Here is a 72,089-nt window from a genome sequence, read left to right on the forward strand (position 1 = left end):
ATGTATTTTACATTCTAGTTTTTGGTCATCTGTAGAATTACTCAAGAATAAGTATGTTGGAAGAGGTCATCAAGAGGACATGACCTGTAGAATTACTCAAGAATAAGTATGTTGGAAGAGGTCATCAAGAGGGCGTGACCTGTAGAATTACTCAAGAGTAAGTATGTTGGAAGAGGTCATCAAGAGGACATGACCAACAGTTGACTCTCAAGCTGGACCTGAGCAACTGGGGGCTCCTCAATCCCTCTACAGTCTTTGGAAGGTACCTTCAGTCCACCATTTCCAAAGCTGGTGCCGTTTTCAAGGACAGAGCCTGAGATAGCAATGTGATGTTGAGACCATCTGATTGGTATGCATGACTGAACCCCATTAAGGGCACTATGTAAACTTTCAAGATTCTGGCAGGCAGGTATGGAGATCTACTGTCTTGCAGCTGTCCAAGAGAAGCCTGAAATGTAGGTTCCTTGTGGGGAATTACCTGGCAGTCCAGTGGTCAGGACTCTGTGCATTCACTGCTGAGGTCCCGAGTCCAATCCCTGGTTGGGAAACTGAGATCCCACAGGCCAAGTGGCACGACCAAATAAAAAAAAAATAGACTTACATGTGAAAGGCCAATTTTTTTTTTAATAAAAAGTAAGTTCTTGAGATTTCTCTGGTGGTCCAGTGGTTAGGGCTCCTCTTTCATGGCTGAGGACACAGGTTCAATCCCTAGTCAGGGAACTAAGATCCCATAAGCCACATCGTATGGCCAAAAGAAATAAATATTTTTAAAATGTAAGTTATTTGCTTATTAAAATTGACATCCACCAATCTGGAGTAGTCTGCCTCTTTCTTCCATCTTTCCTTGCCCTTCATGTACAGGATCCAGTTTGTGAACCAACGAAGTAATATGATAAAAGTAAAAACTTTTAAAATGTGTTCTCAAAACTAACTTCTTTAGTTCTAAAGATTTTTAGTAGCATGCCCAACAGGTTTTTGTTCCAATTCCTGAATTTAATTATTTTTTCTATTGTAGTACAGATGACGCCTCCCACTGTGATCCTTCAGAGACACCAAAGGGTTGACTGGGTGACACATTTTTGAAGGAGTAAGGACACTTGGTGGTACAGATTCTGGGAAGATGGTGGTAACAGTGGCTATATGGCTTTTTGATCTCTCTAAACACATAAAAACAGAGCAACAAGAGCAAAAGCAAAATGCATGTATAATATTTTCAATAAATGTAGGTTATAAGATACCTTCTCAGCCCCCCAAAATTCAAGCAGATGAGGACAAATCACTAAAAGTTGCATTACTTACATGTTATCAGTGTCTGTGCAAAAAGAAAAAGTATTGGCACAGCATTTTACTGACTTGATAATAAGAGACCACAAACTACCAACTCACTGGAAAGAGAAGCTGAAACTGCCAAGGTTTCTGCCCTTTTCAATACCAGTTAAGTGCAAGGAGCCCAGCTCAAGAGACACCAAAGGTGCTGGTAGCATCATAGCCCTTGTGAAGTCCCCAAACTGACATGTCAGGGCTCCCTTCTAGGACGGGAGTCCACAATATGAGAAACTGCTGGAGTTGGAATCATGATTCAGTAGGAAATGAGTAAGAAAATGAGAAGGTCTAAAACTGTACTGTATACACGTCCACACTTGTGGCTACTGAGTACTTGAAATGTGGTTAGTCAGAATTAAGATATGCTGCAGGTGTAAATTACAAACCAGAGTTTGACAACTTCATAGGAAAATGTTTTAAATATCTCATTAAATTATAATATTAAGTGAAGTAAGAAAAAGACAAATACCATATGGTATCACTTATATGTGGAACTTAAAATATGACACAAATGAATTTATTTATGAAACAGACCCACAGACATAGAAAACAAATTTATGGTTACCAAAGGGGAAAGGGGTTAGGGAAGGGATAAATTGGGAGTTTAGGATTAGTGGATACAAACTACTATGTATAAAACAGACAAGGCCCTACTGTATAGGACAGGAAACCATATTCAATATCTTAAACCATAATGGAAAAGAATGTGAAAAAGAATGTGTGTATATATATATACATATGTATGTGTATATATGTATGTGTGTGTATATATATATATATATATATATATATGCATGGCTGAATCACTGCTATACACCAGAAACACACCATTGTAGATCAACCATACTTCAATAAAAATATTTTTTCATCTAAAAAATAAATATTTCATAAATAATTTAATATTGATTACATGTTGAAATAATATTTTGGATAGATGAAATTAAATAAATTATTAATGTCATGTGTTTCTTTAGGCATTTTTTTAATGTGGCTACTAGAAAACGTTATTACACGTGTGGCTAGAATTATATTTCTACTGAACAGAACTACATGTTACTGAAGTTTGAGATGTCTTTTAGACATCCCAAGTAGAAAAGTCAATTAGGTAGTTGGATATATGTGACTCGAGTACAAGAGAATAGGGAGAGGCAGTTTCTTTTACTGGTTTGGTTTAAATTTTCTTTCACTCTGTTTTTTAAAATGTGGTCTCCTACCATGTTTCCACAACTTAACTTCTGGAAAAAAAAAAAAAAAACAGCTGAGTTGAGTTTCCTTACAGAACCAGCAATATGGCCAAGGTGGAAAATGCAAAACATAGACCATACCACCAGTTATTTCAAAGATGAGATATATGCCCTGTTCGTAGGATGGTATATGTCCATCCAATTCTCTCCAAATGTCTATACATGCACACACAAACATACTTACCTCACATGTCTGCTCACACTTAGAATAGTTTTTTATATGGGATTATCCATTAACACAATTTTCACTAAGTATATGACCACTTTTACATCAATCATTAACCTTGAACCTGGCCTAGAAAATTCCATGGATTGTATAGTCCATGGGGTCACAAAGAATCCTAAAGGACTGACCGACTTTCACTCGCCCAGACATTCCCCTCCCGTCTCCTCACAGACCTCAGGAACCCTTGTTCCCAACATATACATTTTTTTTCCTCCCCTGGAAACTGAGACCTTCCCGCTTGGGCTCCTGACTCCTGCTATTCTCCTTCCTGATCCTGCATCTTCCTTCCAGCACCTCCTACTCCCATCTGAGGAGGAAGTATTCCCCCTACATGCCCTGCCTCTTATTCAACCTGGATATCTCCATCACCCCTTTTCTCTAGCCACCCTGGGTTAAACCCTGCCCACTTTTCTTGTCCAAGCTGCAAAAAACCTATGCAAAGAGCATATATAACATGTAAATGCTATTTTCCTGGAAAGAACTCTATGTTAGACAGTGGAAATAAAAGATTGCTAGGATAGTATTTTATTCCCTCCCCCTTCCAATGAGTCAGCTAGTAAGTCAACAACTTTCTTAAATCCTCTAAATGAGACATAGGACTAACAGTGGTTTTTTGGACAAAAAAAAAGTCACATTTGTTAAATCAAACCAACCTTTATTCAAAAATTTCATTGCATAAAGCCAACTTGGAAAAGGGAAAGCTCAGCTTAGAGGCAAACACAGGCTTTTTGCAGGGATAAGCAGGGGCTGGAATTAAGTGCCAACAGCAGATAAACGCTAAGTAGTGCCATTACAGGAAGGAGAGGCATCAAAACTGCCTTTACAAACAAGAGCTTCAAAACTGCTCATGATGTTGGTTAATGGCTAGAACATTTGTAAACCTCACAGGTAATCGCGGAACAGGCAGCCCATTCAAGGCAGTGGGGTGGATGCTGATTCCTTCCACGGGCCTCATGAGGATGCTCATGAGAATCATAGCACAGGAGGTGGAGGAGAGGGAGGCGGGCTCCGTATTTCAGCAGGCTCTTCTGAAGGGAGAGGGCTCAGGGCTTCAAGCTCTGGCAGCAAGATACGCCTAACGCCAGAAGGGCTAGGAGTGGAGATGGAACCCAGACCACAAAACCTAGCAGAAGAGGGAGAGGATCTCCCGTCGCAAACATTAGTGGGGGAGGCGGGGCGGCTCTGGTCAGAAGACCCAGGGGAGTTAGACGAAGAGGAAGAGGAAAAATTCTCAAAATACTCCCTAGGGAAAGTAAAGAACCTACCAGGAGGTGAGGGTGAGGAGGCACGCATACGGACTGCATGCCAAACTCGCTGGGGAGTAAAGCTTGGGGCCTCGGATTCAAGAGAACTTGAGCTGCTCTGGCGGGAAAGCCTTCCTACAGAGGACTCAGGGGATGAAGGAGGACTCTCCCCATTAGGCCCAACCGGAGAGGAGCAGCTAGTAGGTGGTGATCTTCGCTGAGCGGCCCGGCCCCGGAAGGCAAAGCCTGGAGTAGGGCTGCTGCTTTGGAGGGAAGGGCCTAACCCCACTGCGCAGCTACTTGGGGCAGGGCCTGGCCCGTAGGCACGGCAACGCGAAGCACTGCGGCGGCGGCTGCCGCGAGCGCCGCCAGGCACGGAACCACCGGGGCGGCGACCAGCACGGCCAGGCCTGGAAGCAGAGCGGCCGCGAACATCAGGGCCAGGCGTGGAACCAAGGCGGCGGCGGCGACGAGCAGGGCCAGGCGTGGAAGCAGAGCGGCCACGATCATCAGGGCCAGGGGCGGAAGCAGAGCGGCCGCGATGATCAGGGCCAGGCGTGGAACCAAGGCGGCGGCGGCGGCGGCGAGCAGGGCCAGGCGTGGAAGCAGGGCGGCCGCGAAGATCCGGGCCAGGCGAGGAAGCAGGGCGGCCGCGACGAGCAGGGCCAAGCACGGAAGCAGAGCGGTCGCGAAGAGCAGGGCCAGGCACGGAAACAGGGAGGCCGCGATGATCAGGGCCAGGCGTAGAACCAAGGCGGCGGCGGCGACGAGCAGGGCCAGGCGTGGAAGCAGGGCGGTCGCGATGATCAGGGCCAGACGTAGAATCAAGGCGGCGGCGGCGGCGGCGACGAGCAGGGCCAGGCGTGGAAGCAGGGCGGTTGCGAAGATCCGGGCCAGGAGTGGAAGTAGGGCGGCCACGACGCGCCGGGCCAGGCGCGGAAGCAGGACCGCTGCGACGATTAGGGCCAGGCACCAAAGCAGAGCCCCTGCGAAGATCTCCGCCAGGCGCCAAAGCAGGGCAGCCGCGACGAGCAGGATCAGCCGCGGAAGCACGGCCGCCACGAGGATCAGGGCCAGGTGCCAAAGCAGGGCGGCGGCGACGACCAGGGCCAGGCGCAGAAACAGGGCCACCACGAGGATCAGGGCCAGGCGTGGAAGCAGGGCGGCGGCGACGAACAGGGCCAGGCGCGGAACCACCGCGGCGGCGACGAGCAGGGCCAGGCGAGGAAGCAGGGCCAGGCGCCAAAGCAGGGCGGCCGCGAGGAGCAGGGCCAGGCGCGGAACCACCGCGGCGTTGACGAGCAGGGCCAGGTGCGGAAGCAGGGCCAGGCGCCAAAGCAGGGCGGCCGCGAGGAGCAGGGCCAGGCGCGGAACCACCGTGGCGGCGACGAGCAGGGCCAGCCGCGGAAGCAGGGCCGCCACGAGGATCAGGGCCAGGCGCCAAAGCAGGCCTGCCACGACGAACAGGGCCAGCTGAGGAACCGCCGCGGCGATGAGGCGCAAGACGAGACGTGGAAGCACGGCCACTGCGACGATCAGGGCCATGCGCCAAAAGTGGCTGAACGGAATGATTAGGGCCAGGCGCGGAGGCAGGGCGACGGCGACGAGCAGGGCCAGGCACAGAAACAGGGCTGCCACGACCATCGGGGCCAGGCGCGGAAGCACTGCGGCGGCGGAAAGCAGGGCCTGCTTCGGGTATACCTCGGCGAGTTGGGCCTGGCTGGGGTGCACGACTTCCGCGTTGAGCAAGGCCTGGTGCTGATGCTTGACGCCCACGAGCAGGGCTCGGCCCGGGTAGACGGCTACTGCGACGAGGTGCGCCTGGCTCGGGAGCACAGCAGTAGAAGCGAGCAGGGCGCTTATCAGCTGCACCGGACCCGGAAGTGTGGCTACGGAGAGCAGGGCCTGGCCTGGCTGCGTGACTGCGGAGAACAGGACCTGATGGGGTGATGCTGCCCTGGAGCGCAGGGTTTTGCACGGCTGCACCGCTGCGGAGGTGAGGGCCAGGACCCACTGCTTTGGCCTGGCTTGGGAGGGCAGGAACCAGCAGCGACGCGTGGTTCCTCAGAGAAGCCGAGTTGCTGGGCTGAGACCTTGGAGAAGATGGCGGCGAAGACATGGACCTCGGGGGCTCAGCAGCCACTGGAAACAGACAGCATCGAGGAGGCTTCTGAGCCATGGCAGCCTCCTCGCGGCTGAGCCGCTTCCTCCCACAGCCCTTCCCTGGGCTAGCTATCTGGGTGGAATGCTGGTCAATGCCCCCCGCGGCTTGACCAATGGCAGCCCCACTGCGAGCAGGCTCCATCTGGATGCCTTGGCCCGCCCGGGGCACCATACAGCTCAGCTCCCCGTGGGGACTCTCACCACCCTGGAAGTCAGGGAACCCCCTCCCCTGAACCCCCTCCCCTGCACACCTTCCATGGAGGACTCCCCTGGCTCCTCCCCAGTGAACAAAATGGCGGTGGTAGCCACGTTGCAGAATGAGGAACCTGCTGTGCCACCACGCGGGGCGCCACCACCCACAGCGCCACCACCCACTAGAGAGGGGTTGGTCAAGACCGCTGGGACCAAGGCACCAGGACTGGTGTTCTCGGCCCCGTGGGCGTCACCAGGGGCAGAGGCGACCTCGTTCTTTGGCCCTGTGGGCATCTCACCCTGCTGTGGCTTCTGCTCCTTCTCCAAACACGACTGGGTGGCCATAACGCTAGGTTCTACCTCAGACGCGGAGAGCACGGCTGCAGACGCTACCTCTGTCGCTCCGAGTGCAAAGAGCTCCGAGTGCAAAGAGCTCCGAGTGCAAAGAGCGAGGAGGGTGGTCCGACCCCCTGGAGTCTTCACTTCTGATTGGTGGGCTAGATGTCATGTGACCTTCGTCTCCCTGGCAACAGGCAAATATGGCTCCACCTAGCGTGGAAGGGGAGGGTTTGTTCCACGCCTCTGGAGTCTGTTTTGCCCGGCCATGGGCCCCCCGCTGAGTTAATGCGGTGAATTCCCTATCCTAACCCCAGGAGTGCATTATGTGTTTTCAAAGAGGGGTTGAGGATGGGGAGGCTGTATATATAAACAATTCGAGTCACCCCCTCCCCCCAAATCAGCTTAGCTTGTAGCACTACTCTGGTGGCTCAATCCTTATCTAGGTGTCCCTCCTGGAATATGGTCAGGACACTGGTCAGTGACCCTGGAAAGGATGGTCCTGAAACTGCTCCGAGCATCTGGATGACCCATAAAAGGTCTGCTCAGAGAGCAGCCTGAAAGGGAGCAAACGGAACGGATGGGTCCTACATCGGGGTCTTGGCTCAGAATGTTCAGTATGCTACCGGGGGGCAGGGGGGCAGGGTGCAGGAGTGGTTAATTCTTTAGCAAGATGCTTGCCACTGTCCTGCTTCCTGAACACAAACAGATTGCCTGGGATTAAGGGTGGTATTGTCATTAAAGATACATCGTCATTTTTATGGGCTGTATAGTAATCCACTGATGAATGTACATTAATTTATTTGACCTCCTCTCTAGTTTCTGTTAATATAAACATGATGTGATGCAAAGGCTTGAAGTTCAATATCTGCACACATTTTTAGTCATGAAAGTGATTTTTACTGCATGTTCAGTACCCCAAACAAAAGTAAATGTAGGAAAGTTAGATTCTAGATTCCCACAGACCAGCAAGCTAGTACTAGGAATGTTTAATTATTTTTTGGTCGAATGGCCATGTGTAAATAATTCATAGTTCTTTTGTTTTATGAAAATGGAACTTTTCATCCATAGATCTTGTTCTGTAACCTGCCTTTTGTATCCAGAAAACACACTTTCCGTGTCAGTAAATAAATTTCCACAAGGCCATTGTATAACTACAAAATATTCCTTTTATGGAGGAAGCTTACATTTTCAAATATTGCTATATTGATCAATGTTTATGTTATTTCCAAATTTTCACTCTCTGTAACACATCAATATAAGACATATCCTTTTTACTAAAAATTGTTCATATTCTCCAATGTGAATTTATTGTAGATAAATTCCCAGAAAAGGATATTCTGAATATGGGCCATACACATTTCTAATTCTTTGATAAGAATTTTGGTTAAGTGGTTCTCCTGCAAGTTGCTATTGCAGCAATTTTGGCCAAATGAAATGGGATATTTAGTGGAATGAATGAACAAATCGACTGACACACAACACAAAAATAGAATGGAATGGCATTTGGATTGTTAAATAATAAGGAATGGAAAATGGATTTGAAATGGAATGCAGAATGTGATGAAATTGAGACTGATTGTAGTGGAAATTAGAATAAAATGGAAAAGGAATATGGACTTGAATAGGATATGAAATGGAAAGTTTAATGGAATATAATGGAAAAATGGAATGGAATGCAAAATGTAAACATCCAATGGTCTATGAAATAAAAGAAAAATGTTATATGAGAAAAGGAATGAAATGGAGTATGGTGTGAAATAAAATATTAAAGAAAATAGAAGGAAATCAAAATAGGAATGACCAGAGTATGGAGTACAATATGGAATGGCCTGAATTAAATGGACCATGAAACAAAAACTATGGATTTAAAAGTACCATAAAAGAATGGAATGAAGCTTGGAATGGAAAACAGAGTCTAAGATTATGAAGGATGAAAAAGCAATTGAATGCAAATGGAATTTGTAAAATCAAATATTGATGAAGTACAGGGTGGACTTAAATGAAAAATAAATGAGCAGAATGTGTTGTGGTCATCCATCATTCCACAATATAGTGTTGTGTGATAATGTCCATTTCATTATGCTCATGAATATCTATACAGATATATTTATATATATAGTTTTCCACATTTACTTATTTGCTCTTCTCTAAGATCTCAAACTTTATGCTAAGGAAGTTCCTCTGTTTAACTGTATTGGTGTGTCTAAAGTGCCCTCTCCTTTTTATTTCCCAGTTCTCCTGTTTAGGAGATAGTGTTTATGTACGTTTGTGCTTATAGAAAAAGAATCTGGAAGGGTAAGTTTTGTTCTGTCATATTTTATCTTCTGAATCTTTTCAATGAGCATACCTTATTCATACTCAGAAAAAGTAAGACTACTTGCATTTTTAAAACAATTTTAATGTTTGATTAGATTTTAAACTGATGTAAAAAACAACAACAAAAAAAAAAACAGGCTATCTCATATACTACTAAATGGAGTTATAAATTCATAGCATCTTGCCAGATGGAACATGTTCATTTGACACTACAATTTCTTTTCCAGGCATTAACTCTAAAGAAATGCTCATTCATGCATACATGCTAAGTTGCTTCAGTCATGTCCCATTCTCTGCAACCCTATGAACTGTAGCCTGCCAGGCTCCTTTGTCCATGGGATTCTCCAGGCAAGAATACTGGAGTGGGTTGCCATGCCCTCCTCCAGGGGATCTTCCCGACCCAGTGATCAAACCCGCATCTCTTACATCTACTTCATTGGCAGGCGGGTTCTTTACCACTAATGCCATAATCTGAAATCCTATTTCCAAAAGGATACTGGATGTCCATAGAACAAACCTATGCAGCTTTCATAGGATATTTTTGAAAAAATTTTAATACCATGGAAAAATGACTGATATTTGCATACAAAAAAACACATGATGTATTCTATCTACTGATCTGTATTTACATCAGTATATTTATTTTTACATCTAAGTAATTTTCTACATATATTAGAATTTCATTCACTACAGTGCAATGGAGGGGTGGGCATATGGAAATGTCTGTAGACTGACACCATTGGGGAGAGAGAGGTGATAGGTACTGGCATCCAATATGCAGAGGCTAGGTATGCTCTCAATCACTTCAATAAAAAGGAGAGCCTCTGACAACACAGAATTATCTGACCCCAAATGCCAATAGTGTCCAGTTTGACAAACCCTGTGGTAAAGCATTTAGATAATTCAGAAAAGTTTAAGAAAATTTAAATCATGATCAATCCTACCAGTCATTGATAACTATTGCTAAAGTTTGATATGTGTGTGCATTAAATTTTCTAAAATAATTTTGTGCTTTAATAAATAGCAAAAGGGTATTTTTGAAATGAACTAAGTTTTTTTTTTTCATTTTGAAATTTATTCTTCAAAAAGCTACTAATGTCTTTCACATATGAAGCTTACTGGTCATTGCTTAAGAAATTGTATAACTTAAGAATCATAATTTCAACTCATTTTACATGGAGGAATATTCTACAAAAAATCCATCATCATCTATTTCCTGATTCTCAAACTTCTAAATCAAAGTATTAATATGTAAACATTTATATATCTAGCTAAAATATTTTAACATTTGGCTAAAATAATGAAAATTTGTGGCATCATAATCATGATGCAATGTATTTGATAGATAAAGGGCAGTGTGTTTGACTAATAGGTCATAGTAACCTCATTACTATTCCAGTGACTGTGAATGTGCATTTCTCAGTTGTGGTTAATGAGATATAAATGTAAGTAGCTTTGGGATCTTTGGAGAATGGTTTCTTAGCTCTTAAAATACAGAACAGACAAAACAGATTATTCACAAAAAATAACTTAAAGAATGCATGTACCAAATATTAGAATTAATAAATGAATTGAGCATGATTGCTGGATATAAGGTCAACATTACAAAACTGAGTTGTATTTCTATACATTAGCTTCAAAAATTATAATGAAAAAAATTTAATGCCATTCACTATAAATCAGAAAACATTAAATACCTAGGAATAAATCTAAGAAAAGATTCACAAGACCTCTGTCCAGAAATCTATGTGTTTCTGAGAGATACTAGAGAAGACCTAATTGGAGAAACATCATCTTAATCGATTAGAAGACAGCATTATGAAAATCAAATCTAAAATTCTCATCAAAATGATTTATGGATTCAATCTAACTTCAGTTGAAATCCCAGATGATTTTTTGTAAATGGAAATTAGCAAATTGATTCTAAAGTATATATGGATATCAGAGATATCAGCCAAAGTCTTCCAGAAGAAGATATTTAGAGGACTTTCAAAGCCATTGCAAAGCCAACTGCAAAGCCATAATCATTAAGATAGTGTGATTTGTGTAAAAAAATAGATAAATAGACCGATGGAACAAAGAAAAAAGTTCACAAGCAGACATATACATATAGGGCCATATAATACACATACACACACACACATATATTTGCACATAATTTACAACAAAGGTACCAATGCAGTACTTGGGAGGAGGGAGAGTCACTTAAGTAAATGCAATTAGACTAACTGTATATACATCCTTGTAAAAAAGTAACTTTGGCTCCTAACTTATACACAGAAATTAATTCCAGGAAATAAAGCTAGAAAATGATATATAAACATATTATCAGTGATACATCAATAAAAGAAGGAAAGAGAAAGTAAAAATTTCATAATGCATCTGAAACAGGATAGAAAAAGCACTGAGAATAAAGGAAAACATTGAAAAAATATATACCTTCACACACACATACATTAAAAAAATATGTATAGAATAAAATCAAGAAGAAAAAAAGCAAATGCAATTTAACATTGGCACAATATTTCAATAGGCACATCACAAAATGGAACATCCAGATGACCAAGAAACAATAATAGATCGCCCAAACTCAGGCATGAGGAATGTGAAAATTAAATTACAATGAAATATCAGTAAGTATCTACCAGAATAGTCAAAATGACTACCAGTATATGGAGTTGGAGAAAATGAAGAAGTGGAACTCTAACTGCTGGTGGGAGTGTAAATTGGTACTACCGCTTAGAAAACTGTTTGGCAATATCAAAGTTGGATATATATATATGCCTTTTCTATAATCCAGCAACTCTATCTGTATTAGCTTTCTATTCCTGCATAACAAATTACCACAAATTTAGTGGCTTAAACTTAGTGGCTTTCAAACTGTGGTGCTGGAGAAGACTCTTGAGAGTCCCTTGGACAGCAAGGAGATGAAACCAGTCAATTCCTAAAGGAAATCAACTCTGAATACTCTTTGGAAGGACTGATGCTGAAGTTGAAGCTCCAATACTTGGTCACCTGATGCAAAGAGCTGACTCTTTAGCAAAGATCCTGATGCTGGGAGGGATCTTCCCTGATAGCTCAGTTGGTGAAGAATCTGTCTGCAATGCAGGAGACCCCAGCTCAATTCCTGGGTCAGGAAGATCCACTGGAGAAGGGATAGGCTACCCGCTCCAGTATCCTGGCCTGGAGGATTCCATGGACTGTATAGTCCATGGGATCGCAAAGAGTCAAACATGACTGAGCGACTTTCACTTTCACTTTCATTGATGCTGGGAAAGATTGAGGGCAGGAAGAGAAGGGGGCAACAGAGGATGAGATGGTTGGAAGCCATCATCGACTCAATGGGCATAAGCTTAAGCAAACTCAGGGAGATAGTGAAGGACAAGGAAGCCTGGCATGCTGCAGTCCATGGGGTCACAAAGAGTTGGACATGACTGAGCAACTGAACAACAACATAGTGGCTTAAAACAATGTCCTTTTATTAACTCCCAGTTCTGTAGGTTCAGAAATCCATACATGGGTGGCATGGCTGGGTTTTCTGCTCAGTCGTCTCACAGGGTGAAGTCAGGCTGAGAAATCATTTGGCCAGTGCTATGGACTAAATGTCTGTGTCTTTCCTAAAATCCACGTTAAAACCTTAATCCCCAATGTGGTGGAAATTGAAGGTGGAGCCTTCGGAAGGTAATTAGGTTTAAATGAGTCGTGTGAGTGGAGTCCCATCATGGGATTGGTGCCCTTATATGTGGATGAAAATAACAGAGCTCTCTCTGTGTGTGAGTATACAGTAAGAAGGTGACCATCTGCAAACCAGGAAACAGGCCTTCACCAGACACCAAACTTTTGGCTCCTTGATAATGGGAATTCCCGGGCACTAGAACTGTGAGAAATTTTTGTTGTTTAAGCTACTAAGTCTATGGTAATTTGTTACAGCAGGACAAACTAATTAAGACAGCCAGGTTATGCTTCTTGCTGAGTGCTCTTCAGAAGAATCCATTTCCAATCTCATTCAAGTTATTGGCAGAATTTAGTTCCACCTTCAGCTCCTAGAGACTTCCTATAGTTTCTTGCCAAATTGATCCCTCCATATAATGTCTCACACTTGAATCTCTTAGAAAATCCAGTTTAAGGTCTCACTTGGTTACGTCTGGCTCACTCAGGGTACCTTCTTATTGAAAGTCCACTGCTTTGGGACAATATATCTCCAAAAATCTCTTTTCCTATATAATGTGTCATAATCACAGGAGCAATCATAATACCAAGCTCTTCTCACACTTAACCAGAGGAGATTATACAAGGTCAAGTGTCATTAGTCATCATTTTAGAATTCTTCCCTCTGACCCCAAGCAATCCAATCTGTTTCACATAGAATATTCACTAACCTCATGTCACAGTTTCCAAATTTCTCATGGTGTTATAGCACCAGCTCAATTCTAAAAGCTCATCTAAATCTCATCAGTTCAAAGTACAAAAACCTTGTCATTTCAATCATCTAAATCAAGCATGCATGAGGTTCCTGGGTATAATCCAACAGTATAACTCCTGGGGCACAATCCCTCTCCAACTATGTACTGGTGACACTAAAATGACAAACTACCTTCCCCCAGCACACAATAGTGGGACTGGCATGGGTTAACAGCTATAAAAATTCTGTTTTAATATGAGGGGACATGGAAGATATAAAGAAGTTAGAATTCCAAAGCAGTCTGGAAATTCATCTGATTCCTAGTAACAGTCTCTCCAAGGCAATTGTCTTTTTCTAAGGCAATTCTGTCTTTCTCTAGCATTTTGACCTCAAAATTCTTCCAGTCTTCACCTAATAGTTCCAAAGCCACACACATGTTTTTAGGGGTTTGTAATGGCAGTACCCCACATCCAGGTATCAAAACCTCTATTTTTCTATTGATATGGAAAAAATTACCACACTCTTAGCAGCTTAAAGTAGCCCTCATTTAGTAGCGCACAGTTGTGCAGGTCAAAACTGCCCAGTGTGACCAGCTTCCCTGCTAGGGTATAATAGGGCAAGATGATAGTGTTACTTTCTGGAGGCTCTGGGGAAGAGTACCTCCCAAACTCTTCCATCTTGTTATCTGAATTCACTTTCCAACTGCTAAAGGACTGAGGCCCCTCATTCCACTGCTGGCTGTCAGCCTGGGGCAGCACTCATCTCCTAAGGCTGCCTGCACTTCCTCAACCTCCGTGCATGCATGTGTGCTAAGTTACTTTAGTCATGTCCAATTCTTTGTGAGCCTGTGGGCTGTAGCCCACCAGGATCCTCTGTCCATGGGATTCTCCAGGCAAGAATACTGGAGTGGGTTGCCATGTCCTCCTCCAGGGGATCTTACTGACCAAGGGAACAGACCTGCATCTCCTATGTCTCCTGCACTGGTAAGCAGGTTCTTTACCACCAGTGCCACTTGGGAAGCCCTCATCACCCTCTAGCCCCCTTCAAATACTCTCTCATGTTTCAAACCTCTCTTTCAGCAAGGGCCTTATCCTGGTAAATGGTCACCTGATTATGTCTGGCCCACCCCAAGTAATCTCCCTGTCTTATGGTTGACCATAACAATTACATTTGCAAAATCCTCCCCCCCCCATAGAATTTAACACAATCATAGGAGTTATATCTTATTATATCCACAGGTTCCATCCTATTCAATGAAGAGATTATATAAAGTTAAGATCCTGAATTCTGCCTACTGTACAAAGTATACATGTAACAGAAATGCATAAACTTGTTCTCCAAAATACATAAGTAAGGATGTTCATAGTAGCACTATTATAAATAGTCAAAAACTGGAAAAAGTCTGAATGTTGGTCAACAGTTGAATGAATAAATACAAGTATAGTATCCATATAATGTAATACTATACAGCCATGAAATTATAAAATATCCCTACATTCAACAAATATGGACAGATCACAAAATCACTGTACTGAACAAAGGAAGTGGGTATTAAAATGCACAAGACTGATAATTCTGTATGAAGTTTAAAAACAGGCAAAATGAATATATAGTGACATAGGTTAGAAGAGTAGTTAGCTTTCAGATGTAATGGCTACATAAGGTCATAATAACTTTCAGTTGCAATGACTACTTAAAGCCATAAGGTCATATGTTTCTGGGTACCAATACTGTTCTATATCTTAGTATTGGTTTTACATGCATCTGTTTGCTCTGTAAAATGTCATCAAGTTTTGCCCTTTATGTTTTATTAACTGTTCTCTTTTCGACTTAAATGACAAAAAAAAGCTAACATAAAAGAAAAAACCTTATAAAAGGCAAGAAGAGTTGACAGAAATATACATCAGAAACACAATCCCTTATAGGCAATTTTAAAGTGGAAATGCTTTTAACCTTTCCAGACTTCAGATTATATTATAAAGCTACAGTAATCAAAATAGCTTGGTATTGGTATAAAAACAGGCATATAGATCAATAGAACAGAATAAAGAACCCAGAAATAAACCCACATACCCACAGTAAATTAATCTATGACAAAGGAGGCAAGAATATATAGTGGAGAAAAGAGTCTCTTCAACAAGTAGTGATGGGAAATTTGGGTAGCTACATATAAATTGATGAAATTAGAATACTTCCTAATACCATATGCAAAAATGAATTTAAAATGGTTTAAAAACCTAAATATAAGAAGTGACATCAAGAAGTGTATACAGAAAACTACAAGACACTGATGAAAGAAATCAAAGATGACATAAACAGATGGAAAGACATTCCATATTCCTGGGTTGAAAGAAACAGTATTGTGAAAATGACTATATTACCAAACGCAATCTACAGGTTCAATGTGATCCCTATCAAATTACCAACGGCATTTTCCACAGAACTAGAACAAAAAATTTCACAATTCACATGGAAATGCAAAAGACCCTGAATAGCAAAAGCAATCTTGACAGAGAAGAATGGAGCTGGAGGAATCAACCTTCTTGACTTCAGATTATACTACAAAGCTGCTGTCATCATGACAGTATGGTACTGGCACAAAAACAGAAATATAGACCAATGGAACAAGATAGAAAGTCCAGAGATAAACCCATGCACCTACGGGTACCTTATTTTTGACAAAGGAGGCAAGAATGTGCAATGGGGCAAAGGTAGCCTCATCAATAAGTGCTGCTGGGAAAACTGGACAGCTACATGTAAAAGAATGAAATTAAAACACTTCCTAACACCATACACAAAGATAAATTCAAAATGTATTAAAGACATAAATATGACTAAAAACTATAAAACTCTTAGAGGAAAACATAGGCAGAACCCTCTATGACGTAAATCACGGCAAGATTTTCTATGACCCACCTTCTAGAGTAATGGAAATAAAAGTAATAATAAACAAGTGGGACCTAATTAAACTTAAAAGCTTTTGCACAGCAAAGGAAACTATACAGTTCAGTTCAGCCACTCAGTCATGTCTGACTCTTTGCGACCCCATGGACTGCAGCATACGAGGCCTCCCTGTCCATCACCAACTCCTGGAGTTTACTCAAACTCATGTCCATTGAGTCGGTGATGCCATCCAACCATCTCATCCTCTGTCATCCCCTTCTCTTCCCACCTTCAATCTTTCCCAGAATCAGGGTCTTTTCAAGTCAGCAAAGAGCTGACTCATTTGAAACTATAAACAAGGAAACTAAAAACAAGGTGAAAAGACAACCCTCAGAATGGGAGAAAATAAGAACAAATGAAACAACTGACAGGATTAATTTCCAAAATATACAAGTAGCTCATACAAGTCAATACCAGAAAAACAAACAACCCAATCAAACCATGGGAAAATGACCTAAACAGACATTTCTTCAAAGAAGACATACAGATGGCTAACAAACACATGAAAAGATGCTCAACATTGCTCATTATTAGAGAAATGTAAAAACTACAATGATAGATCACCTCACAGGAGTCAGAATGACCATCATCAAAAAGTCTCCAAACAATAAATCCTAGAAAGGTGTGGAGAAAAGGGAACCCTCTTGCACTGTTGGTGGGAATGTAAACTGATACAGCCACTATGGAGAACAGTATGGGGATTCCTTCAAAACTAGGAATGATGTCAATGTATGACAAGACCCGCTGCGGTATTGTAAAGTGATTAGCCTCCAACTAATAAAAATAAATGAAAAAAAAACTGGGAATAAAACCACCATATGACCCAGCAATCCAACTACTAAGGATATAGTAGCAGTTTTCCTGAGGAAACCAAAATTGAAAAAGACACATGTACCCCAATGTTCATTGCAGTACTATTTACAATAGCTAGAACATGGACGCAACCTAGATGTCCATCAACAGACAAATGGATAAAGGAGCTGTGGTACCTATATACAATGGAATATTACTCAGCCATAAAGGAATGCATTTCAGTCAGTTCTAATGAGGTGGATGAATCTAGAACCTATTATACAGAGGGAAATAAGTCAGACAGAGAAAAACAAGTATCATATACTAATGCATAGGTATGGAATCTAGAAAGATGGTACTGATGAAATTATTTGCAGGGCAGCAATGAAGACACAGACATAGAGAACATACTTAGGGAGACAGTGGAGAGTGGGGAAGAAGGAGAGGGTGAGATATATGGATAGAGTAACATGGAAACATACCCTACCATATGTAAAATAGACAGCTAATGGGAATTTGCTATATGACTCAGGGAACCTAAGCTGGGGCTCTGTAACAACCTAGAGAGGTGGGATGGGAAGGGAGATGAAAGGGAGGTTCAAGAGGGAGGGGACATAGGTATATCTATGCCATGTTGCTACTTGGCAGAAACAACACAATTCTGTAAAGCAATTATCCTTCAATTTAAAAATAAATAAATAAAAAATTTAAAAAGATGTGACATCATAAAACTCTTGAAGAGAACATAGGCAAAACATTCTTAGCCATATATCATAGCCATATTTTCTTAAATCAGTTTCCCAAGGCAAAATAAACAAAAGCAGAAAGTAAAGGAGACCTAATCAAACTTAAAAGCTTTTGCACAGCAATAGAAATAATCACCAAAACAAAATGACAACTTATGGAATGGGTGAAAATATCTGCAAATGGTGTGACCAAACGGGGTTTATATCCAAAATATACAAATAGCTCATACAAATCAGTATCGAATAAACAAGCAACCCAATCAATCGAAAAATGAGCAGAAGACCTAAACAGACATTTCTCCAAAGAAGACATACACATTGGTAACAGGCACATGAAAAGATGCTATTTTTTAGAATTAGAAAACACAACTAATTATTAGAGAAACGCAAATCAAAACCACAATGAGGTATCACCTCTCACCAGTCAGAATGGCTATCATCAAAAAGTCTACAACTAATAAATGTGGGAGAGAATGTGGGGAACAGGGAACCCTTACATATTGTTGGTGGGAATGTAAATTATTGCAGTCACTGTGGAAAACATTATGGAGTTCCTTAAAAAACTAAACATAGAGCTACCATATGATCCAGCAATTCCATTCCTGGAAAAATTTAAAAAACAACAACAAAAACTCTAATTGAAAAGAAACATGCACCTCAATGTTCACAGCAACACCATTTACAACAGCCAAGACAGACAAACAACCCAAATGTCCGTCAACAGACTACTGATTTACATATACACCACAGCTTCCTAAATATACATATATTATATATAGGCTTTCCTGGTGGCTCAGAAGGTAAAGAATCTGCCTGCGATGTGGAAGAACCCGGTTTGATCCCCAGGTTGGGAAGATCCTCTGGAGAAGGGCATGGCAACCCACTTCAGTATTCTTGCCTAGAAAATTCCACGGACAGAGGAGCTTGGTGGGCTACAGTCCATGGGATTGCAAAGTCGGACATGACTGAGCAACTAACACACACATACATTATATATATGTAACTGCATCATTTTGCTGTGTACCTGAAACTAACATAATATTGTAAATCAACTATACTTCAATTAAAAAACACATAAAATAAATTTTTAAAAATAAACCAAAATGGAAATACTTCAAAAACTGAGCTCACTTTCCTGATGCCTTTGCCCATAAAACTTGACCTGAAGTGACAGGAAGCAATCTGTAGTTTTTATATATCTTGGAGTGAATATTTATATGTTTCAGTGCAGAAATATTTTATTAGATTCAGTAGTATTACTCTAAACTCTGCTATGGATCTTGTGCAATGTATGGTGTATGAATTCTGAAATACTTAGTTCCAAGAATTTAGGATTTTAACATAATTCTGTCAGCAGAGTAAATAAAAACTAAGTAAAACTGCAGTTTATCATTTGATTGAATTTATTGACTTCTTCGTTCAGTCTTCAAATGATTATATAATTTTTCTCCTTTGACTTATTGATATAATGGATTATTAAAATTTTCAAATATTTCCTAAACTATACCAAGCTCTCATGACTAGGAAACTACCAGGTTTTGGTAGATTTGCATATACTGTTGAATTTTATTCACTCTAGTTTTATTGATTAAAAATGTAATCTATGTTCATTAAAGAGATAGAGCCATATCTTTCTGTTCGTATGTGTGTGTGGTATACCATATCTTCTAGGTCTTAGAATCAGGGTTTAGACTCGCTTCATTAAGTAATTTTAGAAGCTTGCTATCTTTTCTTCTAGCTTCTAGGTAGATTTTTTTTATTGTAGGAATTTTTGTTTGTTTTAGGAATTTTTGATTCATTAAAAGAATGGGATGACAATACTCAACTTTCCTTGTGCATTCAATATTAATTTTGATTCCAAAACCTAGTGGAAGAATAAAACCATTTTCTGATTAAGGTCTAGCTATTCAAAAGTGCATTTTAGGAAAGGCAGAGGGATACACTAACATAGATGCTGATTACATAAGGATTTGAGTGACTGTTCTAGTTCCACCACTTATTCAGTGTATGACTTTCAGCAAGTTGCTTAATCTTTCAGCCCTGAGTTTCTTCATCTGGGAAACGGTCCCCTCTTTTGCATTGTTTACCCCAAATTTAGCAAAGGGCAAATTTTACATCATTACTCGTCAGTTAATGCACAAGCCTGCTGGGATCAAGAGAAAAATGTGTGTTGATTTACAAAGTCACAATTAGCATCAACAAGTGAGAGGTAATAACTATTTAAGGAAATTGTATGTATTTCTGAACTTTTATTAATCTTGGAGTTATGCTTATCATTTCTATTTTCCACACACAGATTATTTCTGTATCACCTATTCTTTAATTTTTTGAAAAGAACACACATGCATGCTCTTAAAAGTTAAATAGTAACATTAGACTTCAAGAAAATCAGAAATCAGTTGATTCTAAACGCTTTCTCACACACATACCCTACCCATTCCTACGCTGGCTCCCTGGGTCAACTTTCATCTTCTTTTCTGTTTCTCTATAATTTACTATGGTATTTCTAAATCATAGCCCCTGGAGAAGGAAATGGCGACCCACTCCAGTATTCTTGCCTGGGAAATCCCATGGACAGACAAGCCTGGCGGGCTACAGCAACAATTGAAATGTAGTTGCTTTACAATGTTGTGTTAGTTTCTATTGTGCAGTAAATTGAATTGTTGTTGCTCAGTCTCTAAGTCGTGTTCCACTCTTGAGCCCGCCAGGCTCCTCTGTCCCTGGGATTTCCCAGGCAAAAATACTGGAGTGCGTTGCCATTTCCTTGTCCAGGGGATCTTCCTGACCCTGGGATAGAACTCACATCTCCCTGCATTGGCAGGCGTTTTTTGTTTGTTTGTTTGTTGTTGTTGTTTTTTAACCACGGATCCACCAGGGAAGCCCATACTGATTATAACATATTGCAAAGATGACCACACAAGTCAGGACTTCTGGTTCTAACTCCCTTGCGTAAAGAAGCTGGAAATCGTCACCCCCTTTCTTATAACAAGAAGATTCTGGAAAAACTGAATCAAATTTTAAAAATAATCATTGGCCAGCCGAGGTTATAGCACAAACCACCAGCGCGAAAGGCAGATTCATAGAGGCACAGTGGATATCTGCTTACCTGGAACAGATGTCTCTAGAATCATAAACATCCAACATGTAAATAGTAAATTCGCTGAATTGTTTAAAGCTGAGCGTAGAATCATATGAGAGTAAGGAAGCCTCCATGTATCTGTGGGCTTTACCTTCAGGAAAATTTCCCCTCGTCCAGGCAGTGTGAGGCAAAACCATAAATCCAGAGGTCAGAGACGGATGCGTGGAAACTCCATCCCGCACCTGCTGCAGAAGCTGTGCAGCGCCTGGTGGGTGTGGGATCAGTACGTGATGTTCTTGAGCCCAGGAGGGGCAGGCACTAAGGGCAAGATTGGGAGGAGGCAGTGTCTGAGTTGCTTCTTTCTGAACAGTCTGCAAACAAACCAGAACTCACAGGTTTGCATGCACGAGCTTCATATTTAACTGTGCTACACCGGCAGCCTCTGGTGTAGTTCACCAGACCTGTGGACTCAAAGGTGTGGAGCAAATTTGGCCGTATGCATGCAGCTGAGGCCTCATAGCTTCCCCCAAGGTCTCCCAGAGCTGGTGGCTACGTGCCCAATTGTATCTCATTGCAGGACACAGCAGGCTCCAGGGTGGCGCATGTGGCTATGGATCTTTGGAGTCCGCTACACTAGCCTTCCGGCTTCGTATCAGTAGTGTTCTTTGTAGCCGCTGGGCTCCCGACCTTGGACAAGCCGGTGCTAGGTTCCAAGAACAAAGTGGCTGCGCTGGTGGGGGCAGGGAGGGTGAGGATGAGGGTCGGGAGTCAAGAACAGGGGGATTAGGACCCCTGGGCTGCTCTTGGCTTTGCAATTGGGCTGCAGTTTTCTTCTTAACTCTGCCTATGACTTTCTCAACCATAAAGGCAAATCTGACCAGGTCAACACCCAACAGTACAGGGTGAGGGGTAGGAATATTGGGGCCAGGTGCTCAGGTTCTAACAATTTACAGGGTCCTCCCTTTTTCTGCATTACCAAGATTGGCTACTTGTTGCAAATGAGGCCAAGAGACCCTTCCCCCAGAACCTAAAATAACTTTACTGGTGTACCACTTTGCAGAATTGTAGCGCTTTTTCCAAAGAGATATTTTTAGGTCAGCCACAGACAAATGGAAATTAGCTGTATGTATCCATGCTCATTCTGTTATACACCTGCCCTGTGACCCTGAAATGGTCCTGAAATTCTTGGGTCCCAGAAATCTCATATGAGAAAAGGGGAATAATATTCTGTATTCCAAAGTGGTGGATAGTAAATTCAAGAACATATTTGAAGTACTATTTAATACAGCAGAAGGGAATTGGATTTATGTCTATATTATTTCTAAATTCGTTTTCCAATAATTTCCTAAGTTTTAAAAACTTTTGTTAGATTTATTTTTAGTTTCTTTCAATGCCAAGATTCAGGAAGTGTTCTGGATACTGAATGGGTAAAAGCCAGCATAACTTGATCTTTTCCTCAAGCATCACAATCTACTGTGGTAGACATACACACAAGTTACACAAAAGTGTTTTGAGAATTAGCAGTATTTTAGGATTATTGTGAGATTGCAAAGGAGAGACACAAAGAAAAGGGCTGAATACTGGGATAGACTGGAGATGAGTACCCAAAAAGGAAACAGGATTCTCAAGACAGCCATGACCTTGGAAGCAAAACAGAAGCAATTGTTATTCCAATACCCACTAACTGTCATTGAGGTCAGTAGCCATCAGGTGTCCTACAGGCAGGTGGGGCAGGCAAGACTGCTATACTACTTTCAAGGGCTTTACCACAGGAACACCTGAACTCTACCTACATTTTGGTTTTTTGTTTTGTTTTGTTTTGTTTTTGGCTGCACCACTTGGCATTCGGGATCTTAGTTCCCTGACCAGGAATGAAACCCATGCCCCTCAATGGAAGCCTAGGGTCTTAACCACTAGACCACCAGGGAAGTCCCTCTACCCACTTTTATAGACTAATTTCTTTCCAGATGAGTGTCTTAGTTTTCATGTGGCTGATAACTTCACAGCATTCACTGAGGACTGAGTTGGGCCTCATGGTCAAGAAGGGCAGTGGGATTTTAACATAGTTTCCTATTGCTGCTATAACAAGTTGCCACAATCTTAGCCTCTTCAAGTAACCCCAATGTATTATACTTATTGAGGTCAGAAATCTAAATAGATCCACAGGGCTGATTCCTTTTTGGATATTCTAGGGGATAAACTGTTTCTTGCCTTATTGCAGCTTATTGCCTACTCCTTCTTGCAACTTCAAAGCCAATAGCATAGTATTTCTCTCTCTCCTTCTATTGTCACATCTCTTCACTGACCTTCTTTCTTATAAGGACCCTTGTGATCACATTGTGCCCACCTGGCTAACCCAGTATACTCTTCTCATATCAAGGTCATTAAATTAATCACATCTGCACTGTTCCTTTTATCATAAAGGAAACATCCACATGTCTGGAATTAGGATGTAGATACTGGGGGGGTAGGGGTATTTTTCAATTTACCATAATTTCCTTTCCCAGAGGCTAGGGAACCCCAGGCATTTTCACTCTCATGTTTGTCAAAGGTACTCTAATTGTCTCAGCCAGACTGAGATCTGACCTAGGCCTGCCAAGCCTTCCCACAGCCAAACATTGACCCATGGGGATAGATGTGGCTTATGGGAATAGGGGAGGTTAACCTGGTGTGATAAATAAGCTGGACAGTCTAGGTTGTACCTGAGAGTGGCAGGCTACTCTCATCCAGATATTTACAAATCCTGCCCCACCAAGAGGCAGAGTACAAAGGAGAAATATCCCAGGAGGATTGTCCCTCATGTACAGAGAATCCTGCTAACTTCTTTCTAGGGTGCCCCCTTTGCTTTATACCTCTTACTCAACTTTCAAGTCTAAACTTAGACTTCATTTCCCCTAGGAAAAATTCTGTGGTTCCCAAGCTGAATCTTGCATTGGTGCTCCACCTATTGTTCTCATAGCACCATGGTACACCTAATAGCTATTACTGCTGATTAGTGATGCTAAGGATCTTTCATGTGCCTGTTGGCCATCTGTATGTCTTCTTTGGAAGGATGTCTGTTCAGATATTCTGCTCATTTTTCAATCAATTTTTTTTATGTATGAGATTGTGTTAGCTATTTATATATTTTGAATATTAACCCCTTATCAGTCATATCCTTGGCAAATATTTTCTCCCATTCATTAGGTTGTCTTTTTCTTTTGTTGATGATTTCCTTTGTTGTACAAAAACTTTTAAGTCTAATTAGGTCCCAGGGTGGGGGTGGGGGGTGAGAGGGAGAATCAAGAGGAAAGTGATACATGTATACATATAGCTGATTCACTTCGTTGTCCAGCAGAAACTAGCACAATATTGTAAAGCAATTATACTCATTTAAAAAAAAAGTTAGGTCCCATTTGTTTGTTTTTGCTTTTGTTTCCTTTGCCTTAGGAGACAGATCCCACCGCCCAGAATTGCTATACTTTATGTTAAAGAGTTTCCTGCCTATGTGTTCTTCTATGAAATTTATAGTGTAGGGGAATAACATTTAGCCAAGATGGCAGTGGTCAGGCTCTCTCACCCTACTTCCTTTCGCTCACACCCCACATCCTGTAAACAATGACTTTGCATGGTTATATAACAGCTGAGGTCATCCATAGCACTGTGCATGTTTGTTCGTGTTACTTACATAAGCACCACCTGAAAAATCCCTTGCAGCTGTGTCAGCCATTATCGAGTAAAGTATGTCTGCAGTTCCTCCGGCTCCTCACATTTTCTTCCAGTTTCCCAGCTCATGCCTTGCCTACCCTGGGTTCAGCAAATAGCGAGACAGTTGGTGTAGTCAGCAGAATATCCGGCAGGTAGGGGAGCCTGATGATCCAATGGATGGAGGAAGCCAGTGACCACTGTATAGCATGTGATACCCGGTGGCCGTGGTCCTCTCAGCGTGGGCCCTGGTGGAAGATTGGGAGGCAGTGAACAGGTCACTGGATAGTATTGAAAAGGTGTTGCAGGTGGTGAGTTCCTGGCTGCCAGACAAGGCAGCACTTACTGCTGCTGGCACCATGGGGTGGATATTCTTGACTGCCCTGAGGCTAATATGGATAGTGCCCTCCTTGATGCTGTGCAAGTGCACAAATTGCAGAGATGGGAGGAAGAACTAGAGCAGTGTCTGGGTACGCTGGAGCAAGAGATGCATAGCCTTGATGAACCCAGCACCTCAGACAGTGAGGTAATAAGGGATGGTGACGATGAACAATGAGACTGCAGGTCCCTGCTTCTTAGCCAGGCCCATTGTGCAGCAGAAGTTAAAGCATGAGCAGCCTGTGGCCCAGAGGGGTCATCCCCAAGGGTCCTCCAGTGTGACTGAGTACATGACTTATCAACCATATACCCAGGCAGAGTTGGTCAACTTGGGTAAACAATTTCTTGGGTAAGAAAAGCTATGACCAACCTAGACAGCATATTTAAAATAGAGACATTGCTTTGCCAACAAAGGTCCATCTAGTCAAAGCTTTGGTTTTTCCAGTATGTATGGATGTGAGAGTTGGACCATAAAGAAAGCTGAGCGCCGAAGAATTGATGCTTTTGAACTGTGGTGTTGCAGAGACTCTTGAGAGTCCCTTGAACTGAAAGGAGATCAAACCAGTCCATCCTAAAGGAAATCAGTCCTGAATATTGATTGGAAGGACTGATGCTGAAGCTCCAATACTTTGGCCAACTGATGCAAAGAACTAACTCCTTAGAAAAGATCCTGATGCTGGGAAAGATTGAAGGCAGGAGGAGAAGGGGATGACAGAGGATGAGATGGTTGGATGGCATCACCGACTCAATGGACATGAGTTTGATCAAGCTCTTGGAGTTGGTGACAGACAGGGAAGTCTGGCATGTTGCAGTCCATGGGATTGCAAAAAGTTGGACATGACTGAGCAACTGAACTGAACTGACACCTAGAACAAAGGAGCTTCTTTTATGCCATTCCATTGTCACAAGAGTTGAAACATTTTCTAGGGCCTGTTACATTTACAGTGGAAATATTGGAAGACAGCCCGACGATGATGGAGCCAGAACCCTCACCATTTAAAGAAGGTAAACCTCTGATAGATGTTCAATCTTGGTATACTCATGGGTCCAGTAGAGGCCAGGCCTCCTCCTGGACCACCATTGCTTTCCAGCCCGCCACGGATACCATGTGGTTTGATTCCAGAGTTGATCAAAGCAGCCAGGGGGATGAGTTACGTGCTATCTGGATAGTGGCCAAGAATGAAGCAGCTCTCCTCACTATCTATACAGATAGTTGTGAGGTTTATAAAGGCTTGACACTGTGGATTACTTCCTAGAAGACACAGCAATGGTTAATCACAGACCCCTGTGGGGCCAAGCCATGTGGCAGGACTTATGGAACTTAGGCCATGAGAAGGACATAACAGTAGTATATGTGACTGGGCATCTGCCTTCTGGCGAGCCCAGGGAATGTTGAAGCTGACAAACTTGTGTGTGTCTGATGGGTGGATCAGGCCGCACAAAATGAGGTAGCAGCTTGGCTACACCAGTGTGGGGATGACAACCATATGGGCAGTTGCTAAAAGATGGGATCTTCCCATTTCATAGAGAGAGATAGCAGATGCCTACCACGACTGCTCCATATGTGCCCAAAAGGACCTCTATCCCCTAGACAGGCAGCAACTGATGGACAAGTGGTAAGGAGAAGGGTTTCCTTTGACTCAGTGGCAAGTGGACTTCATATGGCCTCTGCCAGCATCAGACAATGCTAGCTTTGCACTAACAGCTATAGACACAGCCACAGATTTTCTTTTGCCTGGCCATTTAAGGCCACAGATCAATGCTATACACTCAGGGCACTTGACTGCCTGATGGCCCTATACAACTGTCCTCTAATCATAGAGAGTGATCAAGGTAACCATTTCACTGGAAAGAAGTTTTGGGAATGGGCACATAGGTGGGGAATACAATGGATATTTCATGTTCTGTACAACCCACAGGCAGCAGGTATGATTGAGTGATATAATGGCTTGCTAAAACAGGTCCTACAGATGTCTATTGATCCGCCCTCTCTAAAGGGGATGGGCCCAGCAACTGTGGGGGTGTTTTACAGGTCCTTAATGAAAAACCCTGCAGGAGTAGAGTTGCCCCTATGGAGGCTCTCCAGCATCGTGCTGCCACACCTATACAATTGCAAGTAACAACAACAGACATTTTATTAAAGCCTGGATGTGGAACCCAAGGTAATATCCTGCTGCTGGCTCCAGTGGGAATTTCACAAGGACAAACAGTGAACTGGACTTGACCATGGAAGATAAAGACACCCCACATGTGGTGCGTGGCTCTTTTATCCCCATGGGGGCAGGACTACAACATAACTTCCAGGTAATACCCTGGATGACAAGTGCCTGACCTCCTTGTGTGCAAGTTACCTGGCTAGGCCCAAAGGGGGCCACCTCAATGTTGAAAGGCGCATTTGTGCTTTCTCTGTGGTCCATTGCAAGTTCTCTTGTCATGCTAGAACCACAGGACGTGAGTAATCAGGCAAACAAAGTATGGTATACAAAGCCAGGTAAACCTCCAGTACTGGGAACAGTTCTCTCCCAAGACACAAAGCTTGCATGAATTCTGTTAGTTGGAAAGGAATTGCCTATGTTAGTACCTTTGACCTCTTTGTCTTTCTGCCCATTGATGTGTCGTGACCAATATGATTGTAGACTGGGCACATACCTATACAATGGTACAAAATGTGTAGGTATGTTGGATCTGCACCAAGCTCCCTGTTGGGGCTGCCATGGGGCTTCCCTGGTGCATTCAACCTATGATTGTGACTAATTGGACCCGAGGACAAAGCACCTTCCAGTCAGATCAAGAGATGGAGCAAACAAAGCACCTGATCCTAAAAGTTGTGAAGAAACTGCAGAGCATGCCTCATCCCCAGGGAGAACAAGTACCGTGGGATGGGTTTTCCTGGTTGCCAGCAGTGAGTACTGAACTATGGGAAATTGTACCCTTTTTTTTTTTATAGAGAAGAGGGATGGTACTGAGCCAGCAGGGAGGACCCCCCCCCATCCCTTTGTGTTAATGTTAGCTTTGATCAGACATATCCAGAGGCCATTAGTGTACTCCCCATCCCTCATGGAACCCTGTGGATATGTGGGAGCAAACTTGCATCTCTTACATCTCCTGTATTGGCAGGTAGGTTCTTTATCACTAGCTCCACCTGGGAAGCCCATTTAGGTGCGTATATGTTAACAAATGTTATATGCTCTTATTGTATTGTTCCTTTTGTTACTATATAATGCCCATTTTGCCTTTAGTTATAAACTTTGTTTTAAAGTCTACTCTGTCCAACATTGATGTTGTCACCCCAGCTTTCTTGTCTTTTCCATTTGCATGAAGTATCTTTTTCCATCCCCTCAATTTCTGTGTGTGTGTTTAGCTCTGAAGCAAGTCTCTTGTTTTTTTTTTTAATTTATTTATTTTAATTGGAGGCTAATTACTTTACAATATTGTAGTGGTTTTGTCATACATTGACATGAATCAGCCATGGGTGTACATGTGTTCCCCATCCTGAACCCCCCTCCCACCTCCCTCCCCATCCCATCTCTCTGGGTCATCAAGTCTCTTGTTTTTATCCAATCAACCACCCTATTTCTTTTGATTGGAGAATTTAGTCTACTGATGTTTAAAAGGATTATTGATAGGTATGTACTTAGGTCATTTTGTTACATGTTTTCTGGCTATTTTTGTAGTTACTAGTTCTGTTCTTGTTTTTGTTTCTTCCATTCTGGTTTGATGATTTTCTTTAGTTGTATGCTTGTTATTCTTTCTCTCCAGTTTTTGTCTATCTATTGTAGAATTTTGATTTGTGGTTACCACGGGGTTCATATACGTTGAGCCATATGTCTTTAAACATATGTCTATGTCTACTGTCTTTAAACTGATAGTCAAAGTTAAAACACAGTTTAAGATCTACATCTTTATTTCTCTCCCTGATGTTTACTATTTTGATGTCATATTTTACATCTTTATGTGTATCCATTAGCTGTTTATTGTAATTACAGTTAAGTTTACACTCTTTGTCTTTCAGTCTTCATACTAGCTTATTTAAATGGTTGATCCACAGCCTCAGCTATACATTTGCATTTACTACTGGGATTTTTCCTTTCATACAAGTACTTCTTGTTGCACCTTTTTCTCTTCCACTTAGAGAAGACACTTTAACATTTTTAGGGTCAGTTTAGTATTGATTGACTACTAGTTTTTGCTTGTCTGAGAAATTCTTCATCTTGCCTTCTATTCTAAATGATAATCTTGCTGGATAGAGTATCCTAGGTTTTAGGGTTTTTCTTTTTCCTTTCAGCATTTTACTTTTTTATTTATTTTTATTGGAATATAGTTGCTTCACACTGGTGTGTCAGTTTCTGCTGTCCAGCAAAGTGAATCAGACATACACATAAACATATCCCCTCTTTTTTGGATCTCCTTCACATTTAGGTCACCACAGGCCACTGAGTAGTTTCCTGTGATATACAGTAGGTTCTCATTAGTTATCTATTTTATATATAGTAGTGAATATTTTTCAGTCTTGATCTCCCAGTTCATTCCACCCCACCTCTTCCCCTGGGGGAAATGTATCCATTTGTTCTCTTCATCTGTGTGTCTACTTCTGTTTTGCAAATAAGATCATCTATACCATTTTTCTAGATTCCACATATATGCAACACAATTTTATGGAATATTACTCAGTCATGAAAAAAACAAAATTGTGTCATTTGTAGACATGGATGGACCTAGAGACTGCTGTACAGAGTGAAGTAAGTGAAAAAGAGAAAAACAAATATTGTATATTAATGTTTATATGTGGAATCTAGAAAAATGATATAGATGATCTTATTTGTAAAACAGAAATAGAGACACAGATGTAGAGAAAAAATGTATGAATACCAGAGGGAGGGTGGGGGTGGAACATCTTTATCCATGGGCTTCCTTGGTGTCTCAGCCAGTAAAGAATCTGCCTGCAGTGCAGGATACTGGAGTTCAATCCCTGGGTTGGGAAGATACCCTGGAGATGGGAATGGCAACCCATTCCAATATTCTTACCTGGAGAATTCCATGGACAGGAGCCTCGCAGGCTACAATCCATGGAGTCATAATGAGTTGGACATGACTGAGCAACTAACCCTTTCATTTTTCTTTATCCATTTGATTGTTGATGAACATATAGGTTGCTTTCATGTCCTGGCCATTGTAAATAGTGTTGCAATGAACATTGGGGTACACATATCTTTTTGAATTATGGTTTTCTCTGGGCATATGCCCAGGAGTGGGATTGCTGGCTCATATGGTAGCTCTACTTTTAGTTTTCTAATGAATCTTCATACTGTTCTCCATAGAGGCAGTAAATTTACATTCCCAGCAACAGTGTAAGAGGGTTCCCTTTACTCCATACCCTCTCTAGCATTTATTGCTTGTAGATTTTTTGATGATGGCCATTATGACTAGTGTGAAGTGATACTTCATTGTAGCTTTGATTTGCATTTCTCTAGTAATTAGTCATGTTGAGCATCTTTTCATGTGTTTGCTGGCTGTATGCCTTCTTTAGAAAAAATGTCTATGTAGGTCTTCCCATTTTTTGATTTGGTTCCTTTATTGATATTGAGCTTCATGAGCCGTTTGTACATTTTGGAGATTAATCCCTTGTCACTTGCTTCATTTGCAAATATTTTCTCCCATTCTGAGGGTTGTTTTTCATCTTGCTTATGGTTTCCTTTGTTGTCCAAAAGCTTTTAAGTTTAATCAGATCCCCTTTGTTTATTTTTATTTTTATTTTCATTACTCTAGGAGATGGGTCAAAAATGATCTTGCTGCAATTTACATCAAGTGTTCTGCCTATGTTTTCCTCCAAGAGGTTTATAGTGTTTGGCCTTACATTTAGGTCTTTAATACATTTTGAGTTTAATTTTGTGTATGGTGTTAGAGAGTGTTCTAATTTCACTTTTTTTACACACAGTTGAGCAGTTTTCCCAGCACCACTTCTTGAAGAGACTGTCTTTTCTCCATTGTATAATCTTGTTTCCTTTGTCAAAGATTAGGTGAACATAGGTGTTTGTGTTTATCTCTGGGCTTTCCATCCTGTTCCATTGATCTAAGATTTTTGTTTTTGTGCCAGTACCACACTGTCTTTCTTAAATATAACTTTATTTATTTACTTTTTGATACACTGGGTCTTTGTTGCTATGTGGGGTTTTCTCTAGTTGTGACAAGCAGGGGCTAATCTGTAGTTGCCATGTGTGGGCTTCTCACTGTGGTGGCTTCTCTTACAGAGCACATGCTCTAGGTGCACGAGCTTCAGTAGTTGCAGTGTGTGGGCTCAGTAGTTGCAGTTCCTGGGCTCTAGAGTGCAGGCTTAATGGTTGTGGTGCATGGGCTTAGTTGCTCTGTGGCATGTGGGATCCTCCCAGGGCAGGGATCATACCTGTGTCTCCTGCATTGGCATGCATATGTGCCAAGTCTCTTCAGTCATGTCCAACTCTTTGCGACCCCATGGACTGTAGCCTGCCAGGCTCCTCTGTCCATGGGTATTCTCCAGGCAAGAATACTGGAGTGGGTTGACATGCTCTCTCCTCCAGGGGATCATCCCAACCTAGGGATCGAACCCATGTCTCTTAGGTCTCCTGCATTGGCAGGTGGGTTCATTACCACTAGAGCCACCAGGGAAGCCCCTTCCATACTGTCTTGATTACTGTACCTTTGTGGTATAGTCTTAAGTTGGGGAGCATGATTCCTCCAGCTCCATTTTTCTTTCTTAAGTTTGCTTTGGCTATTCCAGGTCTTTTGTATTTCCATACCCATTGTAAAATACTTTGTTCAATTCTGTGAAAACTTCCCTTGGTATTTTGATAGCACTTGCATTAAATCCATATATCACTTTGAGTAATATAGCCATTTTCACAATACTGATTCTTCCAATCCAAGAACATGGTATATGTTTCCATTTCTTTGTGTCCTCTTTGATTTGTTTCATCAGTTTCTTATAATTTTCTGCATACAGGTCTTTTGCCTACTTAGGTTGGTTTATTACTAGTTATTTTATTCTTCTTGTTGCAATAGTTAATGTGACTATCTAATTTTTCTGATTTTTCATTGTTTTTGTATACAAATGCAAGAGATTTCTGTGTATTAATTTTGTATATTACAGCTCTACTGAAATTTATTGATTAGCTCTACTAGTTTTCAGGTGGCATCTTTAGGATTCTCTATGTATAGTTTCATGTCAACTGCAAACAGTGACAGTTTTACTTCTTTTTCTTTCCAGTTTGTATTCCTTTTATTTCTTCTCTGATTACTGTAGCTAGGACTTCCAAAATTATGTCAATATTAGTGGCAAGAGTGGACATCCTTGTATTCTTCCTGATCTTAGAGGAAATGCATTCAGGTTTTTACCATTGAGAATGTGTTTGCTGTCGGTTTGTGATATATTTATTACCTTTATCATGTGAAAGTAGGTTTCTTCTATGCCCACTCTCTGGAGAATTTTTAATCGTAAGTGGGTATTGAATTTTATCAAAAGGCTTTTCTGCTCCTATTGTGATAATGATATGTTTTTTATCTTTCAGTTTGTTACTATAGGGTATCACATTGATTGATTCATGAATATTGAAGAATCCTTGCATCCCTGGGATATACCCCACTTCATCATGGTGTGTGATCCTTTTATGTGTTGTTGGATTCCATTTGCTAGTATTTTGTTGCTGATTAGATCTAGTGAGCAAGAAGTAGCAACTACTCTAGACTTATTGATAAGACATTTATGTGCCATGGAGTAGGAAATAAATCTGACAGAAATTAAAGATTACATCAGTGAAATTTCTAGGAAATCCAGTGGAGTGGGGAATGTTGAGATACCCTTCTAAGGTGAAGGATAAGAAGTTCTATCTGGCTCTCTCACAACCAAAAAGAGGCACAATGCTTCCTGGGCCTCTTGGGATTTTGGAGCCAACATATTCCTCATTTGGGTGTGTTACTCTGGGCCACTTTATGAATGACACAAAAGCAGTACTAGTTTTGAGTGGTGCCCAGAATAAGAGCAGGCTTTGCAAGAGGTCCAGGCTGCTCTACCATTTAAGATATATCATCTATTAGATTGAAGAGTGCTTGAATTGTCAGTGACAGATTGGGGTGCTGTTTGGAGTTTTTGGCAGGTTCCTCTAGGTGAATTACCACACAGGCTCTTAGGATTTGGGGGTAAAACCCTGCCATCATCCATAGATAACTACTCTCTTTCTAAGAAACAGTTGTTAGCTTGCTGCCATGCCTTAGGAGAGACTGAATGCTTAACTATAGCCACCAAGACACTTTCATGGTGGAATTGATGCACCAAGCCAAGTTGGGTGTGCACAGCAACACTCCCATCCTCAAATGGAATCGGTATGTATGTGATCAGTCCCAGGTGCACCCTGAAGGTACAATTAAGTTACACAAAGAAGTGGCTGAAATGTCTATGGTACCCCTCCTCCTACACTGCCTTCTCTCCCTGACTGCACTTCTGGCCTCATTTGGAGTTCCCTACTCTCAGTTGACAGAGGAAGAACAGTCTCAGGCTTGGTTTATAGGTGTTTCTGTAGAATATGCAGATACCACCCTAAAGTGGACAGCTACAGCACTACAACCCCTCTCTGGGCCATCCCTGAAGGGTAGTGGTGAAGGAAATTCCTCTCAGTGGGCAGAACTTTGGGCAGTGCTCTTGGGTGTTCACTTTGCTTGGAAGAAATGGCCAGACATACTGATTCATGGACTGTGGCCATGGGCTTGGCTGGATGGATAGGCACTTAGAAGGAACATGATTGGAAAACTGATGACAAGGAAATTTGGGGAAGAGTTATGTGGATAGACCTCTCTCAGTGGGCAAAAACCATGAAAATAAGTGTATCCCATGTGAATGATCATTAAAGCATGACCTTAACAGAGGAGGAGTTTAATATTCAAGTGGCTAGTATGATCCACACTATGGACACCAGTCAGCCTCTTTCCCCAGCCACCCCTGCCCAACAGGCTTATGAACAAAATGGCCAATGTGGGAGCAATGGGGGTTGTGCATGGACTCTACAACATGAATGTCTATTTGTTAAAGCTAACCTGAATATGGCCACCACTGAATGACCCATCTGCCAGCAGCAGAGACCAACACAGAGCCCCCTGTATGGCAGCAAGATCAGCCAGCCACCTTGGTGGCAGTTGGTTACACTGGACCACTCCCATCACAGAAGGGGAAGCATTTTGTCCTTACTGGAATAGACACTTGCTCTGGATATGGGCTCACCTTCCCTACACTTAGCTCTTCTCCTAAAACCACTACCCACGGACTTACAGAATGCCTTTCCACCATCATGATATTCTATATAGCATTGCTTCTGATCAAGGAACACACTTCATTACAAGTGAAGTACAGCAGTGGGCCCACACCCATGAAATTCACTGGTTTGCCACAGTCCCCACAATCTTAAAGCAGTTGACCTGCTTTGGAGTGGCCAGCTTTGGAATATAGAATGACATTTTGAGGAATAATATCTTGAAATGAGTATCTTGTAGGCCTGCGCAAGCAGCTTCTCCAGGAGGCTGTATGTGCTCTCATTCAGCATCAACATATGCTGTTTCTCCCATAGTTAGGATTTATAGGTCCAGGAATCAAGGGGTGGAAATGGCAGTGGCTCTCTTATTACCCTTAGTGACCCATTAGCAAAAGTTTTGCTTCCTGTTCTCACATTATGCTCTGCTCACCTAGAGGTCTTAGCTCCTCCAACAGACATGATTCCATTGAACTAGAAGTTAAGACTGCAATCTGTGCATTTTGGGCTCCTCATGCCTCTGAGTCAGTCAGCAGAGTTACTGTTTTGGCTGGGATAATTGATCCTGACTACCAAAGGGAAATTGGGCTGCTACTCTGTATAACAGGGAAGGAAGAGCATGTCTGCAATACAGGAGATGCCCTAGAGTATCTCTTAGTATGGTATGTTTGGTGATTAAAGTAAACGGAAAACTATAACAACTCATTCCAGTCAGGATTAGTAATGGCCCAGACCTTTTGAGAATGGTTTGGGTCACCCCACCAGGTAAAGAGCCACAGCCATTTTAGGTGTTTCTTGAAGGCAAAGGGAATATGGAATAGAGGAAGAAGGTATTAATGAATACCAACCATGACCACATGACCTGTTATAATAATGAGGAATGTAACTGTCTTATTTCTTCCTTATTTTGTTGTATGTTATGTTTGTCTGTGTATAATACATTTTCTTCCCTCTATTAACCCCTTGTGTAACATAAGGTGTATTCACTTTATTTCATAGCATTTAAGTATTGTTATTAATTTTGCATTGTAGTATTTAAGTTACAAGATATCAAGAAGAAGGAAGAGTAAAGATCACTCAAGAACTTTACCTCCTCTTCTGGGGAAAGAGTATTTTTCATGTACACAGGATCCTTGTATCATGTTAGGTGGAAAGATGACCTTGTTGTTATCTTCATTTGGAGATTAAGTATGACTTTAGGAGGTGTATGAGTGCCAAGTTGATGGGGGGATAGATTTGCAAGAGTTAATTTTATATGTCAATTTGGAGGGTAATTTGGATGAGATTAACACTTAAATCAGTGAACTTTGCATGAACAGCTTGCCCTCCATGATATGGGTGGACCTCATCCACTCAGTTGAAGCCTAAATAGAACAAAAAGACCAACCTCCCCCAAGCAAGAAAGAATTCTCCAGCAGGTGACCTTCAGACTTCATAATGTACCATCATCTCTTCTGGGTCTTCAGGCTGCCAGCCTTTGGACTGAAACTGCACCATTGGTTCTTTCATTTCTCAGCTGCCAGCCCACACTGCAAATTTGGGACTCACTAGTCTTCAGAAGTGTGTGTAGCTGTGCATTGCAACACTCACTTTATCCCTACCATTTATCTGCAATAAAAATCCAAGTCAGTCTCCTTTCTTTGTTCTCTCAAGACATTTTCAAAACAGCTTTCAAAGCCTTTCCTGCTCTCCCCATAAAGCCTTTTTTTGTGAGTAATAAGTCTCTGAATATCCCATTGGCGTGTTAGTGGTATCATCAGCCTCAACATCTGAACCAAATTTTGGATGGAGGTCCATTGTGCGTCTTCAGAGTGGCCATGACTGTTGGTCTATGCTTACAGAAACAATTACTAGCTGGACATAGGAGGTGAAAGTGGAGTTGTAGGGGAATGGCTCCTCCATGGTGACCTGGCAACCTTGCATGTATCTATACAGGCTTGAACTTGCAGCTAATCTCAATCTTGGTTAAATGCTTGGTGACTTTCCAGAACATGAGGAGAAGGAAGGCTGTTAAGGAGCTGCTACATGACCATACACCACATACCTCATCTCCTCTGGTAGTATATTATGAGGCAGTTTCTCATCACATACCAGTTTCTGATGAGGTATGGGGCTTTTTGTCCTGTGCCCCTTAAAACAGAGTTATAGAACATAAAACCACTCAGCTGCAGTCTAGGTATGCCTGTTTAGTAATGGTGTATCCTAATATTTGCATTATCATCACACAGCCTCTTTTGTTTCTCGTCTTTTAGGGAATGTGAGTTGAGGACCTGGGGAGCTGGCACCTTTGGCTCATTCATCTTTGCACTGTATATATAAGTAATAAACTACCTAAATCTAAAAGTAGCTCATTGTATCTTTACCAGTACAATCATTCAGGTCATGGCCTTGGCTTGACTTATATGTGTGAATTTGTTATCATATAACCCTGATTGCTATTTATATCTTTTATCCATAAAATAAAATAATTAGTATACATGTATTTAATCAACAGTTCTTCAACATAATGAATACTGAGGGTTGTTTCTTTCAATCATTTGTATTTGGGATGCCTTCAGTAAGTTATTAAATGCAGCTGTGTGGCCAGTTCAGCACCTGAGCAAATATCCCATAGTATTGTACTTTATGAAGCGAAGAAGTTATAAGTGCTTGTTACTGGAAGAAATAACAGTTAGAACTGGACATGGAACAAAAGACTGGTTCAAAATAGGGAAAGGAGTATATCAAGGCTGTATATTGTCACCCTGCTTATTTAACTTATATGCAGAGTACATCATGCAAAATGCCAGGCTGGATGAAGCGCAAGCTGGAATCAAGATTGCTGGGAGAAATATCAACAAGCTCAGATACGCAGATAACACCACCCTTATGGCAGAAAGCAAAGAGGAACTGAAGAGCCTCCTGATGAAGGTGAAAGAAAAGAGTGAAAAGCTGGCTTAAAACTCAACATTCAGAAAACTACGATCATGGCATCTGTTCCCATCTCTTCATGGCAAACAGATGTGGAAAAAATGGAAATAGCGGCAGATTTTATTTCCTTGGGTTCCAAAATCACTGTAGATGGTGACTGCAGCCATGAAATTAAAATTAATTTCTTTTCTTCGTGGAAGAAAAGCTATGATAAACATAGAGACAGTATTAAAAAGCAGAGACATCACTTTGCCAACAAAGGTCCATATAGTCAAAGGGATGGTTTTTCCACTTGGCATGTGTGGATGCGAGAGCTGGACCATAAAGAAAGCTGAATGCCAAAGAATTGATGCTTTCAAATTGTGTTGCTGGAGAAGACTCTTGAGAGTCCCTTGAACTGCAAGGAGATCAAACCAGTCAATCCTAAGGGAAATCGACCCTGAATATTCATTGGAAGGACTGATGCTGAAGCTGAAGCTCCAATACTTTGGCCACCTGATGTGAAGAGCTGACTCATTGGAAAAGACCCTGATGCTGGGAAAGATTGAGGGAAGGATGAGAAGGGGGTGACAGAGGATGAGATCATTAGATGGCATCACCAACTCAATGGACATGAGTTTGAGCAAACTCTAGAGGGAGATAGTTGAGAACAGGGAAGCCTGGCATGCTGCAGCCCATGGGGTCACAAAGAGTTGGACATGATTGTTGACTGAACAACAATATGGAATCTAGAAAGATGGTCCTGATGAGCCTATCTGCAGGGCAGCAATGGAGACACAGACACAGAGAACAGACTTGGGCACAGTGGGTGGAATGAATTGAGAGTAGCATGTAAACATATAAATTACCACATGTAAAAGAGATAGCCTGTGAAAATTGGCTGGTTGATGCAGGAAGCTCCAATCAGGTGCTCTGTGACAACCTAGAGGGGTGGGAGGTGGGACTAAGGTTCAAGAGTGAGGGGACATATGTATACCTATGACTGACTCATGCTGATGTAGAGTCAGCAGATGCAGAAAACAACACAGTATTGTGAAGCAATTATCCTTCAATTAAAAGTTTAAAAAACTGGCTAAAAGTAGAGTAAACTTAACCTAGGAAACAACTTTCAGGAAAGGTATAAATGAAAAATTTTATGTAATTTTCTGTTGCTTCTAACAGGGGAACCTTGAAAGTGAAAGCTCTGCCCAGCTGTGTGTAATAAAGGTCTCTCAGATAAACCTTTCATCTCTTCTTTTCCAAGAATCAGTTTTTTTCTGGGGGAACTGCTTGCTCTTAGGATTGGAACACAACCTAGAAGGGAGTAAGGAATAGAAAGGGCAGCTTCATCTTCACAGCCCTTCACACTTATGAAGGTGTTTAGGGGCTTCCCAGGTGGCTCAGTGGTAAAGAATCCACCTGCCAATGCAGGAGGTGCAGGAGACCTGGGTTTGACCCTTGGGTCAGGAAGATCCCCTGGAGGAGGGCATGGCAACCCACTCCAGTATTCTTGCCTGGAGAATCCCATGAAGAGGAGCCTGGCAGGCTACAGTGCATGGGGTTGTAAAGAGTCAGACATGACTGAGTGAATAAGCTGTTGCTCCATTTTCCCTAAAAGGTACCTCCAATGTTGTTCTCACTTTCTGCCTGCTGCTCCACAAAATAAGTCTGGACAGACCTCATGAGTTCAGTACAGCGTCATTAACTCTGACCTAGGTTTTAGCCTTTACAGAATTCTAAGCACAGTTCAAAACTTAAGGAATATCTGCAATCTGTGAAACAAAATGGTTCACTAAAGTCAAGAATGTCAACTACCTACTTTCCCGTGTCACCTATCTTTCAAGTATAACTTTAACAAATGTACAACTAACACATCTACAGCCAAAAAACATTTTGTGGATTTTTATAATTTCAGAAAATTGCTTCCTTGGAGACTTCACCCCTTCGGTTTTTCACATTGATATAAACTGGACTCTGTGTGTGTGTGTGTGTGTGTGTGTGTGTGTGTGTGTGTGTGTGTGTTAGTTGTTAAATAAAAATTTAATTTTTCCTATTTCAGTGAACTGGACTCTGTGTGTGTGTGTGTGTGTGTGTGTGTGTGTGTGTGTGTGTGTGTGTGTGTGTTAGTTGTTAAATAAAAATTTAATTTTTCCTATTTCAGTGAACTGGACTCTGTGTGTGTGTGTGTGTGTGTGTGTGTGTGTGTGTGTGTGTGTGTGTGTGTGTTAGTTGTTAAATAAAAATTTAATTTTTCCTATTTCAGTGGACCAAATTAAGAGAAAAAACTCCCAGCGGTGGTCTGTAGCAATGGAAACACTAGCTATTCCAGAGTATGCCCCCCTTATTTTTGGGGGACCTATTTGACCTATTTGGCCCAAAATGGCACACCAAAGCCAACATTTTCTAAACAATACAAAATTTTTCTCTCTTTTTTCTCAATGCCTCATATATTAGCTTTAATAAGAATTCTGATAACTTTTTATTTTGGAAAATGTCAAATATACAAAAGTAGAGAGGAACATATATTTAATATAATGAATCATCATTTAACCATTACCCAACTTTAACAATTTTCTGGTCAAGGCCAATCTTGTTTCATCAGTACCTCCAACACACTTAAATACAGACATTATTTTGAAGCAAATTCCAGACATTATTTCAACTGTAAATAGTTGGGAATATATCATAACAGCAATACTATTATTCCAACTAATATAAAATATCAAGTTGCCCAATTTTCAAATTATCCAGATTGTCTCAAAATATTTTTATTTTATAGTCTAGTCAAATCAGGATCCAAAAAAGATCCATATATTACAATTGGTTGTTAAGTCCCTTAAATCTCTTTTAATCAGCAGGTCCATTCTTCATTTCTTTCATTCTGGCCATTCATTTACTAAAGGTACTATGTCATTTGTCCTGTAGAGTTTCCTGCAGTCTTGATTCTGCTCATATCTCTGTGATGTAATGTTTCTCTGTTCCCTGTATTTTCTACAGATAAGGAGTTATGTCTAGAGGCACAGTCAGATTTAGGTTCAAAATTTTGGCAAATATTTCATAGGTGGTGTAGCATACTGTCATAGCAGGCACATAATGTCTGGGATGACACAGACATACAAAGAAAAACTTTTGCTAATATCTCACAGATGCCTTTAAACACCTGTTTCAAACCTGATATACAAAAGTCACATATCACCTAAATAGACAGCATTTACTGTACTAACACCAGATTAGAAGGTAAATGCCTTACCACTCAGTGTCATTACAAAATATTAATTTTTAGACAAATTTTCAGTGATGTCTACCATATTTCAAGTGATTTCTTATATGCTAGATTTATAAAAAAATGAAGGAAATAAGGTCCTTGCACTTAAGGTCACATAACCTGGTGGGAAATACAGACACACAATCATAAGAGCACAAAGAAGGCCATAGGTGCCAAATTAGAAGTCTGTACAGATACAGAAGTAGTGCAACAACCTGGAGAATAGTCATTGCAATAAACAAGGAGGAAGTGTCCAAAAGGATAGGATGGGCTGTGTCCTTGGGAGTGTGAAAGAGCTCACCTGTCTTCATAATTCCATTCATCACTGGGTTCATATACTTGATTCTTTCAAAGTAAATCTGAACATCTATGCCATTCACCTAAAAAAAATATATCATTAATAGTTGTATTTGTTCATCAATTCTTCTAGTCAACAAGTATTTATTGAAGTATGGTTCATCAACCATTTTGTATTGGAAAAGCCTTCAGTGAATTAGCCAATGCAGTTCCATTATGAAGCCACATGATAGCCTGAGGAATAACAGATTGTCCTAGTTAAAATATAAAGCCAATAAATCAACACACAAGTATTTTGTTATAGAATACACTAGTAGTAGAGATTTCTAATCTGTGGATCAATGACAGATGTCTCCATAGTTTAGCCACTGTTCTAAGGCTTTGAGGATACAGGCTGGGTCCTAGTCCTCAAAGAGTTCATAGTCTAACAGACCAATAGTCATTCAGAAAGATGATTACAATACTGGAATGATGCTGAAAATATTTCCTATTTTGCTTGGTGCTTCCACAAAAGGAACCCAGAAAAGAAAACTTTGGCCAACTGTTAGAACTACAGGCTTTAAAGCAGCATTTTCAGCTTCCTTTTCCCAGTTAATACCTATTGATGGAGGAATTGCTCTTTCTTACAATCGGATTCCACTTAAATGGAAATGAGAGGAGCAGCTCCAGCTTCAGAGCCCTTTTACCCTTCTGTCCCAGAAGGGCCCTCTAATGATGCTAATACTTCAGAAGCTGTCTATTCCTGTTGCTTACACATGTGCATGCACACACATTCACCAAAATATATCTGTTTCTAAATACAAAAATGTTGAAATATTTAGTTCTTTCAAATTAAACCATACAACAGAATTCAAAATATTTATAGCCACCTCATATCCCTTTCAGAGTTACTTCTTTTAACTTATCTGATCAACAAAACAAGTTCCTTAGAAAATATAATACATTGGGTGTCCAGGGAAACTATATATTACATATTAATATTATCTTTATTCCAACATGTTTTCTTAAAATGTTTTTTAAGACATTCATCCAGTTTTGGGGGGAAAAAACCCAGTCTTTAAAAAACACGCTGAAAACAAATTTCTACCTCATGTCTGAAAGTCTTAATTATCTTTGATCAATGCACTGTTTTCTTTGGGGGGAATGAGTTGGAAGACTTCTCTGTACATTTTTAGTGTAATATCTTATAATAATGACTCTGCATGAAGAAAATCCCAACTGTGAATCAAGCTCTTGGAGAATGGAGGTTAACTAGATGCCATTTGGTTTGTTACTTCTGTGTCAACATTTTAAAGCTGAATTCTTTGGATTTCTCTCTTAAAATGAAAGGATTTTTAGGTTTTTTAATATTTTCTTGACTGAACTCCAAAAGCATAATAAGAACTACTCTTTTGAACTTGAATGTTTAACTTAAAGTGTGATAACCATAAAATATTCTTTTGCAATTTAGAAGTGAAAAGTTTTACAGACTGCATAAACTGAAGATAACTGGGAACTAAAGATAATCCTAGCAAGTGACAGAACACAATTCAAATTTTTCTGAATTAAATATAACAAATATTTGCAAGCTAATGAGAGCTGATGAACATCAACACTGTACTTTTCACATCTGTCAAATATGTAGCTGAAAAGTCAAAACAAGATCATGCATTATTATCTCTAAGGATGCCATGTATAAGTTAAACTTCCAAGGTGTCTGTGGCAACATTTTAGATGGAGGCAGTTTTATATATGAAATGGTCATAAAAAAATCCAATTTCTCTGCTGTTAGTGTATACTTTGAAAAATTTCAAGTATCATTAGTTGATTTGGACTGTTAGAAAAGGAAAGGTCAACTAGTGGGATTTAGAGAGTTTGTTAAAAATAAGACATCTTTCTGTACAAAAAATACAATTTTGAAACACATATTCGACAATCCTACATAATTTAAAATATGAAATCATATAATTTGTCTTTTAAAAGCTATTAATTTTCTACTCACTCCTATGACATTAGTTTTGTCAATTACAATACATACTTTTATTTTGACATATTTATGTATGGTAAAGATCTTATTTTAAAAATTGGCACCAAAGTTCTAAAAGAAAACACAGAATATTCAATTCTATGTGTTTTTAAAAGGTTAATTTGTAGAAGAAAAAAGGGTTTAAATTACAGTAATTACCACATATTATCTATTTGTGGAATAATTTCAAGATGTTAAATAAAAATACATCCCCCACTCATATGCTCTTCACAAAGTAGGCTTTTTCTCAACATTCCTGAGAAAATATAAAGAGTTCCAAGTTGCTAAATTTTCAAAGTTCTTAATAGGGAGTGCATAATAGTGACCTTCCAAAAGTTAGTTGACTGACACAAAATATCTATCAATAATGATTAAGAGATATGACAATTCAGGTTGCCCTAAAAATTAGGTAAGATCTTTCCACATACCAATACCCACTTCACCAAGTAGGCTTTATATCTACCTATTTACTATGGCTAGAGGAACAAAGGTAGTCCCAGAAGACAGACCTATATACTCTAGATAGGATCCCTGATTTCAAGTAAATATTAAAGATGATCTAAGTATTTTTAAATTGGTGCCCCCCAAAATTTATTATGTGACACAAAATTTTCATCTTAAAACTTTATGAGAGATTGTTCAGGCGTCCTAACAGTTTGAGAAGTGTGTAACAGCTGAATATCAAGGAGGCTAACTCCCTCAACTGGGTTGAAATTACAATATAATATTCCATTCTTTTGACTACTGGTATTCAGACAAGTTTAAGTGGACTATCACAAATTCAAATACACAAAATTTCTTTCAAAGAATAGTTTATACTGAGAGAACCATAGTTGTTCTAGGGCACTGAGAAAAGAGAAATATGAGTTGGAGTTAAGCATGCTAAATCACACTTGGAATAGAGTTTTCATAATATGTATCAGGACATGTACATAACAATATCTCCCCAAGAGTGTGTTTACTCTATAAAATAATATTCTGCTAAGCTACATTTGGGCTAAATGGGAAATGGCTATTTCAAGTAAGAAGTAAAAAAATACCAGTTGTGAAAATGTTCTGAAACTTGAATTATCTACAAATGAATAAAGCAATTTCTGAAAAGGGCAAATTAGATCATATATCTGAACATACAATTATTGTTCAATAGAGAAAGAGCATACGCTGTAAAATTTCTTAAATACCTTTTTGAAATTCAAAATTCGTCCTTCAAACCAATTCCCTTCACAGAAGGGCTTCCTGACAAGGGCTAATGCTGAGAATCAGAAAACAACTTAAGAAAGAAATTAATGAAAACGCCACACAACCAAAGTGATCAGATTTTAAAGGCCCTCAATACAATTCAAACCACAAGACTGGCACCAAAAGTACACATGAAGATCCACACACACACACATAAGTGTGAAATATGAAAAAAAAACAAACAAACCATAGCGCCCATACACGTTTACACACACACACACACACACACACACACACACACACACTAACCTCAAAGTCTGAGAGAGCAGTTAAGGCAACTTAAAAAAACAACCCACGTGGCTTTGGCTTTCTGAAATATGTTATAGTGCTACCAAGAAGCGATTCTGAAAGCATCTGAAAAACGTGCAAAGTGCCTGAAAACAGTGCCTGGCAACTGAGACAGTTTGCAAGCGTGATTCAGAGGTCTGCCAAGGAAACAAAAGAAGCCTCCCTCCTCCCGGTGAGACCGCACACGGCAACAAGAGAGGTGCTCCGGGCACTACTTATTGTCAGGTAGGCGGAAAGCAGAAGTCTGCACGAGCGGTACATACTAGGGATCGCCCTCCGGCAGGGACGGGGCCACGGAGTTTCCATTGGTTGGGGAACCGCCCAGCTTTAGTTTTTGCAGATATTCGGCATGCACGGGCTTGTGGCACTGGAGAACCTTGATCGCATCTTCGACTTTGAACCACTCTCGCTTCCTCCCAATGTTAACCGAATCTTCCCAATCCTCCAGAATCTCAGTGACAGTCAGTACATACACGTACGTTCTGTGCTTGCGATCTTGGTTCTGCTCGAAAATGCCCAGGAGCCGGCCTAACTTCCCCTTGACTCCCGCCTCTTCAAACACCTCGCGGACGGCCGCACCGCCCGGCTCCTCCTCGGGCTCCATGCCCCCGCCCGGCACGATCCAGCGGTCCGGGTACCGACTGCTACTCACTAACAGCACCTCGTCCTCGCGCTCGCTCCGGAAGCACAGGCACGCCGCCCGCTTCTTGAACCCCTCCGGGTCGTAGGTCCGCGTCTGGTTCGGCTTGCACTTCATCTTCGAGGCCGTCCGCCGCCGCTCAGGTCCCCGCCGCCGCCGGGTCGAGGGGCTCCAAGGTGCTGCGGAGAGAAAGAGCCGCGAGGAGGGGCAGAGAGTGAGAGAGAGAGGCGCCTCAGCCCACGAGCCCCGGGAGCTCAGGGAAGATAAGGCCGGGGCGGGGACGGGGGCGGGGGCGCGCGAGGTACGTCAGTCGGTCCGTCCCCTGCGTGGCCGGGGGTCCCGGGCACAGACGCCTGAGTGGAGGAGGCGCCGCCCCCGCCCCCGTCCCCGCCTCCGCCCCGAGCCCGCCACTCCGCGAGGAGCCCACTCGCGTCTCCGGTGCGCGTCTCCGTCCGTCCCTCCTTCTCTCCTCAGCCGCCGGGACCAAGGCTGAGCGAGGTGATGCGCATTCGCGCGCGCGTCCGCGTCCCCAGGCACGTGCGCGTTCCCGGCGGAGGGCGGGGGGCGGGGGTCTCGCGGCTCCCACAGCGCCGGGCGCCTCTGGCGCAGCGCGCAGGCGCCTGGCACTTCTCCGGCTGGGACTGTCCGTCCCCCAGGGTGAAATGCACCGCATTGTGACTTGGGCCAGCTTGTTTCCACGTGTGCCTTTGACCCAGACGTGGCTGTGGCGCGGCCGGACGTTTCTCTTCACCCTCTCCATCAGGTCTCAGGAAACACACACGCAATCATTTTACACACAGGAGCACAAGACCAATGGTCAGGTGCGTAAGGTCGTAGTCATCTCCCACAATGAAGAGTACCGGCTTACTTATAGGAAGGCCTCGGTTTTGTCAAGATGATCCTGGGTATCCTTGGGCGAAAGAGTGCCGAATCGTTGCTGAGTCATTTCGTGCAGTTTTGTTTTTTCAACAGGTTCTTCACTTCGCCAGGCATCTTGGAACAGTCCATGACTGAACAGCTTTCCTGAACCTACCCCTATTGCCATCTTACCTAACCTCTGGTCCCTGGTTTCCTCATCAGTAAACTCCTCACCTGCTTGGTTCAGACCTTTGCACTTTAGGTCATATTCACCCAACAGCTGGAGAGCCACCCAAAGCAGTGTTTTATTCAATCCCAGGAATCTCTCCGCTTCACACACTCCACACGTCTCTCTCTTTCTCATTGGGAAGCACTGGTTGAGGATTTGGGAAACATGCCTCTGGCAGTCCCTTCATATTTTACATTTTGAGTTTCAGAAGCCTCCTGGCCTGGACTCCAGCAAGGCCACCTGGTGATCTCTCACCTCTGTCTGCTGCTGCTGCTGCTGCTGCTAAGTAGCTTCAGTCGTGTCCGATTCTGTGCGACTCCATTAGAGGGCAGCCAACCAGGCTCCCCCGTCCCTGGGATTCTCCAGGCGAGAATACTGGAGTGGGTTGCCATTTCCTTCTCCAATGCATGCATGCGTGCATGCTAAGTCGCTTCAGTCGTGTCCCACTCTGTGTGACCCCATGGACAGGAGCCCACCAGGCTCCTCTGTCCATGGGATTCTCTAGGCAAGAATACTGGAGTGGGTCTAGCCATCCTATACCCTTGGCCAAGAAGTGGCCTCCCCACAACCCCAGATATAACAACCTAAAGCCTTCCCCCCTCCATTTTATTTCTTCTTATTCTTTCCCTGCTCTCACAGTAACCTTATGGAGAAGACCTCTGATGTCCCCCACGTTTTGCCTTATTGCAACTTAGGCATCTTTGTCTCTCTTACCTGCAGACACTCTGCTGGCATCAGGCAAGCTGGATCATGACAACTCACTTTTCCAAGGAAATAATCCATTCCTCAAGGGGCAACTGAATCGGAAAGGTATGTGGAAAATGGTTATGAAACATACAGTCTGGTTTTTAAATAGCAAGTTTGTTCAGATTCCCAGAGTCTGTTCCACTCCATGTATACCCAAATAGCCCATAAAAATGGTTCTGTTCCTGGTGGCAAGACTACCCTCACTATCTTGAGCATAATATGACAAAGGTATGTGGGCATGAAAGAACAAAACTGTAGGAAGAAAAAGATAGAGATATACAGAGAATCACCTGAACCAATAGCCATACTACTGCTGATGACCATATTTCAATGATATATGGATGATCAAAGAACATTTTTGGAATGCAACATACCATGACCTAAAACAAACTAGGAGGACTTCCTGGAGATCCAGTGGTTAGGACTCTGCACTTCAAAGCAGGAGGCACGAGTTGGATCCCTGCTCAGGAAAGTTTCCTATCCTGCATGGTAGGACTTCCACTCCACCCCCCCAAAAAAAAGTACACTAGGAAAATATATAAATTTCAGCAAGATGCATTCCTTAGTGTGTTCATACTCCCAATTAAAAAATCAAAAACAAAATCCATCATAATCAGAATCTAGGCAAATATATCAATTATCACCCATATTATTACATATCATTTAAAATTTTCTTTCCCATGTAATGAGATTGTAAAGAGAAAAATGCCTGCCATTTTGGTAAAGAAGACAAAATACTCTTTTTTCCAGATAGTAGGAATATATTCTTGGGAAACACCTGAGAAACTATGTAAAAATAAACTTCTTTAAGTGAGAGAAATTACTAAATATTAAAATTAAAAATCCCAAGAGCTTTCATGTATGCCAGCAATAAGCCTGTAGAAAATAGAATGGGTAAATGATGACCTCACAGTAGTAGTATCAACCACTCCAAAGTAAATGAAACACCAAGGAATCCTAAACATATGGTTAGGACATTGTAGTAGAAAATGATAAAACTCATACTCAGCCTTAAAACATATTTGAGTAAATCAAGAGGCACTTTAGCAAAGTTGGGAGATTGGGCTTGTGTCTGCAGGGATTATTATTATTCATTTCTTGCTCAGTACTTTCTTGTTTTCAGTCACTTAGTCGTGTCATGACTCTCTGGGACCCCATGGACTGCATTACGCCAGGCTTCCCTGTCCTTCACTATCTGCTTAGGACTGGAAAGTGTTAGTCCCTCAGTCGTGTCCTGCCAGCTCCTCTGTCCATGGGATTCTCCAGGCAAGAATACTGGAATGGGTTGCCATTTCCTTCTCCTGTCTCAGGGAGGTGTGGAGCAAACAGGCTGCAGTTACATCACAGGTCTGCTTCACAATTGCCAAGTACTATCTCCTTGTCTTACCAGAGGTGCCGTTTTATAGTCTATTCTACCATTCCCACTTCAGATGACACCCATGCAATATGTCTGTGCTGGGGGTGGGGCATAGTTATTGGAAGGTAGAGGAGAGGCAACATTATAATATGGAAGGAGGTAGAGAGTGAATTCTACTGGCAAAGTCATAGCTTGTTTCTGGATAAAGAGATCCACAAGTTGCAGGTTTAGTACACTGCCAAGGATATTTACAAATTAGCTTTTTCCCCTGATTTTCATAAAATAATTGTATTTTCCACCTGTTAAAACAATAGGGCAAGGCAGTTTTGACTTTTTCTACACAAGAGTAGAAATCTTTTTGGAAAGACTAGCACTCCACTGCGTGGTTTATCTATAGTTCAATGCTGCTGCACTGATGAGCAGGGTTGTTTTCTGAGCCACTGTAGTAGTAGACTGTTACGGCGACAGCTGTGATCCGTGCATGCTTCCCACATTGTCTTAGCCTCGGCGATGGAGCTTGCTTTGTCTGACGGGACAACAGCATGTGTGAAGCAAGCAGAGTTGAAAAGTGCTTGTGCACTGGGGTTTGCCCTCTCTTGCTGTTCTTGAAACAAGATGATAGCAATGTGAAGAAGCCTGGGCTAGGTGAATGATGCGAAATCCATGGTCCATGCATCGCTTTCACCCTAGCTGCCAGAGAATCATTTACCAGAAGTGTGGGTGAGACCATCCTATACCATCCAGCCCCCAGCAGAGCCAGTTAGCTATCAGAGCACTGACCACGAATGCATTAAGCCAGCCTTCTGAGAACAGCAGGACTGCTCAGCTGAGCCCAGCTGAACTCATTGAGCTGCAGAATTGTGAGCAAAAGAATCAGTTGTGTAAATTGTGGGGTGCATCAAGAGCTAGCTGACACAACCATTAACTGCCATCCATCAAATTCCAACCAAAACTAAAGAGAAAATGTATATTTCCTAGTAGAATTTCACCTCTTTTGAAGAGATTGACATTGAACTGAGTCAGACCTTGACTCTGACTCCAAAGGTAATCTTCCCTTCACTATGACAGATTGCACGTGTGCTGAGATTGCTGAGATGCACACACAGTACATGTCGTTTCTTATGGTACAGACTTTTTCCTCTCACTTTTTTTTTCTACCTGGGTGATCCAGGCACCCAGGAGACCATAGCTTCTAGGTAATGTTCTAAAACTGAGAAGATCTGCCCTGAGAGCAACAGGTCAGGGATACATATTTCTGCACTTTTTCTGAGTTAGGAAGGAGCAGGCAGATTGGAAAGGGAGAGCAAGATTTAGAAACATGATCCTGCACTGTTGGGCACCTTTCTTGGTGAGATGGGCATGGAACCTAGAGTTGTCTCTTTTGTGATTAAATTTAAGTGGAATGCAATTCTAAGAGGGAGGAGTTCTCCAGAACAGATGTCGGCTCAGATGGAGACTGTTTCAGACCTTCTCAGAGCTTTATGGCATTCACAGCCAGTTCCAGCTTTCAGGAGAGTTACCACCCATACCTGTGAGGATTTGTAGATGTATTAAAGGGAAACAGAGTCGGGGAATGTGATTTTAGTCAGTGAGTGGGGAAAATTGGTGTTTTGTTAACCAAATGCCCTAGAATTTAAATCTCGCTCTCTCACTAGCTGTACAGTCTTAAATCAGTGAATGAATATCTTGGACCTTGATCGTTCTCATCTGTAAAATGGGGATAATGAAAGTACCTTCCTCATTAATTTCTCCCTCCCGCAAAGGCTTTCCTGACCATTACTCACTCATCTCTTATACTGCGATTAAATTACCCTCCTCCTTTTTGCCAGGCTCCCTTGACTTAAATTCGACAGAATGGTCGAATGGTTTTAATCAGGGAGCGCTGTGATGATCTGTCTGCATGTTTGAAAAAAATGTAAAGGCTAGGGGCCAGCCAGATACATACCTGTTCCCCGAGTCAGCACAGTGACCTGAACTTGGCATCCGGCAGGGAATCAAAATATATGGATTGAGTGAGAGTGTGACAAAGGCTAGTTGGATCATGAAGGATGGTTCTCATTCCAGCTAATAATTGTTTATTCCAAATATAAAATGAGAGATGAGTGAACAGGCAACTCCGTACGTGGCTTTTCATGTGGGGAGGCTTCGTCGTGTTCCTTGCATTCTCTCTTTTTCCCTGAAACGCAGAGAGGGGCTATAGTGGGTCATTCAGTAGAAACTTCTCAAACACCAAGTGATTAAAGCAAAACAGTGCCTCCCTAGTCTTTCTCTTTGATTAATCAACGAACCATGGGGATAAAAACAAGACTTCTAAGTTTGTGATTTTGTGAGTAACAGCACACGTGTGAACGATCAAGGGTGTGAGTGCAAAGGTCAAAGGAGATCAAGTCCAGGTGAGTGTTTCTGCTCTCTCAAAGAGGCCGCAAGCACTCCTTCATTCCTCCTGCTGCTTTGGTCACTCCCTCTGGTTCCCTGACTGCAGTGTCCCCGTCTTTCACCGATACTGTCCTCTCTACCGACCTAAATTCAGCACCCAAACCCTTGCTAGTGCTGTCTCGTTCATGCCTCAGGGTCAAATGCTAATCACTAAGAGAGGTGTTTGAGGTCCTATTGGATCTGACCCTGTCTCCTCTCTGGCTGTACCCCCACCAGCCTCCCTTCAGTCACTCAGCTCCAGGTCAGCTGGGCTCTGCAGTTTCCGGGTCATGTCAGCTAGGCTCCCTCCTCAGGGCCTTTGTCCCAGCTCTTCCCTTTGCCTACATGCTCCTCACCCACATCTGCCTGGCTGACTTCCTCACTTCCATGGAGACCGTGCTCAGTTCTTACCTGCTTTCTCTGTGAGGGCTACCCAGGCCACTGGACAGTATATCGGCAAGTGCACCCACCTTTCTCACCGTCAACCCTCTCTCTCATCGCCTTTATCTTGCCCTACATTGTCCTTTAGGTACAACACTTATCACCTAACAGACTCTTATTTACTTCTTTGTCATGTTGTACTTATCTCTGTCCTCCCCCATAGTTCCCAGCTGCAAGGTCCTTGATCTTAGAGATCTTTCTCTCTTGCTCACTGGTCAATCTCCACCAGCCCAGAACATTACTGAGAACACACTGTAGTCACGCAGACGATATCAGTTTATGTACTGAATGTATCTGCCTCCCTTGGTACACTGTGATACCCTTGAGGGCAAGGGCCATGTTTGTCTTTGTCAAACCATGGGTCTTTGTCAGTCCACGGTCCAGCAAACTTTCTGATACAGCTGGAGAGACACTACTGAATATTCACTGAATTAATGCATTAATTTGTGAAAGTGGCACTAATAGAGAAAAGATCCTGTTTCCAAACTGCATTTCTTCCAGTAGGCACCATCTGTGTGAGAACCATGGACGTATCAGCGCCATGCAAACTCTGCTAGTCAGTGTGGCCAGATGTCTGACTCATTTTCTGTGGAAGTCTCGTAGGCTAGCACTCGGCTTACTACCCAGCCTGACTTAGGGTGGCATTTCTGGAACTCAGGCCTTCATCATCTAAATAGACTTTGCTTTAGCTGTGCAGAACATGCGGCAATTTACATATTTTCTTCTAATAAAATTGTATCTTTGAGAATAAAAGGTAATCATATAATGAAACATGGTGAGTGCAAAAGAAGGTAATGCACTAGTTGAACGAAAGTTGAGATGACTGTGGAGTAATAGTACACACAAAGATCGGCACCAAGCTGGGCTCTCCATGGATCTTCTGTAGTTGAATCCTAATAAAAACCCTCAAGAGATAATACTGTCATTCCCATTTCACAAGGGAGAATATTGAGACCATGGACATTCTGTGAGTTGCCTGTGATCTGGCAGTAGATAGCCCAGTGAGAGCCCAATTCAGGGCTCATTGGTGATCACACCTCAGAGCGAGTACAGCATAGACAGTTGTTGTTGTTTAGTCACTAAGTCGTGTCTGAATCTTTTGTGACCAAGTTTACTTTAGCCCACTAGAATCCTTGTCCATGGGATGTCCCAGGCAAGAATACTGGAGTGTATTGCCATTTCCTTCTCCAGATGATCTTCCGGGCCCTGGGATTGAACCCACATCTCCTGCATTAGCAAGTAGGTTTTTTACGACTGAGCCACCAGGGAAGCCCACAGCATAGGCAGACCCCCAACACACTTAATCTGCTCTGAGCAGTCCTGTTTGGTTCCCTTCCTTTTTTCACTGATCCGCTCTCCAAAGCTTTCATCCCAGCTCATATCACTTGCAGAAGTGCTTCATCCCAGAGATTTTGCCCCAGCTCCTTTGATCAAATGTTGGTATATTCAACACTGACCCCTGCTGTGGCAGATGGAAGGTGACTGTTTTGAGTCCTTGCGAAGGAACAAAGTAACTGTTATTTATACTTCTTCATGACTTTTGATGATTGTGTATGTTGGGGAGGGTCCTTTGCTGTAGAGCTAGTTTCCTTGTGTGAGAATCGTGTTCTTGGCAGGATGCCCTTTCCTTCCACAAAGACTTCAAACTGGCCCAGGAGGGAAGGTCAGGATCTTACTGATCAGTGCTGCTGTGTACCCACAGGCCTAAGCACCGCACCACGAGACCAGTTCCCTCAGTAGCAACACAGATCTCTCAGGGTTACCAAGCTGTTCTGCACATTTCACAGGCTCCTTTGATTAAGACAAGTGAGATCTGGAGTCAGAATTGGGATCAGGAAAATGGCAACAGCCTTCTAGGACCTCAGTAAAATCTGCCTGTTCTGGGACAATGCACATTAGTGAGCAGCATGGTAGAGGGGCTCTGACCATGGGTTCTGAGCCAGGCATCATTCTCTGGAATTCGAGATTAGTAGACAATGTCTCCCCCTTTACTTTTTCCCCCATCTTCTTCTCGGGTATTTATTTCAGGGCACATTTGAAAATCAGTGGTTTTGTTAGCAGTTTTCATAAAATAGAAGATCTCCTAGCAGAGGACACCAATTAGACTCTTAGTTTCTAAACTTCGTTTTAACATTGATCAGATTGCTTTTAGTACCAGGCTACACCTCACAGGAAAGCTCCTTGACTTGTTGCTTTGGATGAATCTTCTGATGTGTGTAATTCCCAGAGTTCTTGTAAAGGAATCCTATTTCTCTTGTTGCTGTTTCCTAACTACATATCAGAAGAGATGATAGAATCTCTTTGGGAGCTACTGCGGGTCAGCTATTTTCATAACTCACTGACAGTTTTCATAAAATCCCTGTAGCATAAGTACCATTATTCCAGTGTCATAAATCAGGGAATTAAGGCCTGGGAGGATAGATGCCTTGCTCATCACAGAGTGAGGAAGTGGCAGAGTTGGGATTTAGAACTCCTGTCACAATCCATTGTCTGCATATCTCCACAATTTAAAAAAGTATTTGAAGAACATTCTTGTGTTTTTGAGAGTCACCAATGTAAATTGGAAAATTCTATACTGTTTCTCTATCTCATCATTCTGTTTATTTTTAGAGTCTTTCTCATGACAAATAGTACTTTCCTTTACAGCCAGTATTAAGCTTATAACATTATACTTGGGGGTGGCAGACGTGGAAAGGCATATACATGACTCAGTTCTGGAAAGTGTTGCTTTTAACCATACTGTGGGCTAAAAACTGTGCCATATACTGTGTAGAGGCACATGGAGAAAAGAGCCAGTTCTTGTCCTCCAAAATCTCCTGAGTTTCTAGAAGAGCAACCACAGCTATGCTACCTGTGTAGAAAGCCTCTACTGTACTACCCCCAGGTTTTGAATGGATGTTTTTGGTGTTAAAGTTTCAGTATGAAGGAGTCACATTCAACAAACCTTCAGCAATGCCTAAGATGTTTCCTGCAGTGTATGTCCTACATGATAAGCAAAGAGCAAAGCAACCATGGTGCCAGCCCTTAGGATCTCACAGGAAAACAAACCAAAAAAGAAGTGTACTTTCTGAATTAGAAGTATCCATGGAGTACATGTACAGTGCAAGATGGGAAAAGAGGAAGAGGAGACAAAGATTGGGGCTGAGAATGAAGAGAGGCAGTAGGGTCAGAAGTCAGATCATATTATGACTGTGAACACTAAGGCCTGTATTGGAAAATTCCACTGTTTGCGGGGGGATGCAATTCCTTAATCCTGAATATTTGTGATTTTCAACAGAACAATTAAATAATCACATTACCAACCTTATCAGTTCAGTTCAGTTGCTACGTTGTGTCCGACTCGTTGTGACCCAGTGGACTGCAGCACGCCAGGCTTCCCTGTCCATCACCAACTCCCAGAGCTTGCTCAAACTCATGTCCATCGAGTTGGTGATGCCATCCAACCATCTCATCCTCTGTTGTCCCTTTCTTATTATATTCTCATATCAGCCTTATATTCACTAATTAATCTCTCCAGTTATGTTTTTTAATGATTTTTATGTTTCTGTCATTTTTGTATTTGCAAAGCCTTGTATTTTCAAAGGCTCCCATCGTGAGGACATTGCAGAAACTGAGAGATTGTTAGAAGGACCAACAATGATGATAAGTCCAGGAAGTTGCTAGTACATTGGTAGTCGAGGCTCCTGAGTACAGGGAGCTGTTGTAAAAGTCAGGAAATTGATATGTTCCACATGCCATGGTAGGCTCTGGGTTTAGATGTATCAGGCAATCTGATCCAGCTCTCTTAGTACAGAAAATCATGCAAGCACATCTTAAGCCCAGTGGTCTGGAAAGATCTGTCAGGATTGTTGATGGAGGAGGTGTCTTACCTGCACACAAACACACAGACAGACACTCACACACAGTTAATAAATTATAATTCTTAAACCCAGCTAGGATCACAGAGTTTTGGTGCCAGTATGTCTGCCTCTAAAGCTTCAAAGAATGTCTATGACATTAAACCCTTTTTCATAATAATTTGTTTCAATTTAATTGAGAACCACTACCTGCAGTTCCCCTGACTGTGCTTGCCTGTTTTTGCCCTGCAGAGAGACTGGGAACTGAATGTTCTTCTTTATCTAAAGGGCAGGGACTGAGTGGGCAGCTCCTGCACCCAAGCCCTTCATGCTGAGTATGGCCCCATCTGACCTCCATGTGACCTCATGTTGCTGTCCCACTGCAGGCTGCCTGTTCTTGCCTCTATATTGTAATTAGTCTTCACTACAATTAGAGTTAGAATTCTCTGCACTGTGACTTTAGTGATGCTTATTTTAATTGGCACCTTTGAGGTACGTGTGATTATCACTGGGCCAGAAATGATTCCTTAACCTTCCCAGTAGATTGGATAATGCAGAGAATTACCTTATGCTCAACAGATTCAATACAGTAATAACTTAAATTCCAGTGATCAGTTTTCAATTGCTGCACAGCAAATTGCCTCGAATTTGGCAGCTTAAACCAACACATATTTATTATTCCCTGGTTCCCATAGGTAATTCATGCTGCATGGATCAAGTGAGTTCTCTGCTTAGGGTCTTACGAGGCTGAAATCAAGGTGTCAGTGGGGCTGGAATCTTACTGGGAGATGCTGGGGAAGAAGCAGCTTCCAAGCTCATCCAGGTGATTGGCAGAATCCATCTCCTGTGGTGGCGGGACTGAACTGTATCTTTGCTTGATGTTGTTAGAGCTGCTCTCAGATTCTAGAGGCTGCCTGTATTTCTCATCATATAGTTCCCTCCATCTTCAAGCAAATGAAAGTGAAAGTTGCTCAGTTGTGTCAGACTCTTTGCGACCCCATGGACTATACAGTCCATGGAATTCTCCAGGCCAGAATACTGGAGTGGGTATCCTTTCTCTTCTCTAGGGGATCTTCCCAACCCAGGGATCGAACCCAGGTCTCCCACATTGCGGGCTTATTGTTTACCAGCTGAGCCACCAGGGAAGCCCAAGAATACTGGAGTGGGTAGCCTATCCCTTCTCCAGTGGATCTTCCTGTCCCAGAAATCAAACTGGGGTCTCCTGCATTGCAGGCGGATTCTTTACCAACAAGCTATCAGGGAAGCTCAAGCAAATGATGATGTGTCAAAACCTTTTGCTTCAAATCTGTCTTGCTTTCCTCTGCTGCAAGCAAGGGGAAAATCTCTGCTTTTAAAGGACTCCTGTTATTAGGTTAGGCCCCTTAGGATAATTCAGGATAATCTCCCAATTAAGGTCAGTGGATTAATAACCTCAATTATAACCACACAATCCGACTAGCCATGCGGATATAACACAAATGTGCGTGTGATTCCTCCTCTAATTCACAATACCTGGGATTATGGTGAGATATCTTGGGAGACCAGTTTTGGAATTCTGCCTACCATAGCCTTTAATCAGATAATTATTTATTAAAACCCTGTTTTGTGACCCTGATGGAGTATCTGTAAATCCTGTGATCATACTGCAGGTCTTCACTGAGTTCCATCATGTCATCATGTAGTTTTATTTGCACCAATGACTTGTATATTGGTCAGGGTTCCAGAGGAACAGAACCAATAGGATATTTAGAGAGAGAGAGAGAGAAGAGTGAAAATAATTTTTTATTAGGAACTGGCTCACATGTTTATAGAGGCTGACAAGATCCCAAGATGTGCATTCGGCAAGGTGGAGACCTAGGAGAGCTGATGGTACAGTTCATCTGAGTCCAAAGGGCTGAGAACCAGGAGAGCCAATAATGTAAGTTCTCGTCCATAAGGGCTGAGATTGAGCCTCAAGAAGATGTGCTTTTTCAGTTCAAGTTCACAGGCAGGAAAAGACCAGAGTCCCACCTCAAGCAGTCAGACTTGATTCCTTCCTGCTTGAAGGAAGCTCAGCTATTTTTGTTCTATTCAAGCTTTCAACTTGGTTTGGGACCAACCTGCTTTACTCAGTCCTCTTATTCCAGTGCTGATCTTATCTAAAACTCCCTCATAGACACACTCACAATAATGGCTGACCTACTGTCTGGGCACTTTCTGTGGCCCAGTCACGATGCAAAATATTGCACATCACTCCAGGCATCTTGACACAGTCCATAGGTTATTATTTCTTTTAAAATTCCTATTCTGTTTTAATGTAATTGCTTGGTTTCTCAGCTTCCTTGCCTATAAGAGGGAGCTCTGGATAAGTTCACTTTGTTAGTTGCATATTAACCAATTGCCTTTAAGGTATATGTGTGAAAGGGAAACACTGATCAGGAAGTAGTGTACAGTCTATACAGTAAAGGAGAATTTTGCATCATGTAACATGCAGATTTAATAATACCTAATATTTGTGAAATAGTTGCCATATATCACATCCTTTTGTATGTTTTTAAAGTGCTTTACCTCATTTGTTCAGCAAAACCCCACAAGATGCATGCCATTGTTAGTCCCATTTCCTTATGAAGAAACTGAAGCACAAAAGTAGTTTGTCCTAGATGACAGATGGTAAGTAGTAGGTCCCAGGGTTGTCATCTATGGCTCCAGAACCAATGTCCTGAACTCATTAGCTTGAGCATTTAATTTATCATCCACACCAGAATGAGAGCACCATTGAAGATTATACCTCTGCTGCTGCTGCTGCTAAGTTGCTTCAGTCATATCCGACTTTGTGCGACCCCATAGACGGAAGCCCACCAGGCTCCCCTATCCCTGGGTTTCTCCAGGCAAGAATACTGGAGTGGGTTGCCATTTCCTTCTCCAATGCATGAAAGTGAAAAATGAAAGGGAAGTCGCTCAGTCGTGTCCGACTCTTAGTGACCCTATGAACTGCAGCCTACCAGGCTCCTTCATCTATGGGATTTTCCAGGCAAGAGTACTGGAGTGGGATGCCATTGCCTTCTCCAGATTATACCTCAGTGGGCATAAAATGGAAAATACTTAGATATATGAAGACACTGCTCACTCTGCTAGTGAAAATCCTCTGCATTGCAAGGAGCAGAAAATTCTTTTCTAGTTTGTCTCAATGAAAAAAGGAAGTTCATGATCTCAGAGGTTTTCTAGCATCAGCATCACTGTCCCTCCCTCTGTGAGATTATTCCTGTCAACATAAAAATTGATTATTATTATTATTATTTTAAAAAACAAAAACGCAAAACAGAAAAAAACCTTTTTGCCTCCCTCCTTCTTACCTGCTATGGGGACATTTCTTCTCCCCTTGGTAGCCAACCTCCCTTAGGGAGAGTCTACACTCACTGTCTCCAGTTCCCCCTACTCCCATTCTGTCTTAATCTCACTGTGATTGAATGTGGACACCTTCACCTGAACTGAAACTGCTATGATCAACATAATAATCAAACAATATTTCTAAGTCAAGGTCTGTGTCACAGTCCCTCCTTACATGACCTGTCTATAATTTGGGGCCGAGTTGATCACTCCTTCCACCTGGGACTACTTTCTCCCCTGGTGTATCATTTAGCATTCTCTGGAGACATGGAAACAATAGGATATATATATATATACAGGAAGAGATACTTTAAAGAAATTGGCTTATGCAGTTGTGGAGACAGAGAAGTCCCCCAATCTGGTTTCTGCAAGCTGGAGTTCCAGAGAAGCTTGGTGGCTTAATTCATTTCAACTCCAGCAGCCTGAGAATCAAGAGAACTAATGATGTAGATTCCAGTCAGGGTCTGAAGACCTGAGAAACTGTAGCACTGAGAACAGGAGAAGATCAATGTCCCAGTTCATTCAGTCAGGCAGGAAAGGCCTAGATTTTCCTTCCTCCACCTTTTTGTTCTATTCAGGATTGTTTGCCCTCACACTGGTAAGGGCAAACTTCTTTTCTGAGTCCACAGATTCAGATGTTAATTTCACCTGGAAATAGCCTTACAGACATACCCAGAAATGATGTTTAGCCAAATATTTGGATACTCCATGATCCAGTCAAGTTGACGCATACATACCTGGGTTCCAGGACAACACTTTCCTGGTTGTTCCCCGACGTCATGTAACTGTAGCTGCTCAGTCTCCTTGGCTGGTTCTCCTCCTTTCCTTGTGTTCTCTCCATACTGACAAACCTCAGAACTGGATCCTTCTCCTCTTCTTCTCTACCTCCACTCATTCCTTTTGTGATCTCATCCAGGACCGTGACTTTCTATGCCATCTATACCCTCTTCTCTCCCCAGCTTTGATATCCAACTTAGGCTCCAGAGTCTGTTGTCACTGTCCACCTGGAAGCACAAATGGATATCCAATAAACATTACATTTCAATCATGTAAAAAATGAACGTATTTCATGTTAATCAATCGACCTCTGTTGTTTGTCATCTCAGTTAACATTATACTTTTAGATACTCATTTAAAAATATTGGGGTCAGGGGAGTCTCTGCTGGTCCAGTGGCTAAGAGTCTGTGTTTTTAATGCAGGGGACCTGGCTTCGATCCCTGATCAGGGAACTAGATCCCACATGCCACAACTAAGAGTTTGTGTGCCCCAACTAAGGATCCCACAGGTTGTAGCAAAGATTGAAAATCCTGCATGCTGCAACTAATTCATAGTGCAGCCAAATAAATAAATAAACATTAAAAAATATTGGGGTCAGTCTTACCATTATATCCATCCAAAAATCCAGTTGCTTCTATGGTCTGAGTAGATTGAGAGTATGAAAAATTTTGCCTTCTTCAATCTTACCGCTTAATTCTAAGCCACTATAACTTTTTGCCTTGATTACTGCCACAACATCAAAGTATTTACATGACCTACAAGTTGCTGCAAGATTTGATGTTGTGTTATTTCTCTGAAATCCAACTACATTACCACGAAATCCCTCCATATCTACTTTAAGTAGTCACATTTAACTTGAAGGCTCTTCAACTGGCTGTTGTCTGTGTTTGAAATGTTCTTCCTCTACATATTTAATGGCTCATCCCATCAACTCCTTCAAGTCTTTGCCTAAATATCACTTTATGAGTGAGGCTTATCCTGACTACTTATCAAAATTTCCAATTACTTAGCATTCCAGATCTTTCTTAATTTGCTCTAATTTGCTTTCCATGCAGTATAATCTTCCTACTTACAGTATAATCATTTATTTTTTATTGTTTATGCAGTTACCCCAAAATATGAGTTCTGTGAGGGCAGAGACAGATGTCCATTTTGTTTCCTGTAGTATCTTCAGGAAGAACACTGGAGTGGGTTGCCATTAATACCTTTATTCAAATCTCGACATTTCTCTGTCTTGTGACCTTCCTATTCTTTTTCATTTGGTTCAGTTTTGAAATAATAACATACAAAAGAAGCATAAAACATATATACAGAGATTAATAATGAATACTTATAACATGAAAACATATATAACCATCACCCAAAACAATGACTCAAATATTGTTAAAACCCCAGAGCCCTTGGTGCTCCCCTCTCTGACCACAACTGTGTGTCTTCTCAGTAGAGAAATCTGCCATCCTGATCCTTGCTCAGTATTTCTTCCTTACAGCTCATTATAGCTTCACTTACCACCTATGTAAACTACCCTAAATTATCTACTTTCATGTTTGAAAAAAACCTTCAGGCATCACATGCATGTTTGAGTTTTTAGTGTACACTTAGAGGACCACCTCATGTAACTTGTTTCTAGAAGCTTCCTGAAATATTTAAATGAATCCCTCTTCCCAGGTTAAAGGGACAAATCCTTGCCCCAAGTGTGTCCTTGGGAGTGAATTCAATGCGAGGGTATACATGAGAGCTAAATGGTGTTCTCAACCTCCAGTGAGTCTATAGGCCGATTAGGAAGATGGTGTTTACTGGTGCTGTACGCTGCTAGAGCTGAAGATGGCTCAGGTTAGCAGCAAGGCCATGGGGGAGGTATTTCTGGTGGCACCTCTCACTGGTTTGTGATTTGGGGCAAGTCTCTCTACCTCTCTGAGCCTGTGCGCTTACTTCTTAAAGAGAGATTTAAAACCTGCATTGAACAGGTTCAGCTACATGCAATAAATTCTGATAAATTCTCACTTAATTATTATTATGTTATAAATATTTTCAATTTTCCTTGCTGTGGCTTCTTAGATATACCCATCATTTAAAAGTGGACATTTAATTTCCAAATACATGTTTTTTTAAAGTATCTTTGATATTAATTTCTCATTTTGGTATTAATTTCCCATTTAAATGCTTTCTGCTCTGCAATCACCCTCTGTTTTTTCAGTCTTCTAACTTTATTGAGGCTTTCAATGGCTAAGTCAAAGATCTCTCTTGGTAAATCTCACATTGCACTTGAAAATATGTGAGTTATTTTCAAACACCTTTTGATACTGGTTTCTAACATAATTCCACAGTGATAAGAGAACAGATTCTGTGTGATTTCAATACCTTTAGACAATGAAATTTTTGCAGCTTGTTTTATGTTGTGTCCCTGGATCTGTTCCAGTGTCTCCTGGTTGATAGTCTATGGGAACTTTAATGGAATTTGTATCCTACTGTTGTGTGAAAATTGTTTAAATCTTAATTATGCTGAATTGGTTCATAGTGCTTTTCAGATCTACTGTATCCTTCCACTTTTCTCTCTATCCATTCTATTAATTTTTGAGAGTTTGATACTGAAACTCCAACTAAAAATCTTAATTTATCCACTTAAAAAACAATTGTAATATATAATGGAACTATATGTAACTTTGTTCTGTATTTTCCAAGTCTCCTGTAAATGTATTATCATACTTTCATAATTTTAAAAAGAATAAAGAAAAAAACATACTCCCCACGGTTATCATATGTGGAAATTTATAGCTCTCTACCGTAATGGTGACCCATTGATCACACTGGTCTACCGTAATCACACTGGTGATCACAATGGTGACCCATTGATCACACTGGTCCAAATCACACTGGTGATCACAATGGTGACCCATTGATCACACTGGTCCAAAGGAAGGGTCAACTATATTTTGATTTCAGTTTTCCCTGAACAGTGTAGATGGCATACATACAAGTCAAGTGACTTTAGTACCTACTAGATGTTAATGTGAGGATTTGTTTACCCCCAGGAACACACCAAGGCAACTAAGTGGAGTGATAAGAGCCTGGACATTAAGGTAATAAATACTGGGATTAATTATTATAATCATGGTGAAAGCTAACTTGTACTCTTCACTCTAAGTCCCAATGGTACTCTTCACTCTTAAGTCCCAATGGGCATAGAGAGTCTGCTTCCAGCTGGGCACCCGAGTGCCACAGTAAGATCTGAGTACTTAAACCAGAAAAGTCTGGGTTAATAATGTACCTTGCTTTTTAAAAAATCATGTCAATGTATAGCAAAAACCACTACAATATTGTAAAGTAATTAGCCTCCAACTAATAAAAATAAATGAAAAAATAATAAATAAATAAATAAATAATCAAAACATTACAGAGGCTTAACTTTTGTTGAGTATTCCTTGCGTCCAATATATTGCTTGATTATATTATGTGTATCATCTCATTTAATCCTTACCATGGCCTGAGGAAGTAGGTAGGCTCAGTGATTATCCCTATTTACTGGTCAAAAACATTGAATTCAGAGATTAAGTAACTTTTTTGTGATCACACAGTTAATAATGAAGGGCACAGAAAATGATTGTAGACAGTACTTAGAACCCACATTACTTTTTGTGAGGGAGGTACTTTGAGGGGGAAATAATTTCAAACTTACAGAAAAGTTGTAAGAATAGTATTAATACATGCAACCCCCATTTATACTTCATTCAAATTCTTCAATAGGTAATAATTTCTCTCTCCTTTACACTTCTTTCTTTCTGTCTGCTTCCCTTTCTCGTTTTCCTGTCCACACACATATCACACACAGATGCATATACATACAAATATTTTCTAAATCATTTGAAAGTAAGCTGCAGACATGTTCTTTTACCCCTAATTACTGCAGTGTTACTTCCTGAGAACAAGGACATCCTTTGGGGTAAGCACTGTACAATTATGAAAATCAAGAAATTAGTGTCGACCCAGTACTATTCTGTATCTTTTTACAGATCTTACTCAAACATGGCAATTATCTCAACAGTGTCATTTATATTAGGTTGATGAACAAGTAATTATGGTTTTGGACTGTGAATTTTAAATCATTGTAACTAGGCTCAAATACATCTTTATTAATTAAAATAGGAACCATTACCATCAACATATTTTTGCCAATAAGAACTAAGTTTGTTTATTCCTGAAGCATAAAAATCCATATTTCGGGGTTTGACTAGCTCTTGGAAAGCATTTTCTGCCTCCTGCTGATTGTGGAAGCATTTTCCCTGCAAAAAGTTGTTGAGATGCTTGAAGAAGTGGTAGAATTGGCAAGAGGTCAGGTGAATATGGTGGATGAGGCAAAACTTCATAGTCCAACTCATTCAACTTTTGAAGTGTTGGTTGTGTGACCTGTGATCAGGTGTTGTTATGGAGAGGAATTGGGCCCTTTTTGTAGACCAATGCCAGAGGCAGATGTTGCAGTTTTCAGTGCATCTCATCAATTTGCTGAGCATACTTTTCAGATGTAATGATTTCGCTGGGATTCAGAAAGCTGTAGTGGATCAGACTGGCATCAGACCACCCAACAGTGACCATGACTTTTTTGGGGTCCAAGTTTGGCTTTGGGAAGTGCTTTAGGTTTTCTTCTTGGTCCAGTCACTGAGCTGGTCATCACTGGTTGTTGTATAAAATCTACATTTTGTTGCATGTAGCAATCCGACCTAGAAATGGTTTGTTGTTGTTGTGTAGAATAAGAGAAGATGATGCTTCAAAATGATTTTTTTATCAGCTCAGGAGGCAACCTCTTTGCAAGCTTTTTCACCTTTCTGATTTACTTCAAATGCCGAACAACCGTAGAATAGCCAATGTTGACTTCAGTAACTTCTCATGTAGTTATGAGAGGATCAGCTTCGATGATGGCTCTCAATTGGTCACTATCAACTTCCAGTGGCTGGGCAGTGCACTCCTCATCTTCAAGGCTCTCGTCTCCTTTGCAAAACTTCTTGAACCACCTCTGCACTGTACATTCATTAGCAGTTCCTGGGCCAAATGCATTGCTGATGTTGCAAGTTGTCTCTGCTGCTTTCTGACCCATTTTTAACTTGAATTAAAAAATGGCTCAAATTTGCTTTTTGTCTAACATCATTACTATAGTCTAAAATAAATATAAAATAAATAGCAAGGAATAAGTCATTAGCAAAAATGCATAAAGCAAAAAATTGCACATTAAATGATACATAACATAACCACATTTATTTAAGCATGTATTCCAATATCAAATAGCAAAGTTCAACAATGCAAAACTGCAATTACTTTTGCACCAACCAAATAGAAAGTTTTATAATTTTCAGTTCTACTTGCCAGTCTAGAATCACACTTGTATGTAGTTGTTATTCCACTTTAGTATTCTTCAGTCTGGAACAAGTCCTCAGACTTACTGTCTTGAATGACCATAACAGTTTTGAAAGTATGAACCATTTACTCAAATGTCCCTCAATATGGGTTTGCCTGATTTTTGATTCTCATGACTGGATTCAGCTTATGTATCTTTGCCAGGGAAAAGGCAAAAAGTGGTAGTATATCCTTCTCAGTACATTATATCAATCAGCACATGATACTTATTTATTCTGTATTGGTAATGTTAGATTTGATCACTTGCTCAAGGTTGTATTCAGCAAGTTACCCTGGAGAAAGTTATTTTCCCTTTGCCCACTTGTTGTGGGGGTATACTTGGAGACTATGGAAGTATCCTGTTTTACCATCACTGATGATTCTTCCCTAAACCTATTAATGTAAGATGGTTGAAAAGTCATGCACACTTCCCCCCATTTACTAGTTGGGATTCTTCTGCAATGAAGAGCTTTTTATCTTACACTCACTTATAAATTATTCATGTCTTCATTTATATCCTGTGAGCTCATGGACATATATTTTATTCATTGGGTAATAACGCATTACCATCATAATTCAGTTTGATGCTCCAGTTTGTCCAGATCTGGTCAGTAGAAAAATGGAGGCCCGTTAGATCTTGTTCTTGTGTCCTTTTAGATATTCCCCTATTTTTCTTTGAAAAGTTCTTTGGTACAGCGAGATATTCCTGGCTCTTTTTGTACTTTCCCTATTCTTTCCCTGAAATCAGCCATTTTCCAAGGAGCTCTGGTTTCTTTTGTGTAGAATGGTATTTAGAAATCAAGTCTGTGCTTTTAACCATTATTCTCTACTGTCAGAATGAGTTTACAACCTCCTGCATTTCCCTTAACTTCAGTTACCCAATATGTGGAATTGGCATAAAAATAGGAATTTTGTTTTGGCTGCACTGCATGGCTAATGGGATCTTAGTTCCCCAACCAGGGGTCAAATGTAGGCCCTCAGCAGTGAAAGTGCTAAGTCCTAACCACTGAACCTCCAGGGAATTACCCAAAATATGATTTTTGTCATTGGTATGTGGTAAGGTTTAAATATAGTAATGAAACATTTAGTATAGTGCTTGGCACACAGGTAGTTTTTTAATGGCATAATTTAAGCATCAGAAAGAGTAATAATAATGGATTATCATCCAGTAAACAAAATAAGAATCTATAAGTCCATTAGAAAATAAGTGGTGACTATTTTCATCATCATTTTGTTACTATCAAATACTTCCAACTGTCAATAAGAGATACCTCTGGGTAAAACCTCAGGTTTACAGTAGTAGCCTTGTCAAGTCAAAGCCAACTCAACAGCATCACGGAACTTGCAAAAATAGAAGCATGAAGAATGATCCCAGAAGCATGCCTCAGGCCTTAGTGACTAATACCACTTCAGTATTAGAAAGAAAGGGCAGGAAGTGAAGAGCACCAACTACTCCTACAGCTCTGCTTCTGTATTCAGTACCTCCCTTATCATGGTCCCAAGAGCACTGTGCTCTAAACAGTTATTTGTCTGCTTTATTCAATAGACTGTGAACTGATAGATGTAAGTTGTTTATGACTTATTCTTGGCACCTAAAACAGTGCCTGTCAGAAGACATTTGACAAGTATTTGCTGATTGAATGGATGGAAGTTTTGAGTAGTTTCAACTATCTCATTATAATAAATAATGAGGGATAGAAACTAGGCTCAAAAAGATAGAGGAATATCCCCAAGGCCATATAACTAGTGAGAAATAGAGGTGGAATTCCATCCTGGTCTGACTCTAGAAGCCTGATGTCTTAGTTGCATTGGCCTCTTTGAACAGTGGGCCTTCCCAGAAAGATTATCTCATCCAGTTTCCATGTTTCCCAGAGTCAAGTGGGACACCCACAGACACCAGACTGCATATCCAAAACTGGTTCAGGATCAAAATTTCATTCAGGATTTAATCAGTATTTAATTCAACAAATATTTATCAATCACTTGCTCTAGGCATTTCTGGCTCTGGGGACAGAGCTCTGAGTACAATAATCAGATCCCCTGTGCTCACCAATATTTCATTCTCATGTGAAAAGACAATGAAGAAAGAGATAGATAAGATTTAATATGGTGGACAAGTTAAAAAGCTTGATTAACAAATAGGTAATTATCCATCATGTGTGTGTACAGAAGAGAGAGTGGATGTGGAGGTGAGAGAGAGCTTGCAGGGTTCAGAGAACCTGGAGTAGTTCATCATGGCCAGAGGTAGAATGGGGTATGGGCTGGGGGTTGAAGTGGGAAACTGGAAAGCAGAATCCCACAAGAAAATGAATCACTTAATTTCCCTGAGATGAAGTGCTCTTTTCAAGAAAATGGGGATTTGACATCCAAGAAAATGCATGGAAATATCTAAGACTGAAATCTAAAATAGTAACGTTATTGGGCAATAAAGACAATAATAATAGCTGGTTTGTCAGAATCTATGGTATGTAGCCTTTTAAGTTTGGCTTATTTCATGAAATAATACTCATTTGAGATTCCTCCATGTCTTGAGAATCCCATGGACTGAGGAGCCTGATGGGCTACAGTCCAAAGGGTTGCAAAGAGTTGGACATGACAGAGTAGTTATGCACAAATGTATATATTTTGATGAGTTTGGACACATGAATACACCTGTGATATCACCGGAATCAAGGTATTAAACATCATATACATCACATTCAAAAATTTCCTTGTGCTGTTTTGTAAGGTTTTTTTTGGTGTGTATGGGGTAGGAACACAACATGAGAGTATCCTCATAACATATTTTAAAACACAATATTATATTGTTAACTATAGATACTATATTGAACAAAAGATCTCTTCTTGTTGAGTTTTAAGAATTTTTTGCATATCTTAGATAAAAATTCTTTATCAGATGTATCTTTTGCAAATATTTTCTCCTAGTCTGTGTCCTATCTCCTCATTCTCCTTATATTGTCTTTTGCACAGCCAGTGATTTTTATGTTAATAAAATCTAGCTTATCAATTATTTCTTTCAGTTGTGTATCAATTATTTCTTTCTTTTGTTCACCATCATACTCAAAATCCTCTGAATTTTCTCCTATGTTATATTCTAAGAGTACTATAGTTTTGCATATTACATTTAGGTCTGTGATCTATTTTGAGTTAATTTTTGTGAAGAGTGTAAATTCTGTGTCCAGATATATTTATTTTTTCATGTGAGTGTTCAGTTGTTCCAACACCATTCGATGAAAAGACTATTATTCTTCTTCCATTAAGCTGTCTTTGCTGCCTTGAAGTTGACCATTATTTACTTGGGAGAATCTATTTCTGGGCTTTCTATTCTTTTCCATTGATCTATTTGTCTATTCTTTCACTAGTACCACACTCTGTTGGTTAGTTTAGCTTTATAGTAAGTCTTAAATTAGAATAGTATCAATCCTCTGAATTTTTACTTCTCCTTAAATATTATGTTGGCTATTCTGGATATTTTCCCTTTCCATATAAAATGGAATCTGTTAGTCAATAACCATAAAATAATTTTCTGGGATTTTTATTGGGATTATATTGAATCTTTAAGCCAAATTGAAAACAGCTGACATCCTGACATTATTGAGTCTTCTTATCCATGAACTTGGAACATCTTTTCATTTATTTAGTTCTTCTTTGATGTCTTTCATCACAGCTTTGTATTTTTCCTTATATAGGACTTGTACATATTTTTTTTAGTTCAGTCGCTTAGTCGTGTCTGACTCTTTGTGACCCAGTGGACTGCAGCACGCCAGGCTTCCCTGTCCATCACCAACTCCCGGACCGTGCTCAAACTCATGTCCATCAAGTCAGTGATGCCATCCAACCATCTCAACCTCTGCCACCCCCTTCTCCTCTTGCCTTCAATCTTTCCCAGCGTCAGAGTCTTTTCCAATGAGTCAGTTCTTTGCATCAGGTGGCCAAAGTATTGGAGTTTCAGCTACAACATCAGTCCTTCCAATGGATATTCAGGACTGATTTCCTTTAGGATTGACTGGTTTGATCTCCTTGCAGTCCAAGGGACTCTTAAGAGACTTCTCCAACACCACAGTTCAAAAGCATCAATTCTTCAGCGTTCAGCTTTCTTTATAGTACAACTCTCACATCCATACATGACTACTGAAAAAACCATAGCTTTAACTAGATGGACCTTTGACGGCAAAGTAATGTCTCTGCTTTTTAGTATGCTGTCTGGGTTGGTCATAGCTTTTCTTCCAAGGAGGAAGTGCCTTTTAATTTCATGGCCGCAGTCACCATCTGCAGTGATTTTGGAGCCCAAGAAAATACAATCTCTCACTGTTTCCATTGTATATTTTTAGATTTATATATAAATCTATACATTATGACCAACCTAGACAGCATATTAAAAAGCAGAGACATTACTTTGCCAAAAAAGGTCCGTCTAGTCAAGGCTATGGTTTTTCCAGTAGTCATGTATGGATGTGAGAGTTGGACTATAAAGAAAGCTGAGCGCCAAAGAATTGATGCTATTGAACTGTGGTGTTGCAGAAGACTCTTGAGAGTCCCCTTGGACTGCAAGGAGATCCAACCAGTCAACCGTAAAGGAAATCAGTCCTGGGTGTTCATTGGAAGGACTGATGTTGAAGCTGAAACTCCAATACTTTGGCCACCTGATGCAAAGAACTGACTCATGTGAAAAGACCCTGATGTTGGGAAAGATTGAAGGCAGGAGGAGAAGGGAACGACAGAGGATGAGATGGTTGGATGGCATCACCGACTCAATGGACATGAGTTTGGGTAAACTCTGGGAGTTGGTGATGGACAGGGAGGCCTGGTGTGCTGCGGTTCATGGGATCACAAAGAGTTGGACATGACTGAGTGGCTGAACTGAACTGAACTATACATATTTTATTATATAAAAATAATATAATTTTATTATATAAAATCTATACATATTTGTTAGATTTATATATAAATATTTCATTTGTATGCTAATATAGATAGCATTGTGTTAATTTCAATTATACTTGCTCATTATTTGCATATAGGAAAATAATTGACTTTGGCACATTAACCCTTGCTTATTAGCTCCAGGCATGGAACTAATGAACCTCCTTATTAGAGGTTTTTTTGTTGATTCTTTCAGATTTTCTACATAGATGATTATATATTTTAACAATAAAGATAGTTTTCTTTCTTTCTTCCCAGTTTCTATGTACATTTTTTCCCCTTTGTTGTCTTATTGCATTAGCTAGGACTTTGAGTACAATGTTGAAAAGTAGTGGTGAGAGGGGACTTCCTTGCCTTGTTCCTAATATTAGCAGGAAAACTTGTAGTTTCTTACCATTAAGTATGATATTAGCTGTATGGTTTTTGTATATTTTTTTGATCAAGTTGAAGAAGTGCCCCTCTATTACTGGTTTCTGAGATTTTTTAGCATGATTGTGTGTTGGACTTTGACAGATACTTTTTCTGCATCTATTGATGTAGTCAAACAATTTTTCTTTTGCCTATTAATTGATTTTTGAATGTTGAACCAGTCTAGCATGCCTAGGATAAATTCCATGTGATTGTGGTATATAATTCTTTTCATACATTGTTGGGTTTGCTTTGCTAATACTTTTCTGAGGATTTTTATATTTTTATTCCTGAGAGATATTTGTTGTTGTTGTTGAGTCATCAAATCATATCCAAGTCTTTCTGACTCCATGGACTGCAGCGCTTCAGGCTTCCTTGTCCTCCACTATCTCCTGCAGTTTGCTCAAACTCATGTTCCTTGAGTTGGTGATGCTATCCAACCATGTCATCCTCTGTCGCCCTCTTCTCCTCCTGCCCTCAGTCTTTCCCAGCATCAGAGTCGGTTCTTCGCATCAGATGGTCAAAGTATTGGAGCTTCAGCTTCAGCATCAATTCTTCCAATGAATATTCAGGACTGATTTCCTTTAGGATTGACTGGTTTTATCTCTTTGCAGTCCAAGGGACTCTTAAGAGTCTTCTTAAGAGAGATATTGGTCTATAGTTTTCTTTTCTCCTTTAATGTCTGTATAGTTTTAATATTAGGGTTATGCTGGCCTCACAGATGGATTAGGAAGTATTCCCTCAGTTTCTGTCTTCTGGCAGAGATTATACAGAATTGATATAATCACATCTTTAAATGTTTGGTAGAATTCACAAATGAACCTATCTGGGCCTGTCACTTTCTATTTTGGAAGGTTATGAATTATTCATTCAATATTTTATTGATTTTATTGATGGAGGGCTATTTAGATTATTTCTTCTTGTGTGAGTTTTGGCAGATTATGTCTTTCAAGGAATTGGACCATTTTATCTAGATTATCAAATTTGTAGACTTAACGTTATTCTTAATATTACTTTAAATTTTCTTTTATTTATTTGTTTGGCTGCATCAGGTTTTAGTTGTAGCACAGGGATCTTGTCTCATGTGGAATCTTTTTCACTGCGGCCCTTGGACTTTCTAATTTTAGTGTGCAGGCTTAGTTGCTCCAAAGCATGTGGGATCTTAGTTCCCTGACCAGGCATTGAACCCGTATACCCTGCATTGCAAGGTGGATTCTTAACCACTGGCCCACCATGGAGGTCCCTTGATTTTATTTTCAGTGTTCATGGAACTTGTAGCAAAATAGTGGGGAACTATTCAATGGGGAAACCTGACAAACTCTGCCTTAGCGAAGTGATTGAGGTTAACTTTTTCAGTTATAAATCAAGTTGATAGCACATATCCATTGCCAGGAGAAATATCAACAACCTCAGATATGTAGATGATACCACCCTAATGGCAGAAAATGAAGAGGAACTAAAGAGACTCCTGATGAAGGTGAAAGAGAAGAGTGAAAAAGCTGGCTTAAAACTAAACAGTCAAAAAACTAAGACCAATGCATATGGTCACATCACTTCATGGCAAATAGATGGGGAAAAATGAACACATGACTTTATTTTCTTGGGCTCCAAAATCACTGCATATGGTGACTGCAGCCATGAAATTAAAAGAGGTTTGCTACTTGGAAGAAAAGCTGTGACAAACCCGGACAGTATATTAAAAAGCAGAGACATCACTTTGCCATCAAAGGTCCATCTAGTCAAAGCTATGTTTTTTTTCCAGTAGTCATGTACAGATGTGAGAATTGGATCACAAAGGAAGCTGAGCACTGCTTTTGAGTTGTGGTGCTGGAGAAGACTCTGGAGAGTCCCTTGGATTGCAAGGAGATCAAACCAGTCCATCCTAAAGGAAATCAGTCCTGAATATTCATTGGAAGTACTGATGCTGAAGCTCCAATACTTTGGCCACATGGTGCAAAGAACTGACTCATTGGAAAAGACTCTGATGCTGGGAAAGATTGCAGGCAGGAGGAGAAGGGGACGACAGAGGATGAGATGGCTGGATGGCATCACTGACTCAATGGACATGAGTTTGAGCAAGATCCGGGAGTTGGTGATGGACAGGGAGGCCTGGTGTGCTGCAGTCCAAGGGGTCACAAAAAGTTGTACATGACTGAATAACTGCACTGAAAGGAAGTTAACCCTGAATATTCATTGGAAGAACTGATGTTGAAACTGAAGCTCCAATATTTTGGCCACCTGATGCGAAGAGCCAGCTGATTGGAAAAGACCCTGATGCTAGGAAAGATTGAAGGCAAAAAGAGAAGGGAGCAGCAGAGGATGAGATGGTTACCAGCTCAATGGACCTGAATTTGAGCAAATCCTGGAGATAGTGAAGGACAGGA

General features: G+C 41.2%; 1 protein-coding gene across 1 annotated transcript; it reads right to left on the minus strand.

Moving 5' to 3' along the window:
* Nucleotides 1–44,585: 44,585 nt before the first annotated feature.
* On the minus strand, nt 44,586–45,354 carry LOC122434886 (diphosphoinositol polyphosphate phosphohydrolase 3-beta). Its single transcript, XM_043458683.1, has one exon. It carries the CDS (start codon nt 45,078–45,080, stop codon nt 44,586–44,588), a length of 495 nt encoding a protein of 164 aa, XP_043314618.1. The 5' UTR covers nt 45,081–45,354.
* Nucleotides 45,355–72,089: the final 26,735 nt, after the last annotated feature.

The sequence above is a fragment of the Cervus canadensis genome, chromosome X (genome assembly GCF_019320065.1).
Source record: "Cervus canadensis isolate Bull #8, Minnesota chromosome X, ASM1932006v1, whole genome shotgun sequence".
NCBI classification, from domain to species: Eukaryota; Metazoa; Chordata; class Mammalia; order Artiodactyla; family Cervidae; genus Cervus; species Cervus canadensis.

What these genes read in the sequence shown, in the direction of transcription:
- LOC122434886 (XM_043458683.1), bottom strand. Translation starts at nt 45,080, where the DNA reads ATGAAGTGCAAGCCGAACCAGACGCGGACCTACGACCCGGAGGGGTTC.